This window comes from Syngnathus scovelli, chromosome 6, assembly GCF_024217435.2.
Source record: "Syngnathus scovelli strain Florida chromosome 6, RoL_Ssco_1.2, whole genome shotgun sequence".
Taxonomy (NCBI): Eukaryota; Metazoa; Chordata; class Actinopteri; order Syngnathiformes; family Syngnathidae; genus Syngnathus; species Syngnathus scovelli.
Genome location: NC_090852.1, coordinates 17523838 through 17587500, shown reverse-complemented (window position 1 = coordinate 17587500; position 63663 = coordinate 17523838). Strand labels below are relative to the sequence as shown.

At 42.2% G+C, this 63663-nt stretch overlaps 2 long non-coding RNA genes across 2 annotated transcripts; one reads left to right on the top strand and one right to left on the bottom strand.

Annotated features, from left to right (window-relative positions):
• Positions 1–2929: 2929 nt before the first annotated feature.
• Positions 2930–9586, bottom strand: LOC125971264 (uncharacterized). The gene is made up of 2 exons (XR_011087044.1): positions 5403–9586; positions 2930–4433 (listed from the first exon to the last, which is right to left on the bottom strand). It is a non-coding gene; the product is annotated as an uncharacterized lncRNA (long non-coding RNA).
• A 1965-nt stretch (positions 9587–11551) lies between these two features.
• On the top strand, positions 11552–26074 carry LOC125971265 (uncharacterized). The gene is made up of 3 exons (XR_007482377.2): positions 11552–11746; positions 17715–17759; positions 25837–26074. It is a non-coding gene; the product is annotated as an uncharacterized lncRNA (long non-coding RNA).
• The last annotated feature ends 37589 nt before the right edge of the window (positions 26075–63663 follow it).

Genomic DNA, 63663 nt, shown 5'->3' with positions numbered 1-63663 from the left:
GCTCTAACCCTAACCCTGGGTCTAACCCTCGCTCTAACACTAAGCCTAGCCTCTAACCCTAGCTATAACCCTAGCTCTAACACTAACCTCTAATCCTAGCTATAACCCTAACCCTAGCTCCAATCCTAACCCTAATCTCTAACCTTAGCTCTAACCCTATCTCTAACCCTAGCTCTAACCCTTACCTTAACTCTAGCTCTAACCCTAGCTCTAACCCTTACCTCTAACCCTAACGCTAACCCTAGCTCTATTCCTAACGCTAACCCTAGGTCTGACCCTAACCGTACCTCTAACCGTACCTCTAACCCTACCTCTAACCCTAGCTCTAACACTAGCTCTAACCCTAGGTCTAACAAGAGCTCTAACCCTAACCTCTAACCCTAGCACTAACCCTAGCTCCAGTTCTAAGCCTAGCTCTAACCCTAGCTCCAGCTCTAACCCTAGCTCTAAACCTAGCTCTAACCCTAGCTCTAAACCTAGCCCCAGCTCTAACCCTAGGCCTAAACCTAAGCCTAGCCTCAGCTCTAACCCTAGCCTAACCCGAAGCTTAAGGGAGGTGTTATATGGTGTAGCACAGTGTTTCCCAACCACTGTGCCGCGGCACACTGGTGTGCCGTGAGAGACGTTCAGCTGTGCCGTGGGACTGTCCAATATTAATTACGGAGCGCATTGTAAACAGGATCGCCAAACCACTGGTCAGTTCGCGCAAGGCCTGGTCAGCCACTTGCTAATCGTGCATGTGTGGAGAATCTTGAGATTTCATATTGTGTCGATATGATTGTATTGCATCGGCACATATATAGGAATAGGACTCTACGTGTTTCGTTGTAATATAACTGATTTTAATATAGGAGCTTAACAGATTTTTGTTGGCGGTGCGCCGCGAGATTTTTTCCAATGAAAAGGTGTGCCATGAATGAAAAAAGGTTGGGAAACACTGGTGTAGCACACGAGCAACTGTGTTGCAAATTCACTTTGATGAAAGTTTTCAGGCCACACTGAGATTCGAACTCTTGTCGCCTGGGTGAGAGCCCAGAGCACTAACCGCTACGCTATGGAAGCCTCGTGGTTTAATGGGGTAGCCCACAGGCGAACAGGTGAGTGGTCCCCAACCTGCACCTACCTTAATAATAATTAATAATAAAAGTACATTTCTAACCAGCAATCTAATGTGAAATTGCAGTAGATATACATACACATTGTCATATAAAGCAGTTAACCAAATGTCTGATATTTATGTTTTAATTGGCGAATATAAAAACAAGGAATAAAACACCAGACAAGTTTGAACATAAATGTTTATTAAAAACAATAATATTAAAAGTACATTTCAAACCAGCAATCCAATGTGAAATTGCAGAAATCCAATGTGAAATTGCAGTAGATATATTGCATAACAATATTTAGGCGTATATATGCATACACGTTATTTAAAAAACCCTACCATACCATTTTAGTGTTTACCAGGTATGTGGCCTTGTGTTGGACTGTCAGTCCTTACCAGCTCAGTGGCCCAAGAGGAGAGTGTCCGCCCTGAGATTGGTAGGTCGTGGTTTCAAACCCCGGCCGAGTCATACCGGTGACTCTAACAACGGTACCCATTTCTTCCCTGCTTGGCACTCAGTGTAAGGGGTTGAGTGGGGCTCCACTGCTGCTCACGATCTTTTAATTTATAAAATCAAGATTAGCCAAAGAGAAGCATAAACTCCCCGTTTTTGCATAACGGACTATTTTCCTTAGATTTTGCGAGGTTGGGAGGGGGGGGGGGGCAACTTCACGCAGGTAACGGCGCATCCCTTCATGCAATCAAGTTAGCCGTTAGCTTGGAGAAAACGTGCACCAAAGAAGTGCTGTTTCACTGAGTGCTTCTTTCTTTCCTTGGCAAATCGTAAATCGACATTCTGGCTTACATAGTTCACGCCAGGAGGGAGACGCCACACGTTCACTGACTGATCCGTTGATGCACGGGAAGGAAGGCAGTTCCCCCATTGACTCGTTCGCGAACGGGAAAGTCAGGATTCGTTCCCTCGCTGATCCGTTCTCGCGATTAACTGGAAATGAGAAACGCTCACTCAATGATTCGTTGGAGAACGGGAAATGCAATTCACGACTCGTTCGTGAATGGGAAGTGACGTCACTTTCTTCTTCATTTTCGGCGAGGTGGCACCAGCTTCAATGGGCATTACCGACACCTACTGGTTGAAGTCATATGAGCTGAAAAAAGAACGAATCACTTTAGGAAGTGATTCGTTCACTCTCGTTCACTGAATAGATTTGTTATTTCGAACGAATCGTTCACTCACGAGCCAACACTCGTGTAGGTGTTGTATTATATAAAGAAACATGTGAGGATTCGTTGAACGATTCGTTAGAACAAATATTTTGAGTGAACTGATTCTAAAGATTCAGTTCATTTAAAAGAACTGGAATGCACATCACTAGTTTAGTCTTTTTATTAACTTTTTTTTAATAGTCTCACTCTCTGGCTTTGCCTGTGCAGTCAATGATTTTTAGCACAAGGAAATGATGTGATAGTACAGAAACTGGTTAGTTCTCAGCAGAGAGTTCATATATGGGGGGAAAAAATGGGACAATGAAGATTTCTCTGGTTTGATGTTTAGAAAAATATGGGTCAGTCAAAGTGACCCACTCTATGCTTAATCATTAAAAAATTAAAAAAATTGTAATGGTTGCAATTTATATGAATTATTTTCATCCTAATTCAACAGAAAATATAATATGATGCAAAAACAAAAGTAAAATCTATTTTCAGTTTATTTTTTTTATGGTGAACCATGTTTTTTATGAGTGGTTGTTTTATGTAATGGGCTATCAATAAACAAAAAACTATTCCATACATAAACTTGGCTGACAAACTAAATTATGATCACTTTTTGGCAAATTGCTGAAAAAAAATTGACCACAAGGATAAAAGTTCTCCAACACCACATTTTATTTTGAGCCATTTAACATTGTATAATTATAAATCGTGTTTAATTAGTGTGTTCAAACCTGAATGAGGCAACCTGAGTGATCCATAGTTCAGTTCAAACCAGCATCAGCCAGGAGGAACGTGCATCAATGAACTGTTACGACTTTGCTTCCGTTAATGAGAGGGAAAGGATTTGATGTTAATGCTGTTGATCAGCACACAGGCTTCAATCCACCTAATTAACTACACACACAAAAATAATCAATGACTAAAAATGATCTTGGTGAAAATAGCACGTTTATGTGAGCATTTGGCCGGCCGGCGGGCGGCCCTGCACTGTTGCAGGCTGTGCAGCAGAGCGCACTCCAGAGATCCATCCATCTCAATCGGAGGCTGCAGCTGACACCTTACAAAGAGGTACAATTAATAAGGGCATTATCCAGCGGTGGGCAACAATAGAGTCCCAACGCACAGACACCAACCTCGGGAGGCCCGATGATGAAGTGTGTGTGTGTGTCTTTGGAGGAAAAAGGGTCTGAGGGGGGAAGGGTGTGACATGGTGGCTGAAAATTGGATGCATGACAAGCAATGTCTTCACACCATGAATCACCGAAAACATGTGAGGATTGACAATTCAACCAGCAAGAACAGCTTCTCAAAAAGTGTGCCTAAATATTTGACATAGCTGGATAGATCCATTATAAAATTTCATTTAATATTTTATTAAATTATTAAATTGATCTGTTGATGGAAACTATTTTTTATCTTTATCTTTTTATCCAGGGGACATTTTTTTTTTCATTAAAATATGTAAGTAGCAGATGCGTTTTGTCTTGTTTTTTGGTGTACACTTGAATTATTATTTTTTTTATTTAAACCAAAGTCTGTGGTTATTTTGGTCAGAAACCAAACCCATGATGATGCTGCATTAAAATTTCATCCTGACCCCTGAAATAAAAAAATAAAAAAAACATTTAAAACTATTTAGAAAGTCTAACATCAAATAACTGAACTAAAATTTTGGGTTAAAAATAATCAATTGTGAATTATTTTTGAGAGGTCTACATTAAGAAAGGTCATTTAATGATAGGAAAAAAAAAAAAATATATATATATATATATATATATATAGATAGATAGATAGATAGAGATAGAGATATATATGTACACACACATACACACATTTATATATAATTAACAGCTTTTGAGGTAATACTGTCACTTGGACATGGTGCCCAGATAGAGAGACAGAGAGGAAGGGTGAGAGAGTGAGTAGATCAATCAAACAAACAGGACAAGCGATGATGGCGCTGCCATCAAAGTGTCCTATTAGTGCAGCTTGAGCGCAGCATTGTGCTTCACAGGCGAGAGGGCGGGAACGGCGCCGCGCTGACATTTACAGCAAAACCAGGGGTTGTTTGTGGTCACTGCACTGGAGACAAATGCCGGACCCCGAGGGTCAGGGGGTCACGGGCTACATTTCACCCGCAGCGGAGGTCCCTCTGTTGGAGAAGACAAACAGATAAAGGAGCCGAGGTGTGACGAGCTCCCGCTGTCGCGGAAATCAATGCGAGGACCGGAGAAGGAACTTGTACGTCTCCTCGAGTTCTTAGTCAGTCCTTTTTTTTTTTCTTTATTCCCGCTCGGGGAAAGGATGCGCTTGCTTATGGATTAACGGCGTGATCAATAACAAGATAGGAGGCTGTAAAGCTGAGGAAAATTAATTCGAAATGCAGTCAAACTCTTATCGACCGGCGGCCAGGCTAGCAGGTAGCTGATAATCCGCCAATATTGTGATGAGCGGCTAATCTCTCATTTTAAATATGACCTCCATCGCCGCATAATAAAAGTTGAGAGCGGCCACCCATTTTGTTGGCGTCTAATCAGCCCGGAGATTTTCTCACCTATTCATCTCCGTCCGAGCGCTAATCTTCCTTTCTGAGCCCCAGTCAATTAAAGCACTTTCATATCGTCACTGGCGGGGAACAAAAACACTCGCTGAACTTTGCTGTGACATCACTAGTCGCCAAGTCCATTTTTTTCCCCAGCTTTTATAAACACGATACGCAAACAATGAGGATTTTCAGAGTAGTGACACCTGGAGTAAAAAAAGAAATAAATAATCTTTTTCTCTGGACGTCGTAGGATAGCATTAATTGGTGTCAAAGAAGTATGTGATGTTTTGTTTTGACTGAGAAATAAACTTTGGTTCATTTTAGCCCCAGAAGTAAATTCAAGTATTATTTACTACTTTTTTTTTTTTTTTAACTTCAAATCATCTGTAGCTAATTATTGGTACCTCAACAGAGTACAGCTATCCAATCAGCGTCGCCTTCTTCTAATTTCATTCTAGTGGAGTGCAAATGAGACAATCATTTCGTGTCAATCCATCTCATCAACACATGAGGCTCACCTAAATATCATCTTAATTATTCCCCACTGAGATTGGCCAACTCCAAGCTGTCACTCACCCCTTCCCTGGCGAGGACCAATCAAGGCTCGCGGCCTCGCCACCGGGCGCCACTCGGGAGCGGGTCACCTCCGACTCACGGCCTCCCTTCATCGGGGCTACGAGCTGAGGGGGAGCATCAAAAGGAGAAAAACAAAGCAGGTTAATTGGTGATCAACACAGTGGGACTTTAATGAGGCTGGCTAGCCCGCGGCCGGGCTCGCTTCGCCTCGCAACTTTCCTCCGTTTTTCTTTGATCGCCTTGGCTTGTTCCGTGTGTGTCATTGTCGCTCGTAATTACCTTTTGCGCCAAATGGCCGCCGTGAGAGATAGGTGTCTGTAATTAATAACATTTCCATAAATTTGAATGGCTAACTAGTCTCATTAGCCGCGCCCTTCGTCTTTTTTGTCTCGCCTCGACTTCTCTTGTCATCTTTTTCCAACTCCGACGATATACAAACGTGCCACTTAGGGCGAGGGACTCGCTTGATGTGCGCCACATTTTTCCAGTCATCCAATTTCACTTGCGGGTCAACACAAATTGTTGGAAGAATGGAAGTTGTTTTTGTTTTTTTCAATTAAGTCAATCAAACTTTGATGAAGTGTAAACACGGAGGAACAGCGGCTAAACGTTATTGGCGCTTCCTGTTTTGGATCGCCGTCGTGTTGGCAGCGAGAGGGCCTTTGTTGTGTTCACTTGACAACTACAATTACACAGAGGAGTGTGTGTGTGTGTGTGTGTGGGGGGGGGGGGGGGGGTCTTTAAGGAAACACATTTGTTTTGATGACTTCCAATATGTGCCAAAGCTTTTATTGTGACACATACACAGGAAACAATTATGTGATCCCCCAGTTGAATTTGTAAGATTGCTCACTTAGAAAGAAATGAACAGTCAAGCAAATCAGTTCAAAATGCAGAAAAACACACAAAGTGTGCAATTCATCCAGAATTTTGTGTCTGGCACACCTGTTTTGGGAATCCATTTCTCAATTTTGATCCCACTGGCAAGATGAAAAAAAGCAAACAATCAGCAACATCTGCCATCAATGCTTATTTCCCGCCATAAACCGTTTTCATCTACACTTCATCGCTAATCTGTCCTTTATCGTAATCAATAAACATTTTGAGAATTTCTTCGCGAGTGAGCAAACCAAGTTGAACCAATCACAAGTCGGCGTGATTGTAAAGCGAGGAAACATAAGCGGCTCTCACTAATGCGGCCGTATTAATAATTCATTCGCCATTAAAGACGAGTAGACTCTTCCATATGCCGTCAAGATTGTAATCTGTGTGTGTTTACCTGCCGTGAGTGAAAATGAGGCTTTGCTCAATGATAGCAGGCGAAGCGAGTCTTTGTTGACGCCACTCTATAATCTGCTGGAGAGCAGCCTATCATTAGAGCGGGCGGCGCCCTATTAGACTGACACGGATGCGATGGGGAGCAATTGATTCTGCGCGTCAATCAGCAGGCGGCCGAGAAGTGGCTTGTTTGTGTCGTACGCGCTTCACAACAACCGCTTTGGAAAAGAACCACACCAAGAAGGAGGAAGTCATTAGCCGACTCTTCCTCCTCTTATGCTGTGCTCAACACAATTGCGATTGGAATATTTTGCCCCCCCATGATCAATTCGAGACTTCAATTTGTACAATTAGGAATAAATAAATAAATACACAAATAAATAAACACACAAATAAATAAATAAACACACAAATAAATAAATAAACACACAAATAAATAAACAAATAAATAAATAAGGAATCAATAAATTAATACCCAAATAAATAAACACATGAATATATAAATGAGTGAATAAATAAAATAATTAAAATAATCAATCTGATCAGAAGTTGGACCAATCTATTTCTACTTTTTTCTTTTAATCAATGAGTGAAAACCAAGCAGCATCCCCCTTCCTCCTTTTAAGACTTGCATCTTTATCAGCCGACATCTGAGCCCACTTGGAATGAAAGTCGCAGCTGGAAGTAGAGAATACATCTCACTGGCTAAAAAGGGAAGGGTCCCACCTGATTAAGAAGGGCAGGGGAAAGACTTTGGCAGGCCAATGGGAAGGGGTCAAGGATACCCCCCCCTACTCTCCCACCCACCACTGTCATTTTTCTATGACGGCCCCTCCCCTCGGGTCAAAGTTGAGGCTGACTTTTCATGAACAGAGCGCTCCGACGTCAAACACGAGATTAAAGCGGCACGGTGGCATCTTGCGAGGGGACCAAATGAAAATATCAAGCGCTAAGCTTCATCCGCCGTCACCCCCCCGCCCCCCTCTCACCCCCGCCTCCCCGATTGTGAAAAGCCAGGGACAGGTATTTCATATTAGAGAAGCAGCCTAGTTAGCAGAGGTGGGCCTGCTGCTTTCCACACTCTCAGCGCCGGTCAAAAGGCCAGGCTGGCTTTGGAATTGCTTTATTGCTGCAATATATTACAGTAGAGGCCCGTGCAAGCAGCTTATTAAGGAGGCAGCCAAGAGATGCCCTCCTGACACACACACACATGAACACACACACGAACACACACAGCAAACTTTCTTATAGCGCAGAATGAAATGATGCTTTTTTTTTTTTTTTAAATAAATGCTCTATAAAAGTCAACTCAATTACTTTTTGTCAAAAAAAAAAAAAAAAGATTTTGATTAATGAAGAAATCTATACAATGATTCCACTGTGGTTATTACAAAAGAGCCACGTGGAAGAAAAAAAAAAATTTTTTTGCTGCCAACATAAAGTAGCAAGAATAAACTCTGTCCGTCCGTCCGTCCGTCCGTCCGTCCGTCCGTCCGTCCGTCCGTCCGTCCGTCCATCCATCCATCCATCCATCCATCCATCCGTCCATCTGATTCTAAGAGGCTGAAAAAAAAAATACACAAAATCCCTACTTTCGCTTTTTTAGCGGAACAAAATAGATAAATAAAGGCTACCAAAAAAATAAAAATCCCGACGCGCCGGTTTTTCCTCCTGGCACGTCCGTATTTCTAATCATAAATTATAGTAAGACATGAGCTGATCTGGAAGGCTTTTCTCTAATCCCCACACCCCCGCCCCCCCAGAAAGGGGGTCTTTACTGGAAGGCAAATTTTGTGATGGAGCGGGCCCCAGTTGCACAATGTTGCGTCGGGCTACAGCATTCAAGCTTAAGCCAACTTATCAACTACATTCAAAGCACATCCATTGAGCTACGCTGCAACCAGACTTTTTTTTTTTTTTTTTTGCAGATCTATTAGGAATACTCTTATCTGTATTTAGCATATGCTGTGTGTGTGTGTGTGTGTTTGGCAGCTTTGGCCGGATTTACACTCAAAACACCTCAAGCTATTCTTGAGCGAAAACTGCTGATAACATTGGCAAAACTTGTGCAGACAAGCAGAAAAAGATAAATTCATTTGACAAACTGTCATATCGTTTTTATTTACATTCTGCTGCTTTTGTCCATTAAAAAAAAAATACAATTTAGCATTTAAAATAGTGGGTTTGTTGATATTTTTTGTGCTAAAGGTCACAGGTTTTTGTGCATTATCTTGTTTTTATGGTTGAGAATTGAAGGAGGGGAGGCGCGTGAAAGAAATGTTGCAAGTTAGCAGGAACTTTTTCCGCGGCGATTGAGCCACGGCTAATCCGAGCGTGAAGCCTTTCAGTGGGAAAAAGCCCTGCTGCAAGACAGAGAGGGGGAAAAAAAAAAAAAAAAAAAAGCTGCTGCGGCGGCTGCTCACAAAAGCCGTAATTGCACACAGCACCGCTAATTAGGCTTACATTTGCTTTTAACTACAATTAGTCATTAAAAAGGAAATTTTGATCCATGCACCAAATCATTAGGGGGGGGATTTTCTTTTTTTTCCTCACCAAAAATTATTTTAACACCCTTCTGTTATCTTTGATACAAAAAATAATCAATATAACATTTACGTCAGTCCTGATTTTTTTTTTTTTTGTTTTATTATTCCTATGTTTGCTTTCCAGTTATCTTCATTTTCAAGCAAGCTATTTTTTTTTTTTTTTACCTCATGAGACCCATTTTTGCTTTTTCTTCTTTTAGGGGGGTGGGGGGCTTTGAAAGGAGTGTGCATTCACAGTTTCCAAGCAGCAGTGTCCTCTCATACCTGTTGAGAACACTTTCATCCTATAATGGGGCTCATTAGCCACATTGTTAACGGACGCTGGGAGGGAGCAACATCATAGCTGATAATAATAATAGTTTACTTACTTCTTGAGAAAATGCTGCTGCACAAAAACCGACCGCCCTGCAAGACAAAACACAATTCAAATGATTAGTTAAGAAAACTAGAAACTGTATATATAAATATAATGTTAAAGTTATGTTTTTTTCAGAAAAAGATTTTCAAATAATAAAAGAAACAGTCATATTATGCAAAAAAAAGTTGCACTTATAAGAAAAGAGAATTAAGTCACATATTTATGAGACAGAAGAAAGAAATGTCAGATTATGACAAAAATATTTGAATATGAAAAAAGTAATAACATCACAAGACATTTATTTTTATTTTTGACAACTGTGATGAGAACGCACGTCACAATCTGGTACTTTTTATAAAAATAAAAATAAATCAGAAATCAGGAATGTCACGGTATGATATAAAGTGACATTTACTCTAAAAACATACTACTAATGATTAGGACCAGACTGCCATTACATATTTTAAATGTCATAAATTTACTGTAAATACATGTAGCACTTTTTCTTTCTTTCTATTTTTTTTTTTTTTTGTCCACCAGTGTGTGTCTGCTAGCACATTAGCGGATAAATGGGATCTCTAAAATGGAAACTAACTCATTGGAATTAAATTTATCAGCATGTGTGCTCAGAGGTAATAAGCTGTCAGTTAGAAAATGAAGATTTGTATTTAGATATATGACAGCAAAGAGGCGGTCGGGGGCCGGTGGGGGTTGGGAGGGGGTGGGGGGCATGAATAGGTGGAGTAAATGAAGCTGCTTTACACCTAAATGACTTATTTGGGAGGCGACCAAGAGAATCGCGAGGACGACGAGGGCGATGACGACGACAGCGATGATTGCAGATAATATTCTCCCCCATGGAGCTGAAGATTGCAAATATGAAATAATAATGATGTAAGGCCAGTCTGCAGAGAGTTAACAAGGGAGGGGGGGGCGTAGGCGGAAATGCATCTTGTCAAACCTTACAATTATTATAATCTCATTAAAAAGGAAAAAAAAAAGCTGTGATGTGCTGATGAAAATCAATTTGGGACTTGTATGCAAGCAAAACACTAACTCATTCTGAGATGATATGGAAAAAAGTTTGGAGTCAGCTGTCCAAGCAGCATACGCTTGACCTTTCTGTTATGTTGTGGGTCAAACCTGTTTGAGAAGCTGGAGGAAAAAGAATCAGACATTGGTTTTTGTCTTCTTTTTTCATATATTAGAAAACATTTTCATTCATTTTTAATTGGGGGGAAAAATGCAATTTATTGCAAAAATACATTGTGCTGTTGCATTTTTGGATGATTAAATGTAAAACTGGTCTACTTGACCCCTGTGACAAAGAAAAAAAGTAGCCTTCAGAAATTGAGATTTTTTTTTTCTTTTTCATTCTTAATTTTCCAAATTAGGAATTGTATTCAATTTAGTAATTTTTTTATGATAACATCTAAAACAGCCCATGTCAGAAACAAAACATGAAAAAATTGAAGAACACTTAATTTCCTTATCACTCCTCCATTATTTTTAAATAAACAAAGATTGTTCTAGTATATTGCAAATATACACAAAATAAATAAAATAAAAAACAGTATTTTATTTCTTTGTCTCTTTTACTCTTTGGCTTGTTAATTATATGTAGATCAATATTGAAAAAAAATTGCTAAAACAGATTTATTAAATTTACACACACAAAATGAATTTCCATTGTTCCAATTATATATTTTTTGTGATGTCACAAAGAGCATTCTCCCGTTTCTTTGAAATTGAATAATAGAATTTGCATCTTTTTACACCCACAAACCAAAATAAAGCCAACTGGAGAGTTTGAAAGTCCACATAGGTATGCAAGCAAAGTATCTGTTTCAAACTGAAAAATTCATCAGAACAGGAGTCCTTTTTTTAAGAGCAGGCTGAGCTGATGAAAGCAGAGCGAGTCGACGTTACAACCTAGCTTGGGGGGAGGAGGGGGGGGGTATGGGTGGGTGGCTGCGCTAAGGCAGCTGGATTTCAATTGATTAGCTAGCCATGCATGATGAAAGTTTTTTTTTTTTCTCCCCCTACCTCCCCTCCCACAAGTGACACCGTCGCTGTAGACTTTCAAAGAGAAGTACGCCAGGATACTGCTGCAAAAGTGCCAGAAAGCAATCGAGAGCAGATGAGAAGTGAACACATTCAAAGTAAGCACGTGTGACACCAACTGTCTTATTAGCACTGCTACTATTTTTTTATTTTAAGGTATTTGTCACTTGTGTGATGCTTGATTTTGTGTTTATTAGTGGAGTGGTGGTAGAGCAGAGCTTCCAGGAAAACACAGTGAAAGCATTTTCATTTTCAAATAGGTTAGTGGGACTCGCTTTACATTTAATCATCAAAACACATTGCAAATCTTGTTTTACTTAATTCGTAAAAAGAAAGTAGGGGAGAAACATTTTTGGCAATTTTTTCTAGATTTTTTGCAGGTTCAACTAAAAAAAATAGAATAACAAAAGGCAGTATTTTTTTTTTTTAAATGAAAAGGAAAAAGTAAGGCTACTCTAACACCAAACATCCGTCTAGATTTTCAAATGTGTAAATATGACCCACTCTATATCTTAAAAAGAAAAAGCAACTCAGTATTCTGAAGTAAATGAAGAAAAACATGACCATCAAAATAAATGTAATCCCAATTTATCAATTTTTCCTTCCAGATTTCCCAAATGGGACCTGACCCACTTTACACAAAAATCACAATACAAAACATTATTAATAATTAAATGACAAAAAACACGAGCACCAACATAAATCTAATTCCAATTTAAGATTTTATATTTTTTCCAAAAAAGGTCAATTAGGCTGACCTATTTCTTTCTTTGAATCTGTGAAATCTGTATTTGACGCACAATAAAACAAAAGAAATGTTTCTAGATTTTTGACAATTCAGCAAAATACCATGAGGGTTAAATATTTTCTCAGCATTTTAAACTTTGAAACGATTAATTTCATAACAGCACTCCATATTTTTTGGGGGAGGGGAGGGGGTAATATAACAAAAGTGAACATTACATATAAAGGTTTTATTTTTACTCTCCTTTTAGTACTCATTTAATTGGCATCCTATCGAATTACAACAATCTGTAGGCGTCAATATATGTCCTCCATCGTGAGAAAGAGTGCGATGCAATAGATAGATGTGCTTTCATGTGAGCAGCGTGGTGTAAACAAGTGTATTATATAAAAAAAAAAAAAAAAAAGCACCGTCTGTATAAGGCTCATGTCAGATGCCTGTCAAATCATTGACAAAAACGAGAGGGGGAGCTTTATCGGATAGCGGGGATCAGCAATAGTGGCGACCACATCATGGAGATGTCTTCCATATGAGGGAGAAGGCTTTGGTGGTGGTGGTGGTGGGGGGGGAGACTCGAGGGCTTTTTGTGAATTTATAGAGGCGGATAGATAAAAATCAGCTTCATATTCCTCCAGCCAATAGTGCTGATGAAAGCACGGCCGAGAGAGAATTACACGGCAAGAGTTTGGTCAGCGCACCCGACGCCTTTCTAAAGCAGGGAATTGAAAAGGTAATGAGAAAAAGGCACGCCGCAGGTTGGCTCTGTTTAATAAGTCATCATGCCTCGCTATCTATTGTTACGTGGGGGCTCACACTCACAACAGACTACAAGCCCCCCCCCCCCCCCCACACGAGCACTAATGTTCAAAATAAGTCACAATAAGGCCAGGATAAAGTATATTTCGGTTTTTTAACAATGAAAGTTGAAATATAAAATGAAACTGAGCAATTGTTGGATTTTTGGACAAAACTGAAACATTTTTAACTCCTCTGCAGTTATATTTTTACTCATGTTGTAGGTTTGTGCCTGTAAAGACTTTTTTACTTAGTAGAAAATACATAACGTATTTTACCGATTCAGATTTTAGTCGGTAAAATTGTGACAAATTAAGATCATTAGCGATTTAATTTTCAAAATAATTTTCCTAACATTACACCAACTTTTTAATTTATATTCAATTGCAACTTTATTTACATGATTTTTTTTGTCTTATTATTTAGTGCACCAAAAAGAATAATATGGTGTGTTGAATTTATCCCAAATTATTTATTCAAGTCGTGCACGAAAGGTGACTTAAAAATTTATCTGAATCTATTTTATGCACTTGACCAAATAAAATTGATTCAAGAAAAACTTTTTTCAGTGTAGCCTCTAAATTTGTGTAACATAAATAAAGCTAAGTAGAAATCAATCTTGTTAATTTGTAATGAAAAAAAAGAAATAATGCAAAAAAAAATTAAACTGTGACTGTCGCAAGGCCTTCCGTGTGCAACGAAACACGTCAGTGTTGTCACGTCGAATGCAGAGTGACGTAAACGGCGTCAGATGAACACGCTTGTCACCGCCGCGTTTTTGCTCCTTTTGTAAAAGTGCTTCTTCATCTCGTCGCTCATCAGACAAACCACCGGCGCGCCACTGATCTCTTTTCTTCTCGCCGCAAATGATCTGTCTCCCGGCAAACTCTGCACGTATGCAGAAATTAAAACACACACCCCCCAAAAAAAAAACTCAGAAAAGGAGCCTGAAGGAAAATGAATTTAAATGTGGAGCCAGTGATGAATGAATAAAGCGCTCTGATGACACTTGACACACATTTGATGAAAGGGAGAGTAAAAGCAAAAAAAAAAATCCAAACTAAAAACGACGACTTTCTTTGTGCGGCGTATGTGTGTGTGATTACAGGCTGACACATATAATAGTCCATATTTCCCATTTTGACAGCACACTTGTCAGAAGCGTCTTTTGTCTCTTTATCATAGCCTGTGGCTACGCGTGAAAACAACACGATTAGCGCACGGCAACCGGAACCGAGCGTTTGTTGTACACTTGTACACTTCCATCTCGCTACGCCGGCCGCGTCGCACTCTCTGATCATCTCGCGGGGGCCGTCGCTGGGATTTCTCCAGCGGCGTTTTTTTTTTTTTTACCATGGAAATTGTCTTTGACTCCCCCCTCCACCCCCTGCTCACCCCCAGGCGGCGGAGGTGGCCGCATCTTCGGACCTGAGCTACCTACCGCTGGCTGCTGACAGCTTAAATCAACTGGCAATTCCTTCTAATGTGGCCTGATGATTAGCCTACTTAGCCTGGCCAATTTCAGCCCGCTGGAAGAAATTTCTGCTTCCCTATCTCGATTGAGAGGATCTTGGCTCGCAAGGACGTCCATTTTATTTACTGTATGAAGCACCTCACAAGGATTAAAATACAGAATCCAAAAAATTAAGTCTTACTAGATTTTCTACCAAAATGTTTTGGACTGATTCTTAAAAATAAAGCTTTATTGGAAGAGCGAGAAAGTGCAAGGCTCTATCACCTTTAATTTGGAGTGAGGGACGGTCTTTAGAAGGCCGAGCGCAATGACCTCACGGGACTGACAGCACATTCAGTACTGACAAATTGAGGACTGTAAGTGACTGTAGTGAATCGGAAAATGAACAGGAAGCCACGACAGGAGTGATGGGACCTGTGGGACCGAGACAGATTGTCTCTTGGAAATGTTCTGCTGAAGAGACAGCGATGCCATTATTTCCAACACTGGTTGTTTTGCTAGAAAATAAAGCCGAAAATTAAATAGGAATCCTACCTGTGAGGAAATGCGGTTGAAATCACCAAAGCACCCCATCAATTAAAGAAATCAAAGAAAACCAAAAGTCTACTTTTTGGAAGTGGAGACTGACCAGGACACTTGATACAAATCTGAGCCAAGATTCAAAGTGTGAAGTGCGTCGAGCGACTCGGGCAACGGAGGAAAGGGGGGGGGGGGGGGGTGTGTGTTGAGAATCTGTCAACGTCCAATCTGAGATGTCTTTATTTGACACCGTCGGGGTTTTTGTCTGCTCTTTTGGCGAGGCCGTTCGGCCCCGCTGGTGTCCCTTTCACCCCTAAAAGGCAGCTGGGCCGTGACCCCCGCACCGCGGGGCCCTCAAAAAGCCGAGGGGGCTCACGACATCCTATTCACCCCTCCGCCCCCTTCCAAATAACTTTATTCATCCTGCGCATGGTAGTCGCCACATTCACGCCGATACAATGTGGACACTCGAGGGCATTCAGCCAAAGGGAAGAAGGGGAAGGCGTTATGTCTTCATTTCTCGGGTTTGACAGCTCAAGACGCAATGGGCTTGAAAACGAGCTACGCCCGCACGGCAACGTCCATTTCGGTCGCGGCGAAGTGGCCGAGTGGAGATGAAGGCAGCTGGCGGGGACAGTGGAGCTTATTTTCACCTGCCTAAGAGCCAGAAGCGACGCTCGGACTAGACCACCCTGCTCTTCTCTCATCATTCATATTCAAGCCGGGGCCTCTTGACAAGTCTGCTGATCTCACTCAATGTTTTGTGATCGGGACAATACGTGTTCAGTGCGTGGGCATAAAAAAAAAAAAAAAAAAAACTAGTCCGTGCATATCACTCCCAGAAAATGTCATCAAATGACTCATTCTGGCAGAAGAACAAACTAAAATGTTTTGTCAATAATTCCACTAATAACTGAGATGGAGCCAAAGACGCAAACATTTTTTTGCAATTTTTTGGAGTCAGCAATAGTAAGCGAAAGAAAAGCGGGCCAAAATCTGCAGACAACAGCAAATTCCTAAAATGTGGCCATGTTGTGATGATTACAAAGGAAAGTCATGAGACAGGAGTTCCTCTGAAACTAAATCCAAAGTCTTGCTTTATCGCCACAAAAAAAAAAAAACAGCAAAAAAAAACAACTGGATTTTTGCTGATGGCATTCCTCACTCGAATATTGGACAAACCAGCCAATGAGAATCGACTTGAAAAGAAAAAAATATAAAGAACTAAAGTATCAAATTCCTTGTCTCAATTTATAATCACCATCAAAAGCATTTCTCGTTTGCCCAAAAATATCAAGTAGAGCTAAAATCACGACAAGCACAAATTCCACAAACCAAGAGAACTGGAATACATACGAAAAAACTAATTTTTTCCAATGTTTTTCTGTGGTGCAAAATGTGCTCAAATTTAATAATAATCTCTCAAACAAGAACATTTCAGATGCATGCACCGGCTAAAATTCTTTTTTTTTTTTTTTTGGGGGAGTGGGAGGGGGTTGGATTTTGATATCCTAAAGGGAGGTTTATACATTAGCGCTGTAGTTGCAAAACACTGTTGATATTCAAATGATTATTGTGCAAAATCTGGGATAAGCTTGTGTGTGAGAGCTCTTCTAAGTGCCTACAACTATTGCTAATTCCCCTCACCATTGTGGAGCGAACAAAGGCCTTAATCCCATTTCACTTTTGCGGAGGGCCGGGACTATTTTCCCTCTCGTAAACCAACAACACTCCCCCCCAAGCCGGAGCTGAGAGCCTCTGAGAAAGGGGCCAGTGTGTGTAGACTTCAAGGCCCTTTTTTTTTTTTTTTGTCCAACTTGGCTAGTGCTCTGCATAAACTTTTAAGTGGTCCCAGTAGACCACAAACACCTTTTTGCCAGAAAAATAAGCTAGCGCAAAATGTAAGAAGAAGTGGGAGGGAAACCAAACACTCTTAACCCGCACAATGCGAGAAGCAAAAAAAAAAAAATCGACGCTCCTTTATGCGCGAGACTGCAAAGCGCTAACATTTTTTTTTTCCCCTCCTTAGAATTTTCATTCTACTGATAGCAAGATCTCTTTCTCTGCATTGTAAATGCTGTAATCCATTATTTATAACGCGGGCCGGTCCACTATCAAAGCGAGCCGGGCGGGAGGATCCTCTGGTCGTACTTTGTAGTGGAGCTCGGCGAGAGCACTTTCTCCGGCTTTGACTTTGTTATTCAGCTCGCACTTCATCTTGATGATGTCATCGGCACGGCATGTGAGATATACACTGTGCAGTTTCGGGGCAAAGTGAAACCAAACCAAGCAAATGTTTTTTTCTTTTTCCCCGCAGAAACCATCCCAAGCCGTCTTCTTTTTAATCTAAATCAATTAGACACCCATGTAGGGCAATCAACTGGCAACTCCTGTCAACGTACACAATACACTGTTAAGAAATCCCAATTACATGGCGGTGAAGACAAGCTGAGCTGCACTTATGTCATGTTTGTGTCGTTGACTTGCAGTTAAATAAAAAGGCTTTTTTTTTTTCTTGCTAAAACACGCCCAGCGGATTCCACAAGTGTTGTCTTAATAACCGCAGGGACACGCTGAGGTGAGTGTAACCTTTCACATACAACGCGCACTCCCGCAAAGTGATAGGCCTTTGCCTGATGTTAATGGTTTTGAACATCCCAAGGTAGCGTGATGTATCTGTGTCCAAGATGGCCTATAATGTTGTTTTCCCCAGCTCGCCTCGGGCAGATAGACGAGCTGCGGTGGTTTAAAGTGATATTGAATGTGTTCAATACTAACGCAGTCCTCTATCAAACTGGATCAGTTTGTTATATCAACAGAGGACCACTAGAGACAGTTTCCACTTTCTCGACGACGACCCTTGAACTAACAAAAAATGGCTAATTTCCCTGTTTGTACCATTTTTTTTAACTTTAATAATCACTATTTGCTTCCTCAAGTTGCCCCCCAAAATCTGATGAGAATAAAAGATTAATAAAAAGCAATTTAAAATTTTTTCAAAAAGTATTACCGATAAATTCGGCCTATTTTTATATGATTTTTTTTTCTTATTTAATTAAAAAACTGTGAAAGCAAAAGATTACTTAAACCCATCATTGTAATAATGAGTGTTAAACCTTTCACATGCAATCATTTTTTTTTTAATACATTATTTTACTTCACAAAAGAAGTAGCCTACTTAGCCCCCCAAGTAGCTTAGCGATAACTGCTAACTTCTAGCTATTCATTAAAATAAAATCTCTTATCAGGCTTGTGGAAGAATTAAAAAAAATACAAAAAAAAAAGGTAATTTGGTGTGGGGGGTTCACCTCAGAGTTTAATGAATAAGAAAGAAGTTGCAAAACAATAGCCCCCGCTGCATTTGGAATCTTAACCCCCCGCGCCCTCATTTGGAGAGCCGGGCGTATCTCGCGGTCGCACCGGTCTAATCTGTGGCGCGTCCGCGTGACCAGGTGAGACGCGGCGTTAATTCCAGATTGCATGGAGAGCGGCGCAGACAGGTAGAGCGACGCCACGGGAGCCGACGTATGACCCCGACAGGGATTGGCAGGCGGGGTGTTAATTGGATCGGTGTGCGATGGGAGGCCGGAACTCCTTCTAGACTCAAAGACGAGCGCTTCTCTTTCGACACGCTCTGGTTACAACCCAAAAAATTATTTGTGACTTCTTTCCCACTAGGCGCAAAGATATTGTATGGGGAATTTTATAATTTATTTTTGGTTTTATATTTGACCTCATTTATCAAAGGATAGCGCCCAAGTTAGCATGCTACTTAGCTTTATGGGAAACCAGACTTTAGTTTGATCAGGACGGAATGCTGTCAAAATGCAAATGTCTGCAGACGATTTGGATGTAAATGTGATGTTTGGTATGAATGAATGTAATTTTTCATTTATCTACAAATTGAAAAAAAATTACATCACAATTGTTTAATTTCTCGCATTTACCGGTTGCCTTCACAATGCAAAAAAATACACATTGTTATGCAATAAGCAACAGTTATTGCTGCTTTTATTTCAATATGAATACACTGGAAAATGTATGCAACCTTGTATTTAACCTCAGCTATTGTGTTGGATGGAGATGAGCTTTTTTTTTTTTTTTATCTTTGTCAACTGCTGCATCTTACTCTCAATAATAAGCAAAAGGATTAAGTGAAACTATATGCAAGCCAATAATTTTTTTGGGGCACAGCCATTGAAAATGTGTGCGGAAAAGATAATTGTATTTAATAGAGGCATTGAAAAAAAATGGCTCCACTTCTAGCTAGACATGGGAGTAGCTAATTAAACATGATTTGTGGTAATTGATACATTCGATAACATTTCATCAAGACTTCAACTGCAAGGTAAACAATTGGGTACTGCAAGACTCGCCTCACGCTTGCCAAATAGTGAGACTACTGAATTTGCTAGCTGTTAAGTGCAACTGGCCAATTGTGGTAAACTTCATAATATACCTTTGTAAATTGTTTATAAAGTGGTTATTAACACATTTGGAACACTTTATGGAAACAGCAAATTAATGCTTGGAGTAGCTAATTGTGCTAAAACAAATGGAACTCAAGCTTGCCAAATAGTGAGCGACCCGCCCCCGCTACTATTTTGCTAGCTAAATGATAAATAGGTGTAGCTTATTAACACTATTTTCAATGCAAATAGAAAGAATTATTTTTTTCATTCTCTCCACATTTTCCCACACTTGGGAGCGGGAGTAATAACACTAAATACATAATCTAATATGGTGGTTATGGTATGAATGAATGCTCTTTTGGCCGGCTTGTCAACGTGCTATAGATTTCTCAACAGCCGTGGACGAGGCCGCTGTGAGCTGTCAGATTTGCGGCTGATATCTCTATTAAGCAAAAGGGGGAAATCTATTGTTGTCGGTGGGTGTGTGCGAGAGGGGATTTCCAAGCGGGCCGACTTTTTAAAAAAAACGACAATGTGCACGTTCAGCTTGATCAGTGCGGGAGGATTTCAGGGCGCGTCGGGAGGGGTACTACCCTCTTTGTGGCACATGCTGCACGGACATAATGAATTATATTATAATTACAAAGCGCAGTCTGTAGAAGTGGACAATATAGATATTTGGCCAGGGGGGCGGAGTGTGCTGCTCCATAGAGACCGTTCCACTCCAGACTGCATTTCTATTGAGATCAATTTAACTAAGACACATCTCAATATGAATGAATGGGGCTTTGTTTGGGGAATAAAAACATTTGAACAGGGATGCCTCCTCCTTGTCATTCGTGCAGGGGTACAAGGCCGGTTTTACACGGTCGAAAATGCATTAGAAAACGGATTTGGAAAAAATAATACATGGATAACCGGTCGAAAAAGCTACACACACATGTACGACTGTCATTGAAATCTTCTGTTACGTTGCAGGTCAAATTATCTTCTACATCTTTAATGAAGAGCTAAAAAACCTAGCCTACAGTTAAAATTGTATTTTAAAGTGCCATAAATGGATAGTGTCATATAAATTAGCAAAATAAGTCGCCTAATATTAAGTTGAGATTTGCAGTTTGTTCTCAATCATGTTCAAGTTTAAAATGTTACCAAACATCGGTAGCTACTTTCATTTATAGCTATGGTGTGAGTAGTCTCACTATTTGGCAAGAGGTGATTCAAATTGATAGTAAATGGAGTAATAATTTTGGTGTACAGGAGACAATACAGATGTGTGGCACTCGCTATTTAGTGGGCCCACTTACTGTTGAAAGCAATTAATGATTGTTAATTATGCATTTAATACACAGTTATGACATTTTTCAAACCAACTCATAGCGCATGTATGAGGAAACACTTATTGCTAAGTAGCAGTGATATTTCAGAGCCATCAGAGAGGCTCGTGTTGCTTTTCTGTCTAGTGCGCCATGCTGAGATTGGGCCAAAAAAGCGGTAGGGAGGGGAAGGGAAAAAAAAAAAAAACCTGGCAAGCGGCTGAGCAGAGGAGGATTTGACGGCAAGGTGACAAAGAGTTCAAACAAAATGAGGCTTGTAGATTAGCAGCGCTCCCCTTGGTGACAGGTGTCATCTCTGGGGGCAGTCTGTCACTCTGCTGCCTGCCACTCTTCATCCACAATGACGCCACGGAGGATGAGGAGGGAAGGCGGATTCTGCTATAGCTGCCCGGCAGACCGAAACCAAACAACAACAACAAGCAAAGGTGGAGGAACAAGAAGTCAGGCAAATCTTTGATGACTTCTTTGCCTTTGGGTCTTAATTAACCACTTTGTAAAACTATTGACATAAGCATTATTGTCTTGTTTCACTATATGAATTAAAAATAAATAAATACATAAATATACACACCGTATTTTCTGCAACTAAAAACCTCCACTTTTCTCAAAAGCCGACAATGCGCCTTATAATCAGGTGCGCCTTATATATGGACCAATATTGAGCCACTACAGCAGGCGTGTCCAAAGTCTGGTCCGCGGGACAAATGTATATATCTTATATATGGACAAAGTTTTAAAATGGGCCATTCATTGAAGGTGCGCCTTATAATCTGGTGCGCCTTATATATGGGCAAAGTTTTAAAATGGGCCATTGATTGAACGTGCGCCTTATAATCCAGTGCGCCTTATAGTGCGGAAAATACGACATACTGTACTGTCCAAGTCCAAGCAGGAAATAAACAAACATGTAACAAAGGGCACACAGCATAGCAGCAACCATTTTGCCACCAGGGATGGAGATCACAAAATAAGTGAGCCAGCAGACGGGAGCCATTGTTCTTTAGTGAACAGGGCCCTGTGAGTTTTTGCCCAGACTATTAACAAGTCTGTGATACAGGAAGGTATTAAACGGGGCAGCTCGGAGGCAGCCAGGCTGAGACCTGCCGCTCTCTGCAGCCATCTGCTTCACAGATTGCGGCACGCCATGCTGCCGCCGGACCCTCCAGCTGGGTCCAAGTGGTCCGAGGGTCAGCCGCTAGTTCTTTATCTCTTCTCTTGTTGATTAACATTGGCCAGGTATGATCATCTGGGCAAGGTGACAAACAGGAGGCGAAGAAAAGGAGCGAATGGCATGAAACGTATTCCGATGTTTGGTTTTGACAGATGAAGGATGCCCCCTGTTGACTTTGTCAAGAAAGATCGAAACCAGTAACCAGAGAGAGAGAGAGAGATAAGAAATCATGTAGAGGAGCTCACATTAGAAGGGAAATGGCGCTCCAAAGGCGGATCTGGCGAGAAATTCGCATTTAAAATATTCATTGCGCAGGTTGGGGAGGGAGGAAAGGTTACATCGAGTATTTGGCACCTTCACCAATCGTGAAACTCACTTTGAATTGCAAAGTGAGTGCTGTAGAATCAGACGGCCAATCAGGTGGTGGGCGCTGCTTGTCTACAGCATGTAAAACATTCTTTTCACAGAAACGACGCTAGGCCAGAGACCGTAGGGTTGCACTAAAATTACTCTAAAACTATTCAAGTAGCTATCAGGAGGACTGTGTGAAAATTAGTAACAAAAACTAAATTGTGAGTTAGTGGAATTACACAACCACTAGTACATACCTGTCGGTAGTTAGCTGGACTATGCTAGAAATTAGCTAGCTATAGTCGTAAGTGACAAACATTACGCAAAACAACACAAATTGCTAAAACCCGGTTACTTGGTTGGATCACACAAAAACTATCTTCATTATTAGTTTGTTAGTTCAAAGGACTACACTAAAAGTATAGATAGTTATGAGTCAAAACTACAAAAAAACGACAGTAAGTGAGGTAAGTATTACAGTGAGTTAGTAGCAAATTATGCTAATGCTACATTTACTGTAGTTAGTTGTTTACTTCAGAGGATTACACGACCACAATGATAGATAATAGCAAGATGACACTAAAATGACAATTGGGTAGTGAGTAGGGTCACAAAAACTACAATGGTTAGTAGGATAACGCAAAAACCAGAGTTAGTTGGTTGATTAATGAGTAAGTAGGACTGCCTTAAAAGTTGTCAAGTTAATTTGTCAGTCAAAGAGAAGGAATCCACAAAAAACACAAATTCCGCTGAAACTATCCCTGAGTTGGATAAAACAAAAGCGACTTGAATTGTATTTCCTTGAAATAAATGAAATAAACTCGCCACTGAGGCACTCACACATAGTACACACACGCACAGGCTCTGGGGGGAAAAGGACCACCCCCCGGGCACAGTTGTGGCGGAGTGAGTAATGAGGCGGGCTGTTTCCAGCACGGCTGATGGAGGCGCCCATTAACAGGCACGCTTCAGGGTATCTCTCGGCTACCCAATGGAAATGAGATCTGAAAGAAGCATGTAGAATGTGTTGTCACATCCAAGTGACACTTATTAGCTTTATTTCCTCCTCATTGTTGCTGGCGTACCACCTCTGGGTAAATCCACTATCGGGCCACATCTTTGTTGTTTGACGCCTTCGTAGTTATTAGGAGCCGATTCCCGGAAAGATCTATAACGCTATTGAGCAGAAATAAGTTCGCAACTCAATACAGTGGTATGTTGACTTGTGAGTTATTACTATCAAGCTCCACTCGAGTGAACCGAAATGAGAGATTGGAGATACTGTGTAACGTTCTCACATGTGGGCGAGGAGAACCACGGTTTATTTGAATGGTCTGACACAAATTGAAAATCTGCTGTAGGCCACAACTCACATCCAGACACTCCCACACAGAAAAACCGGTCGACCGGACTTTAGCTCACTCGGCCACGTCATTACACGATATAATCCTGATTTTATGGTTTGTCATGTTTTATACAAAACAGTTTTCTATATTTCAAAAACAACTCGTGTCTTAGGGGACTCAAACAGGTTCAAAGTCGATGAAGACGGATCCTTCCGTCCATCCGCTTGTATTTGAATTTCACACAATTTTCTGAACACCCTCTGTCTTTTAAAGCCACGTTTTTCCGATCAACGTGGCATCAAACCGCTATAACTTGGATGTTGCATCCTCTTCAAGTCTTTGTGAGAGGATATTAGCGTCCGCACGACGACCATCGCAGCACAATTATGTTTCCATCCAGCCGACAGTGTTGAGCCCGTATAGTATTTTAGCGGCGCGTCGGCCGTATGGACGGCTTTGAGAAGGGTGAGTGGCACCTCATTTCACACAGCCTAATGGCTTGACACCGAGAGCACAGTGAGGAGCTTCCCTTCATTTTTGCGCTCCAACTTTTATGAGACGCCAGGATTAGGGCTTGATTGAAAGTCACCGTGAGCTGACTCCTACAGCGCAGAAGCTTTTTCGACTTGACGGCTTCATTTTATTAATGACACGCACGCGTAGATAGACAGCAGTCAACTCGCCTCTCGGGGAGGTTGGCGTGAATTTGACCGCAAAGATGAAGCTGAATTGATACACAGTGTGGACCAAATATTTATGCGAGTAGGATTGAATGGAATGAAGGCTTAAGATCACACAATTGCTTCCTGATACTGGGGATAATGTAATGCTGACACGCCCCAAAATTGGTCATATTCATATTTTAAAAACTATTCTTGCAAAGTTGCACGTCTCGCCAATGAATGAAATATGTACCAACATTATTTTATACTGCGAAAACATTAATCTATGACTAAATTATTAATCTATATTTAAAGTATGTCCTAGATTATTCTTGTAAAATTTGGATTTTAATCTCAAATTTGCAATTTTTTTTGTTTCAAACATACGACCCCAAAAAATTCAAGTTAACCTTAAGCCTAAAAAAAAAAAAAAAAATACAGTGCTTCCTTCACGCAAGGTTAAGATAACGACTTTAATTCAAAATAGTTGTACTTTTCTTTGCAGGTTACCCAAAAGCTTTTTTATACTACAATGAAAAAGATTTCTTATCGTACCTATTTTTTTTTTTAACACGGCAATAAAACCAAATACTTTTGTCGTCAAAGTTTGACAAAATCCTAATAATTTCAAAAGATAGTATAAAAAATATTTACTGCGAAAGAAAAACAGCCTCCTCCTAATAATTTACTACACAGTGTATCCATGACACACCCACTAATCATCTCAATTGTTTTTTTTTTAATGTGCGAGCATGTGAATTGAAAGACGAACCCACAAAGGAGACTAAATGTATCCCCTGCATGTGACAGACACGGCAGCCCTCCAGGCTTAGTTGTCACAAAACCGGCGACCAGTCAGAGCTCGTCAGGTCGCCGTCGTAGCATAATTGTGTTGTGACACCTTGAACCCGCCACTGGTTGTGCCGCGTGCTAATTTTCTGATAGCGCGCCGCGTGGGCTGCTGGAATCACAGCTATGATGGCTGTAATTTGTGCGGCGAGGGAAAAAAAAAAAAAAAAAGGGAGGGAGGGGGGGGAAGCATCAACAGGATAAATACAAATTAAAATTGATGCTGGTCTTTGAGTAGTTTACGTTAGGGGGGGGGGTGGAGAGAGCTTGCTATTTGGTCCCTCCATTACACGGCAGGGCCCCGGAGGCAAAGATGTGCTGCAGCATGTGATCACAGGCTTGATAATAAAGCTTAGAAAGCACCTGCTTTCATGCGTGTCGCTTTGAAAATGTTGCATGGCGACATGTCAAGGCTGTTACCCTCCACAATAAACACGCTGGAACAAGCGGAAAGAAAAAAAAAAATAAATAATCTGCGATTTATCAAACAATAAGAGTGTATCCGTGTGTGTGTTACCGTCCCGCAGAGCCAAAAGGGGCGTCCTGCTGGACTCTCATCTCAGCGCGTCTCCGCCCGGCAGTTCAAGAGCTCTTCATTACAGACTCCCCGAACGTCTAAGGGAGAGAAAAGAAACAATGATGAGCACGCCGTGTACACGTAACCTTTCCGAGGCTTCGGTCGACCACGACCGAGAGCGCCGCGGGATCAAAACGGTGACGGATCAAACACGGATGTGAAAGTGGTTCACTGACAGGACACATCATTAGGTACGCGGACAAATTTGCACATGGAAGCACCCATGTGATGCCTGATTTATTTGACCAACTTATTTATTGAAGCTTTTTTTTGGTTTGAAGCCGCCATTTTGGACCATTTCCAACGTTTAGGGAATCCACTCAAATGAGTCTAAATTGGAAGCAGGTATTGCAGATGTGTTCATCTCCAAAGCAAAACATGGCGCCAAAAATTGATGTTGACGATTCACTACATGCAGCTGGAATTATGATTATAGCTTGCAGCGGTCCAGTCTAAGCCACAAACTAGTTTTGACAATTTATCATTTTGTCAACTTTTTGACACTACTATTGTCAGGTACAACACGATAAAAGTAAATAATGATGATCAATATAAGTGTTTAAAATTCAAAAATATTGAAATATATGGAAATCTGTATTGATTCGTGAAATTTGCACAATTTCAGGTGGCTGGTAATCTAGTAATCTTTTTTTGTGTGTGGATCGAATCCACTTATATGGTAGAAATCTGTAGCATATGAGAAAAGATAGTTACAGCCGCAAATGCACTTTTCAGTTTATAAAACGCAATGAGCACGCTCACGCAGATGCTGCTGTGAGCCACAGCTCACATCCCAACACTCACCCGCAGACTCGGCAGAGACAGCCCACACAGATGTACATTCTTTGATCATTTTATCCTCGCAAATTTCATATCACATCTTTTACCCGATTACGGTTTGCTCTGGAACATAACGGCGATGAACAAGGTAGTCAATTTTAGTCTAAATATTCCAAACAGCTTCACAGATCCGCCGGAGAGCGAGTGTTTGCGCAGCGCCGAGGAATGGAGCTTGACAGGCTCATCAACGAGGCGCTTCTCGCAATCCACTGATATAATAATTATAGCGTCCCCCGTCTTTAGTGGAGGTTGATTGTTCTTGCTGTGAGCTAACACACTTAATTGTGCTATGCAAATGAGAGCAATTACAAAGCTTTTAGGTGAAGCGATGACAGCTGAGCTTGGTTTTCCACCGAGGCCTCGCCCCAAAACAGTTGTCATGGGAACTCGCCATAGAATAACACGCACACGCATTCAAACCCACACGCCGTCTAATGGATATAATCTCATGATATGGCCGCAAATTGCCTCCTCTCCAGTCGCTGGGGTTGATCCATTCTTTGATTACTGAATATATTCCAAATTTGCTTTGACTAAAAAGGAGGGTTGGGTTTGAGTCGGAACGACCAAAAAAAAATTAACGAGATTGTAAAATACGCTCGCATCCATGCAGCGAGACGATGTCAACAATCGGTCAAATGTATCAAAAAGGATTTTACATGAACCCGCCGCACGCATTTAAAAGTTTATAATTGCGAGAGTAATGCTGTGATCAAAATGGCTTCATTGTGCATGTGATATGCGGATGAAAGACTGCCGCTGATCGTATCGAGAAGCGTGGAAAGACTCAAACTGCCAGTCGCGCTTTTACAGACAATTAAATCAAGCCACCCATCTTGATTTTCCTTACAATTAAAATCAATGTTTTTGACAGACATGCAGTTTTTAATGGGAATTTTTTTTGGTAATGCCAAATTACAGGCAATGAGTAGAACGACGGCTGCGGTGTTTTCTCCACGTCATCTATATGACAATTAATCTCGCCGAGTCTTTCATGAATTAAATATGAATGAGGTGTTCTGGAGGTAAATGACAAGAGGCAGAGCGTAATTGAGGTGGCGGCAACGCGGCCTTCCCCGACTAATCTCTGACTGGGTCACGTGACTGGGGCCGCTCCCCCAATGCCGGCCGCTCTTTTTGCCACAAAAGCCGGGGCAGCTGGGAAAATTGATTTTCTCGCACGAGGTGTATTTGATAGCTTTTGAAATCAAAAATTGAAATGAACTAACCTGCGCCCCGCACGCAAAAGAGCAAATTAAACAAGCTCGGCGGCGGTTGCATTTTTTCTCCCCTCGGAGCTCTGGAGACAAATTCTAAGATGATTCTCAGACCAACAGTAAATTTGTATTAATATCATATTTATATTCATATAAATGTTTGTAATCTATAATATATATATTGGACCTTGAAGTTATTATATTCTTTGTAACTGTAAATATGCATTTTTCTATCCAACATCCAGTTTTAGTATTCACTATATAAAATATGTGTATTTATACACTTGGCCTTGTTTGAAATTAATTTGCAGATTTATTGTACGATATAGCAACATGGAATCATTTCCAAATATTTTTTTCCATGATTTGTACTAAATATGAATTTGAGCTTAAAATAATCACCCGTTTGTATGCTATGATGATATATAATTGTGAATTCATTTTCATGATTTCAACCAAATATTAATATAATCAAATTTGCTTTATGATTTGAAACTACATGATGAAGCATGTTCTTTGTATTTTTACCAATCTCAACCAGGTATTATTGATAAAGCAATAGAATTTGTGTTTTTAAGATACTATGTGATGATCGATTATAAATATAGTATTTCCTTTTTAAAAGATTTCAACTAAATATACATATTTTTCTTAATTTAAATTTTTGAATTAGTTATAATAAATTCAAAATAGTCATGTCTCGTTGCAGTTCCAAGCAAAATAAAATCTCACTATATCAAAACTAATATTTCCATTTAAATAAAAGTCAACTTTAAAGAAAGTATATATATATTTTTTCATACTACGCCCACTCCGAAATGGTTAATTCCATCTTCATTACAGGAACAATGTAAAAAGCCGCGCGAACACAGGCGCGTAGTCCTTTGTGCGAGCGAGTCAAAGTGGACCAGACGAGCCGAGGCAAACGAGCGCCGACAAAAAGGACGATGCGGCCGAGCAGATGTTGCTGCAGGTGGACGCCGAGATCAATAGGCGCCGCGGTTACCTGAGCCTCGGCAACTCGTAGCAGATGTTAAACAGACTGATGCCCCCTGGAAGGCTGATCAATGGACAGGAGGCAGATGGACCAGAACATGGGGGAGTGCTGCGAGGCGCCGCTAGTTAGAACACAGAAATTGCTGGGAAAAAAAAAAAAAAAAAACACACAATAGGAGTCACATTTGAAATGCAAGTTCAGCTTTTTAGGAGGCGTATTGCAACTTGTGCCAAAAGTCTGTCACGTTAATGACTTAAGTCTTATTTACAGGTAGCTGTGACCAGGTGAGAGGAAAAGGAGGACTCAGCACTTCCTGCCGAGCTCCAAACTTGAGCTCATTAGCAAGCAAGCAGCTCGAGGAGATGTCACACGATGCCACACGACACCAACCTTTAACGCCCATTAGGCAATTAAATACACACTCAAATGGGGGCCACTCGTTTGTTATCAATCTTCTTCTACGAGCACCGGTCAGTAAATTACGCTTGTTTGCGGTGGGGAAATAGCCTTCTGCTCTTTTATACACAATTCGCTGTGATTTCTTTTTTTTTTAAAAATCAAAAGCACATCTATGAATTTTGTATTTTGATTTAACCGAAGAACAGCAAAACTTAAATTTCAATCCACCAGATGTTGGTTAAAATTATTATTATATATTTTTTAAAATTTATATAGATTTTATTTTTTTATTTTAATAGTTTTTAACTTTTTAATAGGTTATTTTGACTGAATTGAATTAATACAACCCTAACTAGGGAATGCCTGTGTATTTATTGATTGATTGATTTTTAACCTCCTTTTATATTTTATAATAATAATAATAATAGAATGGGTCAAAATTGGAAAATAATGACACAAAATCAATTATATTAAATAGTATTTATGTTTTATATATAGATTGTTGTAAACTAAACATTTCTTTTTTTAAATACTTGGTTTTCATTGAAGGCTGACGTCATTTTATATTTTAATACCTATCATGATATATCTATGCAGCAATAACAATACAAGCAATAATATATGTTCCCTATTTATATTTACGTTACATGAATCAAGCTATTCTAACTGTGACAAGGATGCATCGTGCGCATTAATAGCGTCTCGGACACATGACAGACATTTCAAACGGGAAAACGTTTCCCACGCACTCAAACTCCAACAAACACGCACGCAAGGATTGTCTGACAGGGCACGTCCCCGTGGCCGCGGTTGTCCGAGGAGCAACTTGAACCGGGCGATAACCCGACAGACTTTATCTTGTCTTGGGTGAAGCCCGAAGACGACACTTCAACCGCACGCGGCGACGTACAGCCCCCGAGAGCCCTAACCTTCCCCTGGTCCCCACCGCCGTAGCCTGAAAGCTGTCAGCGGCCCTGTTGCTTATTGATGTTTCTGCATGTTTTATGTCTCGGGGAGATATGACGGCCGTGACACGGTGCTGATTTCAATCGGCCTTCGCCGAGTGACAGCTGGGGCAAGTGAGAAGAAGAAGTAGAAGAAGGGGGGAAACAAAAAAAAAAAAAAGGTTGGGATGTCATTGGCTCAGATCAGATCTGGCCTCGTTCTTCTCCTCCCTTTTAATGAAAATGTTTCATTCACGTCTCACGGCTCTCTCCCCCTGGCTGATGAATTCAAGGAGAGGAAATAAAAGGAGAAACGAATAGCGGCGGAGAAAGAAATTCGGCTTTTGTCCGATTGGGCCGGGGCGAGAAGAGACGATGACCTCCGGAGCCAAAGGTTCTGACACCGCATCAATCCCTTTAGGGGGCGAGGCCTGCCGGACCGGCGCTGGCTGGAGATTACTTGAGCACATCTGAGGGATGGCTCGTTCTATCTATTTCACACGTTCTATGCAGAGTTGTATGCTTTGGATCCTGAGCTGCTCGCTAAATTAGGTCTGAGATCATTCTGCGGAATGAAGGGGAGCCATCCAAGGCAATTCAATCCCACAAGCATTGACAGAGAGCTTACTGAATCCCAGGAAAAAAAAAGAAGAAGAAGGGGGACGTGCATCTATTCCCTCTTTCTCTTTATGATAGTGATGAGAGGAATGTAGCCCGGGTAATCCCAATAAGGCTCTTAACTTGCAAATTCAAGTATAGGCACATATGTACCGGTAAGACGCTCCCACGCTGCTTTTTCCACAAGCATATATCGTCGAAAATTCAATTTTTTTTTTCCAATTGAGCTCAATTAGTTTAACTATTGGTAAAATAAAAAAAATCACAACCACAGTTAGCATATCGCCCCCCCAAAACATCTCAATGCTAACTTAAAAATTAAAAAAATGCGTATTTAGTTGACAAAGGAACAAAACTGCGTCATAAATCACATGTCACAAATTTAGCCATAACATTAAGATAAATTGCTCAGTAGGCTATGAGCGCTAACAAGCTGTAGCAAATATTCAGATGGGGATGAAACAGTTTAACTAAGATTCAATTTCAATTACAGTATATTGTAATTAATATCAATACTGCATTCAACACCTCTGAGCGCATCATTAGCGATAGCATTGGCAGCTAACGGGAAGATGCTAGGTGCTAATGATTTGCTTCAATCTTACTCATAATTCATTATCGTGATGTGTATTTTTTTAATATAATTATCAAACTACCTTGATTACTTGATTTTTTTTCTTCTTCTTCAGTCAGTCATATTTATTTTTACCTGGTGTCATCTCTCCTTAGACAAGTTAAGTCTTTTCAAAGTTTTTGTTCACTTCAATCAGATAAAACAGTTCATTTGCTGCACTGTCAAATTAATAGCGCAAGTAGCTCCTTTGCTTTGAATGCAGTCATATTTTTTTTTTCCCTCTGTAGAAACACAATTACTCCGAGGAGGGGGCGGGGGGGGGCATAATGAGATTCAAAACAAAGACCAAATTAGCTGTCATTAAATTATTTCAATTTCCTTTCCCCCGCTAATAGAAGATTGTGACAGGTGTCATAGTCGGGCGTCACGTTGGCCCGGCAACATGCTAGAATGGATAATTGATCCATCAAAACGCATCTAGCTTGGGCAATAACTGGCTCCAGACGGAACGCGCATAGAAAATCGAATTTAAAGCCTGGCGTTGACGGCTCCGCCGCGCCTGCGCTCAGTCGATCAAGTATGTATTCCCCTTCTGACAACTCTGTTCACATGCTGTTAAATAATTTAAAGCGCTGGCTGGTCCCCAACCACCAGTCACGGTCCGCGGGACATTTCGTACTGGCTCGCACGATAAGATGAAATATTATTTAGCTGGTTTCACTTTGAAGCTGCATTTCAGACACAATTTCAGCAGTTATATCAGAAAAGCAGGACAGGCACAACAAGATAGGAACCGGCTCATTTACAAAGTCTTGAAAGGCAACGTGCCACCGTACATCAGCACTTTATTAAATCTGTCTCATAATACCCACTCAACCCTTCCAAGTGACTGTTGACTGCTTTACAAAAGTTCCATCTTCCCCGGAATACAGTAGACACTCAAACGCAACAATGCTTCCAGAACTATTTAGTGCAGCTGAAGCGTGAACGTTTGCTCAGTTATTTTGTTTCTGTCCTCTCAACATGATGCCTTGAACTCAAGTTACTTGAGATTCAAATCAAGGTCTGAATACTGAAAATCAGTGGCTAGCTTTTATAACTGATTCGCATTTCTGTGCTGGTCTGTCAAAATATTGCAAAAAAAAAAAAAAAGTTGGCGACCACTGAGCTAAAAGAAGGAACATGAAAGAGAAAAAGCATTCTCCGAGGAGCTGTCATAGAGAAAGCAAGATGCCACAGGAGGGGAGGGGGGGGAGCGTCTGTTGGAGGAATGCCTTCAGTAGCTCAGCTTTTCACATTTTAATTCGAGGTCTGCGACGGTAGAGCCCGAGCGAGCGGGTCCTGGGAGTCGGGCCTGGTGCTCTGACCCCTGAACATAGACTGTCAGTCCGGCTCGGCGGAGGATCACCGGGGGCCGCCGGGCCGGGGCGCTTTGAAAGCCGCCGCCAATTCAGTCCTAAGACGCGGCTGAATGGCCGCCGCTGTCGCAGACGCCGCCACCAGTGAAAAAACAGGTTGCGCCAGGAAGAGAATTTGCTTTCAAAATGTGTTTGTCCTCTGACCTCGCGTCCAACCTCGTGGCCCCGCCGCCTTTGAAGCCCGGAGTATGTTGTTTTTTTTGCATAGGGGGGGCACCGAAAGGAGTGCCCCTGTCAGTATAAATATATTAATAATCTGACAGCTTCATCTGCTTTTGAGGGCCCGGCTTGACAGGCTCACAAAAGGCCGGGCGCTGTCTACACGTCCGCGTCTTCCTGTCTGAACAAGACGCACACACTGAGTTGATTAAGACATCACACTCCTGCCAGCCATTGATTTTTACAGCCGTCTCTGTCACTTACTGTACCAGGGCCCCCCCGGCGGCGGCGTCCAAATCGACCGCGACAGCCTCGTGTGAGGCGCAGAAAATGTTTGAGAGGAATGCTCAGTTCAAGTAAATGCGCTTTTTATTCCGCCGTGTGTCTTTTAATCTCCTATATGCTCGCCCAGTTGTGGGATCAAACGTGGATACGCGACAGAAATTGATTCTATTTGATTTGGTTTCGGTAAAGACAAAGAATGGAGCCCCTCCCTTTTTTTTAACGTCAGTTGTTATTTGGGTTGGGGGATAATATATATCAACAACCGGATCAAATTGAAACAGTTTCCATCCTTTTAAATCAAAGTCAGAAAAAAGGCCCGATTTTTGGATGTTTCGAAAGATTATCCAGCTGTGGCCGAAAAATGGTAAAACTTTGAAAAAAAATATTTTAAAATATAAACTGCAACAAAAGTCACTCAACCACAATAAAATAACAAGGAGAAGAAGAGTCTGCCACTCAATCAGTCGATTCTTCTTCTTCTTGGTATTGTCCGGCCATCTGGATGCCCTGTGGCACGATACTGCCCCTCACAGGTCAATCTCGGTACTACGCCAAATCTGGCTATATGTGGCGTGATGTATTAGTCATCTTCAGTACACCGATGAATTTATTTCCCCCCCCCCCCCATCATCATGTGGGTTCTCTCACATCTCAATAATCGATTAAAAAATCTCGACGTGTGGATTCGATTGGAAGTTTTGATTTGAGCCAGTACGAGTTGAACAAAGGAGGAAGGGAGCGAGTGCATTTGTGCATGTGGAAAAGAGCCCCGCCTCTCAGACGGCGTGGAGAGACAGAGGGAGAGCAGGGGTCAGAGGGAGCACAGGTAATTGAGGTGTCCCCGCCCCTTCCCTCTCCTCTCCCCCTTTTTTTTTTCCGGGGCTTCTCACCCCATCCTTTCACCCCGCCACCCTCTATCGGCACAGCGGGCACAATTACGCTTCCCATCACCCCACCAGCTGGCCCCCGTGATCCTGCACTTCTTACTAAACGCGACTCCATTGGCCCTTTTCCCTCTTAACCTCTCAGCAGCCATTCTGGGGGGAAATAGGCCGAGTTGCACTGCACGCCGACAGCGGGAGGAAAAGAACTCCGGGCCGCTATGCTACTTTTCAGCAGTTTGGGAAAATAGGGTCAAATGCAGGTTGTGCGTTGAGAATGAAGACTGGGTTCATAGCAGGTGCAGTACGCGGCTTACGTTGTTAATATTTTTTTGATTCTCATGAAAGCAATTGCTGTAACTGCAATTAGTAGATTAGATGGCTCTAATTAAGTTGCAGTTCAAAGTAAAATATTGTAAATGAAGGTCTGTGTCACTCAACTATGAGCACCCTTATATGATGTCGAACGGAAATAGATACACAAGCGGTGTTTACATGAAATCTGTCAAACATCAAATAAAACAACTCATTTAAAATAAGACAAAATATGTGACGTGCGGATGGATGACAGCGAGAAACAATCAGCGATTTTTTTTTTTTGGTCCGCTTGTTGCGATGCTAACAAGTTGAATCAAGCAGAAGTGTCTTTCAACATGTATGTTAATTGCGCTTCTATTTTCGGACACGGACACCTGCGCGTCGGTCTGATCCGATTCCTCCAACACGCTCGGGGTGTCTCTTGATAGACAGCGTTTTCACCCCATCCCCTCGCATTAATGAGCGGCGAGGCGCTCCAGCAGCGTTATTACCTGAAATAATACCATATGGTAAAATGTAAACAACATCTGCATATTCATGTCACAACTTCATCTGTTTAATTAGTTCCAGCAAAGCAGTTTAGCCTCTGAGCCACACACCCCTCCCCATAACCCTTTCCTACCTCCCTTCCTGTCAGAGAGACGTGTCCCGCTGTCGCTCCCGACAGTCCTCCCATTGTTCAAGTGATGCTGCCTAGCACTGACGCCTTCACGGCCAGGAGTGTCTTACAGGCCACAGATCAGGTGAAGACACTTAGAGAGGCTTCTCAAACCTGTCTTTAAATATATTATATTATATTATATTATATATATGAATAATCTAAAATTATATATATATATATATATATATATATATATATATATATATATATATATATATATATATATATATATATATATATATATATATATATATATATTTATTATATTGATAAATAATATTTAATTATACATATAAAAATTATATATAAATATAAATAAATGATATTAAATAATATATATATATATATATATATATATATATATATATATATATATATATATATATATATATATACACACACACAAATTTGAAATCCTATTGGGACTCGTACATTCAAAGACAACAAAGGGAGAGAAATAGTTAAAGAAGGAAAAACAGAGCCATGTGGAATGAGAAGCTTAAGTGGGCATTTTCTAATTAAATTCTCCTTCATCAGACACTCATTTGTGCACAGGCATTAATACTTTTGACCCCTGCGTAGCCTGAACGCTAACATGCCTGAGGAGAAAGGGCGGGGAAAAAGAGGAGAGCAATGAAAGCGGGAGGGGAAAAAACATGAAGGAATATCTTATTAAAGGGAGTCAGGCGTGTTTTGGCCTCGCTCGCTTGATGGCCGGCTCTCGGTGTCGCGACCTACTGGCGTCGGAGCTAATACGGCAGTGCGCGCCCCGTCATTGTTCTCAATCAATAACTAATTATCAAAGTACTGGCTCCGACCGGTATTGTCCTCTCGGCCCGGAGCCCCTTGTTGCGCGCTGAATGACAGAAATGGGGAAGAAAGGGGAACAGAGGGTGGCTTTTGGCTGCACACTGATGTGCTGCCGCCACAACATCCTTGCAGGCCTTTCAAGGAGCACTGTGCCGTCAGTTTGCATTAGCGTCCCGTACTAATTGATATGAATTAGAACAGAAGAATTATTGTTGCGGCTGAACGTCATAACGATATCCAGCGAGACAAAGAGGGTAGAGAGAACGGCACACAAAAGTAAGAAAAGACCGAGCGGACTGCTGCAACAGATTGCGATTCAAACTGGTGCTTACCGACCTTTTGATAAAAGAAAGACTTGAGGAAAAATCGCACCAAAGTAAAAGGTTAAAGATAGTTTTCGAAAAGCGTTAAATGGACGCTTCCATCAAGAACCTTCAATGGGGAAATACAAATTGAAGTGAAAAATTAGCAACATGCTAGTAGCAGTGAAACACGCAGTTTTTGAACTTCAATGGACTTAAGCTAGTTCTACTCTCAGTTTTACTTGATTTCAGAATTTATAACCCAAAAAAACATCATCTTTTTCCAAATAAAGGAGTCTCTTAAAGCCTCAGCAGGTTTAAACCCGGCGCTCTAACCGTTGACACAATGTCCTTTTATCACCTTGTCATTGTTGGTTGCTTTTTACAAATGAGCTGACAGAAATAGAGGGAGCCAGTAATTTGTAGCTGGCAACACAGGCCGGATTGTGTGCTGGTGCCTGTCTGTCTCAGTGCTTCCTAATGGGGTGGCTCGTCCTGTCATCCCACGTGGCAGCACAGTTCACTTCTCCTCAATCCCGCCGGTGCCACAGGCACCGGGACCAGGAGGGGGTTGGTTGGTACGTAGCCCCTAGGAGGAGGGTAGGGGGGGGATGCTTGCTTGCCTCAGTGGCGGGCAGGGGTCAGCCTGGTAAAAAAAAAAAAAAAAAAGTGCAGCCTCGGGACAGTGAGTCTAATCCCAGAGCAAGAGCATGGCAGCTGGAGCAGGCCATCCGTTCAGACTGTATAATGATATCCCTTGCCCTGGATCTGATGTTTGACCTCATTACCAGAGTTTAATTGTGTTTCTAACACAGTTTTTCTTCTTTCCTGCTCAAGCCTTTTTCTCTCCCCTTTTTTTTTTTTTTTTTGACAACTCTCCAGGACTTCCATTCTTTTTGCTTACCAAAATTAATTACCAAAACTATGCGGACATTAACGGACTGAATCACAGGAAAAGGAAACCGGAATCGCTTTAAATAAGCGGAAACGGACATGTCTATGATGCAGCCGATGTGGATAGTGAAAAAAAATAGGCTTGCGTGTTGTGATGCACTTTAAGCTAATACCAAATGACAACACTCGAAAGCCATTATTTCTGGAGAATGCACGTATTTTGCTGACTATGCAAAAATCAAATGCCTATCTTTAATTCATACAATTAAAGCAACAAAATACACTCAATGTATGTGATTTATATTTTCAGCATCCACAGAAGTCATATCTTAAAAACAAAGCCAAAGTTAAATAAACACGCAAGCTAAATAAACAACAGCTCGTTACGCAACTTTAATGTGTTCTCAGTCCTTATTGTACATAGAACGGCAGGTATTGCCAAAAGGTTCATTAACACCTTTGGAATCTACCTGGTCCTTATCACTTTTCGTTCATTATCCAGGAGTGTGAAAAAACCAGACCGAGTACATCAACAACGATAGTGTTGCCAACACTTCTAATTAGGAAAACCCTTCGGAACTGACTGCAGCAGATCTGCCATTTTCCTGCGCTACGATGCTACGATGCTAAAAATCTGACCACCTGATTCTGGTGATCCTGAAAGGGGGATCCTTCCATCTGTGGTCCCTTCTCAAGGTTTCTCATTTTCCCCTGGCAGGGGTTTTTGAGTTTTTCCTTGCCCTTTTGGGAGCTTAAGATCAGGGGATGCTTTGAGAATAATTGCCAATTTTTGTCGATGTGAAGCCCTTTGAGACTGTTTGTGATTTAGGGCTATACAAATAAACTTGACTTGACCACATTTTTTCATTCCCTCTCTATTGTAAAATAAGTTAAATTTCAAGACCGAATAAACACTACAAGAGGACCTTGTAAATCCATGCTAGCTGCTACATTCCCACATGGATCAAAAGCTATTGTTCCAAGTCCTACTCCAAGCCACGAAGTTCCAGCCCTCGCAACCCGCCGGCTACCTCCGTGTCACGCCGATCGAACTTCTGCCGCTAATGGCGCCGCCGCTCTTTTGAAAACATCAAATCTCAAATAAACAGGGCACGCCTTTGTGTGTTAAGTGCAGGCAAACTCTGGAGTCTGGTCACGGTGAAAGGTCAGAGTCAGAAGGCATCCTCATGTGTGCAAACGGCACGATAGCTAAAACGATGATGCGCCGTATTGAAAATGTCTCATGCCTACCCCCCCTCCCCTCTTTGTTTCCTCAGGCTTAACCAGTGTAGCAATGTGCCCTTGAAAAACAGATGCCAATTAATTCTTTTGCCTTGCGCGTGCGGACGGATTTTCCAATATTCTCATCATGAAAGAGAAATGATAATTCCGCGATTCATAACTGCCAACAATCCATTTTGAAGCGCCTATTGTCGGAGAAGAGGATACAAGCATGAAAAGCGCTAATCCTGCAACGGGCGGCAGACTTTAATGAGCAGTCTGTCTCGGGCATGTGATATCCTGGCTGAGGGCAAAGCGCTGCGTCGCGGGGGTCAGCTCCTAATGGAAGGTTCCGCGGCTTCCCCCTCTCCGGAGAAGGGCGGAGACAACTTAGGTTGACCTGTTAAGTCAACTTAGTCTCCTCTGACCCTTTAAAAAAGATGACTGGATATGACAGATTGCCAGGATAGCTACCTGCTGCTTTGAAAACGAGGATGCAAATTCAAATGGCAAAACTTGAACCTTTGGGCTCGAGTGAAACGGAGCTGTCGCTTGGAATTAGGGGACTGTTGGGAGTTGAGGCCAGGGGCGGGAATCCGGGGGTTCCGATCCACATCGTGATGACATCAGTGACCGACGCTCTGCGCGAACGCCGATCCCAGGTGGCATATAAAAAAAGGGGTCGTGGCCAGAAGGTCTTAGTAAAATACAGGCAAAGGAGAGGAGAGATTTCCTCGAAAAGTAGAAACGAGGCTGAATAATATCACCGGACTTGACTGAGCTCCGTAAATATTCAAAGTCAATAATATGTGCAATCTTTGCAGAGAGAAGGCTATAATCAACAAAAATCCATATGGAGGGTTGAATGCCAGATTTTCTTTTTTTTTTTTTGCTCAAATGTCAGCAAAGTGTGTTTGCAGAAGGGCAGGAATGACAGATGAAGAGCGACGAGGTGAGCGGCAGAGACGCTGGGACATGGCGACTCTGTGCTGATGAGGTCCTGAGCAGTCAGGAGGAGGCAAAGGGGAGGGGCGCCCCCTGTCCCGAGGCTCCCAAAGTTCCAAAAAGCCAAGAGGAGTCATCTAATGGGGAGCTCTGCTGGAAATTCAATAACAGCTGCTAACAAATGCTAGCTTAGCTAACTTGATGTGGGGACTGTATTATGCAAATTAGCAGGCTTGACACATTTTGGGGTAAAGGTGACAATTGATGGGCGGGGAGTCCCAATTATTTGTATACACGCAATTAAAACGAGTCATTTTTCCAGAATGTCACCTTCAAGTAGCATCATACATGCCCGCTTCCATTTCAGCCACTTTCCACCCAGTTTTCCTTTTCTCTTCATAAAATCCCATCCGACGCTTTCGCTATTCTTCTTTTCAGGTCTTTTAAGTTATTATAAACGCGTTCGCTGTCTCGCTCAATCCTTCTCGGGCTTTCTTGAATAAAATAAGCAGAGATTTGCTGGAAAATCAGTGGCTTTTGTGTGTGGCTGCAGGAGCATGGTGAAATGTTTGGACACTAATACCCATTCATTTCACTAGCGCTATAAATAAAAGCTGCCAGCGCTGCGGCCGCCGTGAAGTGGTATTCTTTGGTGCCCAGCAGGATGTCCTGTTCACATTAGCGCAGCGGGGAAAACTGGCCCGGAACAGCTAGACAACTAAATCAAGACATTGTCAACTTCTGACAAAATTGCCAATGGAGGCTGGGTGGGGGGGCTAGCGCATGTCTGCTAGCACACACATATTACAATATAGGGAGAGCGAGCGAAGGGGGGAATACATCTTTTCAAAAAGATGCTATATTCTTGAAAATAATTGCTTTAAGACTTACACCACGGGGTTCGCGTGAATAAGGCGAGATAAGAGAGGCGGCGCTTAGCTGGAGAAATACAAGCTTAACCTTCAACAGCTTCCACTTCTGATGAGCAGCACCCCCCCCCTCCTTTATTCAAGCTGAAATTCCTTGCCAAATTCTAATTCGGATGGAGCCGGCTTCAAACAAGAGTATAATATGAGAGGCGTAATTGATTAATTGATTGTTAAGAATTTGGTTGATTGTGTGGAACTGACGGGAATTGAGTCGAAACGGTGCATGATGGGAAGTTGAGCGACATCCTGTTGGCTTTGAAATAGGAGTTAAGAATTTTTTGTCTTCCAAATAAGTTAGTTGGATCTTTGTTCAATGACTTTTCCACAAACAGCATGCATTTTACTTGATCAGATAAATTTCGGACAATAAACCGCAAATTCCATCGCCCGAGTATCATGACTTAGTAGTTGCGGTACGAATAACACTGGTGGTACCTCAAGCTCCCTCTAGTGGTATTCAAAGGATTCCCGGAATTCAATTATAAATCAATACAGTATATTTGTGAGGTACAGTTCAGTTGTATTTAACTTAAACGTAAATATTCAATCTTTTAGAACGGTTTGATTTCAAACATTCAATCAGGTCTAATTTTTATTTACATTATACTATTTTATAATCATATGTATTTAAGCACGATGTTAAGTGTGTGAGTGTTAGCTTTGCATAATGCTACAGTGAAAAAAGGGGGAAAAAAGCTACGTACATAAACTTTCCCTTACAACCAAAGCAGGGCAAGGGCGGGGCGGGGGATCAGAACTAATTCTTCCGGAGAAACAGACATAGGGTCAGGGCAAACAGCACACATGTGACCAAATGTCACCAAGCGTACGCCTTTGAGAAACGCAGCAGTATCCCGGCCGGGCAAGATTTGCAGGTGGTTGATTGCCTGATCTTCACAGAGGTTAATTCTTAGGCAGTGCTAAAAGCTGCCGGGGTCTGAAAGTGAGTCCCTATCATCAGAGCAGGCCTTAGTGCCAACAAGACCCAGATAATGACAACTTTGACCTCGGCTAAGTACATAACACAGCAAGAGCTCTTGGATGTGCTGCCCGGAACAATGTACGCGGGAAATAGGGGGGGATAAAAAAAAAAATGCTGGGCCGGAGCCACAGCTGGGACCTACCTTGCCAGTAGGGCTGCCATTTTGATTAGGACCATGTTGAGCCTTTTCATGTAACCAGGTTGGTATTTTTTAGCCGTTAGGTGAATTTCATGGGATAGCAAATGAAAAACGGTTTGGCAGTGCCACCGTGAGGTTGCGGAAGGATTTTGTTCTGGACCACCCTCCCGCTTTACTTTGGAGTGAGGTGAACTGGAGATGAGAGGACTGCTCGCCTCTCTCCGCAGGCTCAAAGTTGGGAGAGTCTTTGCTGCAGGGTTCAGTGGACCTTGAGAAAACAACCAGTGAAATCAGTCACCATCATCCCTCCTGGGAGCAAAGCTGACTGGCCACTTCTGAGGCTCCACTGACCCAAGACCTGAACCCTGCTGCTCTCCATTCCCTGCCCCGACTCAGCCGCTGGGAATCTATGACCTCAAGTTCATCGGGAATCACACACAGTTGGAAAAGCGGTGGCCGCCTCTGTCACCATTTTTAAACGGCACGCCGTGCCCTCCGACGGTTCTGTCACAAGACACTCGGAGTCGGGTAACTTTACGTCGGATCATTCGGGCCAGATGGCTCTTAATTGGATGGCCGTGGGAGCATTTGATTAAAAAGGCGTGAGATTGCTGCTGTGACAGACTGTCTACGTGATGAAGAGATGGAAGCGCCGCACAAAGGAGTCGCCGGTCGAGCATGAGGGTGGGCGGGCGGGCGGGCCGTTGTTGAGGGGTGGGGTCTGTGTATCAGACGAGTGCACGGAAGACGCTTTAAAGCGTATGGAACTTCTTTTTATCCAGTTTTATGAATCCAGTTGTGTCTATGAGTACTCACAGATACTGAGTACTTTAGATTTATAAAATTTCATTTAACACCATGTCCGAAAATTATGAACAAAGACTTTTCTTTAAGAAGCAGATGTATGGCACCAAGTATTTACTCAATGTCAAATTTCGTTCGCCTTAAATTAAGGATGGTACCCGGTATCGGTGCTTGCCCATCTCGAATAATAATCATTTGCTTTAACTTGTTCATCTGTAGGTGTATCTAATGTTTAACAATATATATTTTTTTAATCATCAAAAATATGCATGATCAAAACAGTGAGAATTTAGCAATTCTCAGATTTGTCGCTGGGCGAAATTGTACCGTTGTAGTTCTTCCTTGTAACAGGATGTCTACTAGTAAGCGGCAAATGAGGCCATGTCACAAAGGCGGGCGCAAGGGAGAGGTTGAAGAAGACGTCAAATCAACAGCAGTCCAACACAGGATCCTATTATCGGTGACACGGTACAGGTGCCCTCAGCCAAAAGCCCGTGGCACCGTCCAACTTTAAGGTGTTGCTTGATTCATTAGAGCTCGTGTCTGGGCCGGGGTGACGACAACCTCGTTGTCCTGAGAGGGGTGAAAAGCGGGATGCCTTTTCTTCCTGTCAACACTGTGTCACTGTAATTTCGTTTTTCCGACACCCCGGTCTTGACACCTGGAAAGGTTTGACCGAGCGCGGTGGCAAGAGATCATAGGAGAGTCCTATTTAAAGGGAGCGGTTGACACTGTTGACATTTCATTCTCTCCTCTCTTTCGGCTGGCTTCCACTATTTTTTTCCCTCCCTCTCTCGTGGCGGTATTAAAAAAGGTAGACAAGTTGTTCATTGTTTGAAAGGCCAGATAAGGATCAGTCATAACTCCGATGTTCTTTCAAAATGAAGCTAGACATTAACACCGCCGTGCAGGTTTGAAAGTGATCACAGATGGCTTAGGGAGATGGAGATAATAAAATATCTCGCAGTCCGTTGAATTAAAGATGCAATCTTACGTACGTCATTAGCAACGAGGGGACGCGGATTTATTCAGGCAATTACAGCCATGTTGAAGTCACGGTTAACTCACGATCGCAATGCGCTTTTTAAAAATTTTATTGTCAAAGTATTTACAGTATGAAGTCAGCCATTATGAGCCTTGGGAGCAGAATAGCTGCCAATGAAGACGCAAGCGCTAATAATGTAACGTGCTCCTCCCTAAGGGAGCCGATCTCCTCATCTGGGTCACTGTGAGTATTAAGAGGGTTAAGGGTGCACGGTAAATTTATTGCAGGTCTTGCAGCACCAATGGGCCAGAGCACTAATGGATGACCTTGGGGTTTGGCCGTTTCAGACTTGAGGAGATCATGTCTCACCACCTCCCCGCCACTAAGATGACCTCGGCCCTCTCTGCCCCCGGCCTCAACCTTTAACTCACTGATCTTTGACCAAATTATTAAGCAGACACCTGCTTTCCGGTGTATGGTCAGGGCATTGGGGGGGGTCGGAGGACTCACTCTGCGTACGCTAATTTGATGGAGATGTGTGCTTTGACACCATCCGTCTCGCTAAAGAGAAACCCATCTGTTCCCAGCAGTGTAACTTTCACTGACACCGAGTCAGCAGGTTCATGTTTACATTGGAGAGGCGGGGGCGGGGCTTTTTACTTTCTTATTACCGATAACGTACTACATCTTGTTGGTATTCCTGTATTAGTCAGTAAATAGTATTTTTTTTTTTTTGCAAGAGTTAAATTTCGTACCACGCAATGTCTTCTGGGTGCGAAAAGACGACTGTCTCCGCCACCATTTTTCTTTTCGGCAAAACAAACCATGTTTGAATTCTCTAGCAAGGCACAAGCCATGCCTCTTTGAGATATTCTAGTGGCTGACACAATGCATCAAGTCTTCTTCCAAAACGCAAGCTGTGTGGTCTTTGTGATAGCCCTATTACAGCATGAAGGACTCTTACTTTGAGCCGCATGTCTATGTGTGTGTTTGCTTGTATGGATAACTGTACTTTCCAGGCAGGGGGACCAAAAAAAAACAAAAAACTGAGATCTTAAGAGGAAGTCTTTGAATGTAGGACATTGGAGCTGTCGCGGCTAATCTCCCCCTACGGCTTTACAGGCGGCTGTGGATTTAGGAGTTGGCATCCTAACTGACCAGTGCTGTTTGATTAGATAACAGAGGGGATCTACTGCAGGCATCAGTGGTCCACCGTGCTGAAATGAAACACTTTTACTCTCCACCCAACCTGCTTAAAACGCAATGGGGGTGATTCTTCAGCTGTCTGAAAAATGACAAGCTGCCAAGCGGCATCCCACCCGAGCGATACCGCGACGCCGAGACGGGGACTGTACCGGACTTGTAGCAGATGTTGGGAATTAGCCGTCCTGCCGGCTGCCGCGGGGCGTGCCGTGCAGCGCGGCGCGGCTCTCCTTGAAAGTCGGAAATGCGGGATTGTAACGCTGCCGAGCTGCCAAACGACACAGAATCATACTGTCACATCTCAGTAGCGGAAGTTAATTCGTTCCGGGATTTAGTTCTCCAACCAAAGCAATTTAACCAATTATATTAAGGGAAAGACTTTTTAATCCGTTCAAGTGTCAAATTTATGTCTATCTAGGCTTTATAAATGATATTTCATTTCATGTTGGTTGACTAACAAAACTTAAATGCTTCCACTGAAGCAATCATTACTTTGAAAACATGACAAATCTGCGGTTTTGCTTTAAAGTGGCGATGCATTTTGCCAACGCAAAAGATTTTTATCACAATAAAGCCATTAGGCAATAATCGATCCATGTCACACGTCGTATCACATCTACGGAATGTAAAAAAGGGATATTCTTGCATGTTTAGCATATCATTTATTAAAAATATTTGTATATATGTGGGTATCCTTGCATGTTTAGCATGCAATTTACTGAAAATATTTTTTAATTAGTTCAATATGAACTCCAGAAAACACTTGGCCATAAATATAAAATAAATATAAATCAATAAATACGGTGATGTCGTATTATGCTGCAGCGCAAGTGACTTCATAACTTCAAAATATTGTCTGTTACCAGTAAAACCAGAAATTCATTACTAGGGATTTGTATTTCATTGATCTGGCTCAACAATTGATTAGGTTTTTAGCATTCCTGCAGCTTGCTCAACAGAACCACATCACAATAAACTCCAAAGGGTATTCATTTTAATATCTACCCTCTCAACGCCCGGCTAACCTTTCTCCCTGACCGGTCCGAGCAGGCTCGTCACGCTCCGGTGCACGCCGGGCCCTTTTGTACGCTGAAACGAATTCTGGCGCATTGGGGTGGATGTCACATCAGATACAGAAATATTTGGGGGTGCCTGCACGGGACCGAATAATGCGCTACAATGATATCTTTGATCATTGCCGGAGCTCGCCAACATAGGGACTGTGTCGAGTGTGGTTATCTTCAAGCCATTTCTATTCCCTCAGCACAAATCACTGCATAGCACCCCACCGCCCCTCCACTCCCCCGTAGGAGGACCGGGTTTCAAAAGCAATTTCAGCTGAAAAATAAGGTGCTTTTCTTCAATTTTCAAGCCATTCGTATTGGGGGTTAGTGTTGTTTACCTAGCTAGTACACTGGTATTTACATAGCTCTTTAAAGGAAAAAATAGCTGGCTATGATTTATGGACTGCACCAAGAGTGCAATTTTCTATGTTGAGCAGCTAATCTGAGAGGTCACGGAGAAAGGCCACATTGGCCATACAAATAGTGCGGCCCTTGCACAGAGTGTGGGTGGATATTCATTCTCTTTTAGGTCTGATTTATGATATGTAGAGCACACCGAGCTCCACATCTCTTTTGCTGCACGTGTTGCCGATATAATAGAGGAAAAGGGAAGAATAATTTCATTTTAAGTACTGACATTGATAACACGGCCGTCACAAACCACACCTGCGGCGGACAATAACAAAACTGAGGTTATTTGGGTGTTTGGTTTTCTTGGGTGTGGAAGTAGTAAATTAGCCATGGTGTTGGGATACGAACCAAAAAATAAAAAAGCTCAAAGGGAGACAAAAAGAAACGGAGATGTTGTCAGGTGTTGGGATCGATGCCATGTTTCACAGTTGTAACCTTTAGCCTAGCCCTTGACTTCGCGGCGATATGATACCACGGCTGTGCTGGAGATGGAAGGAGATTTTCCCATACTTAGAGAACTCGATACAACCAGGAGACAACTTCTCTCCTCCTTCATTTCCCACATTCATCTTTGTGTCACTGAATTTGATCCGCATAACAGGATAGGATAAATAATCTTTGATGTATCATGTTTTGATTGCTAGCTAGCTAGCTCACCGTTGTTTTAAATGTAGCATGTATTTAAAAAGATGGCCTACCTTCATAAATATTAATGTCAACGTCTTAGCCGTGTGGTTCACGGTAAAGATGCCTGCTGTCTATGCTGCAGAGGAGACAACTAGAAAGGTCAGCCAACTCGCAGATTTATTGAAACTAACAAAGGGCATCACAATCAAGATATCAACCGCTGCCTTGAAAAGAAATTGAATATTTGGGGCTGTGCTGTTTCTAGAACTTGATGGGAATACTAACAAGTCTACCTTGCTGTCTACTCGGAGATTGTTTTCCTTCGGCGCCATGACACATTGGCCTGGGAAAAGTATCGAATGTCAGTTTTGTCCCAGATTCTATTTCATATCGGACATTAAATACTCGTTATTTACAGTGCGCTCACTCCTCGTTGGGCCAGACCAATTTATGTAGGAAGAAGCAGATCAAGTTCAGTCCTTAATGACAACCCCTCGGCTGACCTCTCCAGAGAAAACAAATGGAGCCCCAAGGTGATGCTCCAGTATGGCTAACTACTTGGGTGTCCTAGCGAAAGGAACAGATGTAGCCCTGAGTACCAGGAAGGGGTTAGCGGCGGGTCAAGGTCACCATACGCCAAGGTTAGGGTCAGATAAGCGCGGCCGGGCTCGGGGGCTTCACATGCCCGCGGGCCGTGAAAGGGAGGCGTGGTGGACGCGCACTCGAGAGCTTCGGCTCAAGTGTTAGTCCACCGAGAGCCTCAGGGGCGAGTGAGGAAAGTGGGCACCGAGGTTCAGGACAGTCATGTCTGCGTTGCACGCTTTCCACTCGAGGACCTTTCTTGGGAAGAATAAAAACAAGCATTGTGGCGGGCTAAGAATAAACCTTTGGCTTCAAACTGTTTATATGGAAAGTCAGTTTTAAAGAGTCGAGGCTTTATCAACAAAACCTAAAACTTCTTATGGGATTTAATGGGAGTTCGGAGGGGCCTCGGTTTATTGACAATACTACCCAAAAACTTTTTGAGGTTACAAACAGATTTTTCGGACTATAAGGCTCACCTTATACATTTTACATTTTCTCAAAAAACTTATAATGTTGGATGTCTAATTCACTTTTGACATATTCGTTGCCCTTAACGTACATGGTACAATTTGAATAAATCAACTAATAATCATCTACTCTATTATATATCTATGACTGTATCATCTAAAATACTCAAGCTGAATGTTTCCATAAAATATGTATTAACGGAACACAAATGTTCAGCCACTACTGGATTTTGTTCTCCTAATATACGTACATATAATATTTAGTGCACCCATATAAGAACTCTGTTATGTCACATCCGAAAGGAATTAACTCTAATTGGAAAACTCTAAATAAATGACTTGAGCTTCTTTTTTTTTAAGATGAGGAAATGTCAGCCTACGCCATTAGTTACAGCGAGAGATCCCATGGTATTTGGAAGGAATAAATTAGTCTGAGCACATTTATTTGGACTTAATTAATAAGATAACCTAAGTGATTTATTTGATTCCCTGGACTGTGTGGCGCAATAATAAGCTACAGTACGCGAACGGGACAACAGCAACACAGTGAGACAGCAATTACTGTCATATTCACAGGGAGGAGGATGCTAATGGGGAGCTTCTCTGTGGCAGGATCAAATCAAATGTAAATGTATCCTCGTGCTTGTGTGGCTGCCTCTAATTAGCAGGCGCGGCCGAGTTTGATAAACTCTTAAAGATTGTGCTTCCTACCGTTGTCAGCTCATTACACCGCGTGTTCACGCTGGAAGCAGTACGCGTTTTATTCGCAGTCTGTTTCCCTCAAGCAGCATTTAGAAGTAATAAAGAGCCGTTCGTTTTCCGAGGAATAAGCGAACTGTCATATCTATAGCGTCCTACGCATATTTTAAAGGCCTCGGGAAAAATAGCAACGATGTAGATGAATGAATCGAACGGATAAGTCCCACGCAAAAAACACCTTTGCTGTAAAAGGAAACACAAAGTACATCTACTCGAATTAACAATAAAGTCCGTCTTATTATTGTGTATATCCATAATCGAACTGACAATGGCTGATTTCAACAAGAACATTTTGTCAGTGTGCGACAATGTTGTATTATTAACCACCATTGGAGAAAAACGGCTTTTAATGTAATCAACAAAGCATTGAGAAAATGGTTTAAAAATAGGATGAGTGTGAACGAGGGATGAAGGAGAGAGAAAGATGACACCATAAAAGGTCACTCCTTTTTCTGTAGTCAATCACTGACATTTAAACGCCACGTTTCAAACGTCACCGATAAAAACGGTGGCAGATAATGGCGAGCGGGCCCGCCGCCGCCGCCGCAATTATAAGCCTAATGAGATGCAAGAATGCAAATGTCTTTGTGCGTGGACGGCCTCCCTTTTGTGGGGCGCGGCAGTCGGCGGCAGCGGCGTCTGCGGCGGGATGATAGATGCCGCGCTGGTGGTGGTTGACAGAATGGTGACATGTGGGTGTGTGGGAGTGAGCGGGGGGGACGGACACAACCGGGGTAAAATCGTGCCATAAACCTTACACAACGAGGAAAAATCTAAAACGGAGTAGCGGTTGACTGAACGTAACCTAAAGTTAATTTACGCTTCATTAAATGCAATTGGTGTATTTTGATGATATCAAGTTGGCATGTCCGATCGAGAGTTGACTGAATGTATTAAAAGAAAAAAAAAAAAGAAATAATAATTTGTCAAATGCCTATCCTGAATTGGGTGGATGCTACAATTGATTAATTTCCAAAATCTTAAATTTGGGTATAAATCTTGAATTGAGTGAAACAATATTTCTAATGAAATTTTATTAATTAATTATTTTTTAAAGTAATTTTACCCTACACTTGATCAAGAAAACAGTCAAATGTCAAATCGCTCTAATCAATAAAGCTAATCAATAAGGGGGTCGAGCAAGAATACAAATTCAACAGTCGCCTGACTAACGTGCCAAATTTAGCCATTATAGATTAACTCAATTTTTTTCCTCTATTTTCACTTCATTGACACTCGAGGCAATTTAGCAAATTGGGACCTCACATCTATGTGTCTCCTTCAAAAAAAAAAAAAAAAAGCGTGTGCATAATAAGGAACTCTGGTACAAATTCCATACTTTGTAGGTTCATCCTCTTTTAGAAGTACGGACCACCCTTCTCCATCGGGAGGCCTGATAAGAAAGGGAAACAAAACATGCTAGCAGTCATGCTGTTTGTTAGAGGCAATTAATTTCTCGGAGGCCTTCGTTCCATTCAGGGCGAGCTTTTGTGCTCTAAATCCCGCTATTGGGGAGCGTCTCTTGTGCGGCGTAGGAGGCTCTGAGACAGAGCGGAGGATCGTCAAGGAGAGGGAGAAGCTTTGGGTGACAGATTATCTCGGGCCAGTTAAGCATGTAATTGCTCAAATGAGTTAAAATCCCTTCAAATAGCTGTCTCGGCACCTCGCCGCACCGACAACTGACAAAGATGAACCGAAAAACGCTCCTGCTAAAGCTTTTTTTAAAATTATTTATTCACTGTACCTCAGTTCATTCTGAAATATGATACAAAATAGAAATGGTACTTTTTAATGTCTTGTATAGAAATAGTTGGATGACCAGTAATTATTATTATTTTTTTTTTTTGGTGAGCAAACTGATTTGTAGACTCCACATGGTACATATAAGATGGATACACTCCTAATTAATTTTGGGTGCGATCCAGGGACATCATGGTCTTCAATATGTATATTTTTGGAATGGATGAGAAAATCCACATAGCATGATAGATGAGATTCAAACCCAGAACCTTAAAACTGAAAGGCAGACTTGCTAACTAGTAGGTCACCGCGATGCTAATCTTGCTAAAACGTGATGTCACAATTTGTAGCATGAGATACATACGGTACAGAATCCTAAAAGATCATTTGTCGTTATGTTCTAAAAAGAAAATATCGGAATAATGCGGGACTTTAATGGTCACGTCGCGGGGACCACGTAAAAAAAACCAAACCCTGATGTCACTACAATTGCGAATCCACTGATAGCAATCACACACAAGAATGAAGATGTTCAAGGGAAGCGACAGAGGGAATGTTCCACGTGGTAGCAGACAGATTTAGATCTGGAGAATGTGTGCCTCCCTTCTGCCAAGTCTTTATGGCATCCCTACTGTTGCTACACAGAAAGGAGCCATGCCTTGGAGGGAGGCTCGACACCATGCCAGTCCTCAGAGGCTAATTGAATGCACTGTTCTCTTGAGTGCTTTTTTTTTTTTTTGGTGGTAATTATTAAAACAATTTTTTTGCTCGGCTGTTTCATATCGGCTTGAATTTTGGGTGATTATACGTTACGTGCGGTTTCTAGTCGTCGGTGTTATAAAAATGGGAAAAACTAGTTTTGTGTTGAACACCACGGGTGAGAAGAAGGGAGGGGAATGGAAACACGTTGCCAGGTGTGTTCAGCCCACGCCAAATGCCACCCTCGGAGCAGGGAGGGTGTCCCGCATTGCCTTTCCCCGGAACGAACACGATGGAGGGCGTGTGCGTACGTCTGAATGTTATTCACACCGCATCAAACTAGGCTTGCTAAGAGGTGCAAAACTGGGGCTGGCAGCCTCCCAAAGCAAAACAACCTGCAAGAATGTCATGCGTGACACGGGCCCGGAACACGGTTCATGCATGGATTATTAGAGGGAGGGGCTCAGATTTAATAAATAGCTGGCCGGAATCCTCATACCTCAAAAAATCTTTTAAAATGGCCAATGGAGTTCAACACAAAGTAGATTCCAGAAAGCAATTAGAATCATTTAGGACTGTCGACTTTGCTAAGGTGAGACATTGCGTGGATTGTCTTCACCGTGGCTGACAGGTGATGGTCAGACAAGGTCAGTGGACGTACAAGCTCTCATTTAAAAAACACTGACACCGGAGCACAAGCGGGGTTAGTTGGCTCTATCGGAGCTGTCAATCAATTAATGACAATTATTGAGCAAGGACGCGGCGGGAGGTGAGGGAGAGGCGACGAGCGCGACCGCGAGGTGGAAGGGGACGCAACATGGCCAACGGGACGAATTATGGAGATTGAAAAATAATGACCAAAACTGAATGATATTAGCATCGCTAGCTTCCACGTGCTAAATGTCTTCAATGAGGACCGTGACAGTTATTTGGACCTTGATTAGATCATCAAGACGACATTGGATAACTTGGTAGAAATCCCGTGAAAAAGGAATTCAGTTTAAGCAAATTATGTGAAGAGTTAAATGAAGCGTAAATGATTGTATTATGAGACCGGTTGGCTTTTCTCGCGCTCGTAAAAACAAATAAGAAGCCACCGCACCCCGTCCCACCTTAAGCAGGGCGGGACAGTCTCAAACAGGACAGTGAGAGGGAGGGAGGGGCAGCATTCCGAAATCATCCAGCTGGCAGGCTTTAATTCTGCACCGTTCTCATTAAAATGCAAATTAAATTTATAATTAGCCAGTGCTGTATCCTGAGAAAGCACCTTGTGTGCAGCCCCAACATATGGGCCAGTCTCTGGGACGGTGCTCCTCAACCATTGCCGCCCTGGGACTTGCATCTTACAATCGTTGCCAAGTTTTGACCCACGTCTAGAGTTAACAATAAGGAAATCCGATGGAGAAAGTAAGTCTGAGGAAGCTGTCTCTGTCCCCCCAGACCCGACGAGGCACGGGGAAGCTCGACCCGGTTTACTCTGGTGGAGTTCTTCCGTGTCACAGGTCAGCGCACGGGTCACCTCGCCGAGGCAAGATCGAAAGGTTTCCGACCAAAATTAACCTTTGAGATAATTATTTTTTCATTGATGGCGAATCTTTGTAAACACCAGAAAACACTACTTTTTTTTTTCCAAATGCTTTTCAGTCACTAAAATCGGAGCTGTTGTCTTATACCGGTCGGGGGATGACGGGCCACAAACTGTAGCGGGACTCTTTTGTTGTCCCGCACAAGCTGGAGCCAAGTCATTCCGGAAAAGGGGGAAAGGCTTTTGTGTGAGACGCTTGACTTTTCCCACTGACACAGCAGAAACGGCACATCAGTCAGTCATCAACTGTCACAGCTTGTAGCTAAGGGTCACCGCGGCTCGCCACCTCAAAAGAAAAAAGGCCAGATCTCGCCGTGCACTCTCGCCCAGCTGGATGGTACGCCGGTGGCGCGGTGTCAAGAGACCGCCACGCTGCCCCCAAGTCACTCTTTTGTGAACGACTTAGGCAATGAGAAGGTCTCATGTGACCTCTTCAACGCTCCCTTGTCACCTACGCTAGACTATTTGACACAGTTAAGTCTCTTGAAGGCAAGACGGATTTATCGCCAAAGCTGTCACTTGAGTTAACCTGCCAAGGACGATTGGACATGGCCCGATGTCACAACTCACTGTCTTCTGTCAAGATGTTCAGCAAGTCAAGCAAAAGGAGACTTGAAAAAAAAGTCTACAGTGACCCAACGCTGCTCAGAGACCAACCCTGACACCATGAGCAAAAAATCCCTAACCCCCAAAATATTATACAGAAAATAATGGCTTATATCGATAGTTTGAAAGTCTTCATATAATTCGTGGCCCTCAATCCAAGTTTTTACTTTCACTTTTGATTTTGGAGCAATCAACGTTTTGCTAGCCTATATGAAAACAGTGTTGCTAAAACAAAAGTAGACAGTGAAAATCGGCCAATTCAAGGTAGAATGGATGAAAATTTTGTAGAAGACAAGACGATTTTATATGCCAAATGAAGTTTTGTAACATAAAATCAAATGGGGGCAGTACCGTACCTCAAAACTACGAGGCAGACATGCTAGCAACTATCCCCCTTTATGCTAGCAAAACTAAAAAACGCAATGATGGGGTTGGACAGGGGGGCCTTCTACCATAATAACCTCATGACAGTGCCAGACAAAAAAAGTCCCAAATGATGTATGGCTCCACTCATTTGACAGTCAGCATGAGACAAAACACAGTTTTCTAAATTTAATCCACCATTGTGCCGGTTGTTCGGCGACGCGCTCACGCTAGCGACTATGGTGGCGCCACCTGTTGCCTTGTTAATCATAGTGAGAAGATACTCATAAATCATAACCTTCTTCAATTAATCACGCTGTCAGCTCCTAGGTGAGAGGTTGCGTGGCGAAGAGACAAAGGTCATCGTCGTGGTGTGAACGGGTCGCCGTTTACGCGCCATCTCTTATTCTTGGGAAGTGTCAGCGGAGAAGCCGGCGGAACAAAAGGGGGAATCAAAGTCAGAGGGACGGGAGGCAAACGGGTTGGGGGGGTAAACGTAGGAGAAAAGAAGCGGGGCGCAGCGCATAAAAGGCCGTCAAATTGACCTGTCATTACATCAAGAGAGCGCTGCCACGCCGCCACATTATCACACTCGCCATACCCTTTGAGATGACAGAGTTCCCGCAACTTACCAGGTTCTGCCTTAGCCCCATTTGCATAATTAACTAGTTATTCACATGTCACTCATTGGACTTGCATTCATTTGTCCAGAGACTTCTGATTACACGCCGTGCACTGTATCCGCCGTCACATGATCGGGCCTTGGTAAAAACACCAATTAAAGTCTATTAATGAGCTCATTCAGATTAAAGTTAAAGGAGCGTGTTCAATGGTTGTTACAAAACAATTTCACGCTGGTTATTGTGCGCCTGACATGGAACTTTAAAATAGATTCAAATAGAACACGCTGATGGGGAATTCAAGGCATGTATTTTGTATTGTATACAAGAAGAATTTGGCTGGCCCTACGGTGGCCTTAAAGGGTCAAAAGTCAAGAAGAGCCACCGATCCACTGGCACAAAAACTCAACTCTAAAAATCAGATAGGCATTTTTATGTAATTCCTCAACTTGTAGCTGAAAACCTCTGATGACGGAAAAATACAATTATGATATATGAGTATGAGTAATATGAGACAATGCTGTAAGTTACGGTCAGAGCAATGAAACTACGCCACATGTCTGACATTCAACCACATTCTTGAAAATTCTTTTAACCCACTCATCATATATTGGTGGCATTTGAACCCAAACGGTTGAAAAAGGAATCGACTTTGTGAGACCTCAATGAAAATTTCCCGCAGCTTTCGAAATTATTTCTGACATTCGCTTAATTTGTGCTATTCATTTAAAAAAAAAAAAGCCATTTGTAAAATATGTGCCTGTTCCTACCTGCGTTTGCTGTCTTAAAAGCAAAGCATTTTAACCTTCAAGCAAAAACGGGTCACAATTGATCTGTAATTGGTCTGTAATTTTGCATCTTAATGCGCTATACATTAAAGATGAACTTTAGCAAGCTTGGGATGACAATTTACTCAATTTATCTCTTTGCATTTGTGAATGACATTTAAGGCTTACAAATGTTGCCATGCGACTGCCCACTCGTTGTCCACCTTGGAATTTACCATTGGATTTTATTCCGACAATTCAAATACAAATTGGGTGTTAGCTTGAATGATTCTATCGAGGTGACAACCCATCAGGACCTCAAAATACGTTTTAGCTCAGCATGTGGGTGCAAGTTGCGATAGACTAAACACTGATAATATTTTATCCCTTTAAATCACGCAGGTTATTTATGCATCATTGGCAATACGGCTTCTTTAGCACTTTGATTAAATGCTTTAATCAATCACAATCCCGGTCTGTTTATTAATCACTTTATCAAACAGTTGATGCATTGCTGCGTTTAATGGACTCCATTTATTTTGATTTCTCCTCTCTTCATCTTATGGAAGGGCTCTCCCAATCTGGGACAGATAAAAAAAAAAAAAAAAGTGGGGGGGCGGGATGCAGGACGGGGCCTCGTGAGCTCGGTCAATGCGGTGTCCTTAACTTCACTGCAATCACTCTTGAGCAATTTATTCATGACAATGCGTGCCCTGAGCGATGGCTGTAGGTGAGCCACGTAACTTAACGCAGATAAACAGGAAAGCGTTCATTTGTCTGATCACCTGACACCGTGATGATGTATGATACTAATAAGATGAATACACCTTGGTGATTTCCCCCTTATTTAGTTTGCAGTGACTCCGCTAAATGTTACAGGACAATGATTGCGGATTTTAGTCAGTTGCTGCCACATGAAAAATCTGAAATATATAATCATATAATCTAAGGCCAGACCGATGTTTTTCTTGTATTTTTTATTTTCTTTAGTCCGATGGGCCAGACCGAGATCAAAAATATATAGCGTAATTTTCGGACTATAAGCCGCACCGGACTATTAGCTGCAACAGCTAAAACGTGATTCCGGGTTCAAAATTTGCAAAAAAAGTTGCGGCTTATAGTCCGAAATTTACGGTATATAATAGCTAAAACGCGTTGTACATGGTTAAAGTACATAAAGGCAAAAACAATTAGCAGACATTGTCTGATGGTTTGAAGGTACAAAATCGGCTGACAATTAATTGGTTGGGCTCTAGAAGAATCTACCCATCCCTTTATCAAACAGGTTAAACATTTTTTAGGCCCTGATTGTTGTCTGAGCATATCGGAGAGAGAAAAAAAATAGATTAATAATTACGATCGGAAATCGGCTAAATTGAATCAGAAGGGAAAATGCTACGATTTTACCCGCTTACTTTTCCACCAAATGTTTTCCACCAAACTATCCAAGAGTATAGCTGATCTATCCAGGTCAACAACAATTAACATGTAAAAGTGGTTGGAGAGGCTAGGCATTTTCATGAATTCCATAATGACGGAAACATCCTAAACTCCTCAGCCTCCATTTCAAGTTGGATACGCTAACAGGACCAAGGTAGTCATTGAACCTGCCGTGATCTGGTCAGAAATAACCATAATTAGCAAACAATCCACCTCCTTTTAAGCCTCATCCCTGCCAACCCCGCCATCATTCAAGCGTCAAAGTCTGCCGGTCTGGACTCAGACTTTCTGTCTCATCCATTTCTATCGCCTGCCCCTCCCCCCCTCCCTCCCGCTTCTCCTCCTCTCTCTATTGTGCGCGAAAAAGCTATTGTCTGCATCATCTGAAACCCCGCTCGGCGTTATGAAAAACAGGAGTGTACAGGTTTGGAACGCTGAATAGAAAATTGTACTTAAGTGGTCTTCTCTTGCCCGCCACCTCTGGCCTCTACCCTCCTCCACATGAGAAGGGGCTGCAGGGGTGGGCTGGCAGGGGACGCCAGCGGGGCAACGGCGAACTTGAAAGCCGCCCGCGTTTTGCAGCACTCTTGAAGAGAAAAAGCAAAAAAAAAAAAAAAAAAAGCATTTCACACCTGAAGCCTTTCACGCGGGGGCCTCGAGGCATCCCCTTCAAGGCTTTTAATTGGCTATTGCTTCAGAGCTCGTTCAGAGCGGCCATTATGGCGAGGCGACCGGCGGCCAAGTACGCCGAATGAAAAGGGTGCTTCTCCCAGATGGACCCGGTGGCATTAGAAAGTGCCCGATCACTTCTTGCTGTTGACTGGCAGAGCTATTTCACACGGCGCTGTTCCAGAACTCACTCATAAGGCTTTTCAATATGTTTAAAAAAAAAAAAAAATGGCATTGTCGTGGCGTATTAATGACATCAAGTAAGGCGCACGCGTCGGAACAAGCTTTACTTTGATACCTTCAACTCGGCCGCTCCTGTTTATAAATGACGGCATGTGAAGAAGCAAGTGAAGGATTTAGTTATTAACACATTAAAACAAAGCCCGCAGCGTGCCGGCACACTTGAGGCATTTTGATCACTTACAGCCTTTGAAATGAAGACATTTGTGGCTTCTCCCTACATAGATTTCATGCTTTAATCTTGGCGGAGGCAGGCGAGCCCCGAGGATACGATGTTCCACTTTTTTGGCTTGGCAGATTTACCTTAAAAGATCGAGTCCACCAGCCTCCCCCCCTCCCCCTCCTTCGCCATCTGCTATCTGAAGTTTCAACCCGCCGCAGCCCCGAGGCAGGGAAGCATCTACTGGCAGCCCTTTTCGAGGGCACCCAGAGTCCCCCGTGGATGGACAGCCCACAGGGGAACCAGATAAAGTAGGTGTTTAGACGACGACAGCTTTGAGCTAGCTTCGGACTCGTGGGGAATGTGACGTGCAAACTAATCGTGCCGCGCTGCCAAACGGTTTGAGATTACAAAAATTGCAAAAGTGGAGCTCGGATTTTATCAATCGCTCCATTATTTACTCACAACACAGAAAAGTAGGATATTTTCCCGAGGAGGATGCAACAACGATACTTGAATTTTGTTAATAAGGACAACAACAAATGCTTAATTAGCTCATTCACATCTGTCCAAATGCCTGTCACACTTTTGGCAGTCGGTACTTAAAAAGAGGTTGGACCACAAATGATCTGCTATATTTGCATTAACACCTCAGCTGGTGGGCGCAGACAGTCCCAGAAGATACATACCGGGCAAAATCATTAAAAAGGTACAATGGCCCCCCCAAGATCACTTGCCTCAACATAAATCTTAACAGCTTCAACATGGACCGATTTGTCCGATCTCGTAATTATGAAATAATTCGGCATTTGAAACAACTTTTGACAATGGAGCCAAGTTGCCCAATTAAATCGAGTTCATGACTCGCATGTTTTTAATGGACCACTAAACCGCATACTTATATACTGAACATAATGCTTGAGGAATAAAAACGACACTTTTGTGAATAAATCATTTTTAAAATGATAAAAATGACATTTCAATGTCAGGCTACAACTAAAGGATTTTGAAAATTATAACAAAAACCCTAAGTACCTGCTAAGCTAGCACCTAGCTTCTTCTATGACACTTATCTGGCTGCATTGTGGCACTCTGCTGCCTCTCATAGGTCAGTCTTAGTACTACACCAAACATCCTCCTCCTGTGTGTGTGTGCACTTAAATTGCAAACACTGCACAACACGAGTAAATAAAATCTCCACTGTAACACGTAAATCTGCATTTTCAAGTCAGCCGAGAAATAAATCTTCTCCGCCGCTGTCATTGTTCTTTATTACACTACGATTCATTACATATGAATGTGCTTAGCGTGCTTCTGAAAAAAAAAAAAAAAAAAAACATCACGTAACGTACTCATAGCTCATGATGGCTTCGGGGAGCGTGTCAACGGCTCGGATGAGTCGCATTTGTCAACGATGGACTGACAGTGCACAATGAAGCAAGATTAGGAATAACTTTAAGCATTCTCTCTCGCTGTGTGTGTTAAAAGTGATTTTTTTTTTTTTAATAAAGCCACTATGGTGGATGTAATCATGGACGCGAGTCTTTTCGCAGGTAGCATCCGTCAGTGCCACGCTGCAACGCGATAGCAGACGCGGGATAGATCACTGTCGGCGGGCGCTCTTGGCCGAGACCTCATCCTTCACGGGGGCCAAACCGGTTGCGGTTAGGGAACTGAACTTGGGACAAGGAGGGCCGCGGGTTCAATATCTCCGGCATACACCGAGCCGAGATACTTAACCCGAGCTGCCGCGCTGAACATTCTGGCTAATAAATAGATGGCATATAAAATGTCAGCGCCGCGCCTGTGGAGAGTCGCGCGGCAATAATAGACCCGAGTATTCCCGGACTCGGCATATCACAATAAAGCAGACAGACATCACCAGGAGACGGCAAGGGGGCATGTTTTCAACGTGCCTGACATATAATACACTCCAATTGGAATTAGTGCAGACTGGAAGATGTTTAAAAGGCAATAAAAAAATCTAATTAGGTTTGAAGTTGTTGTTTTTTTTATTATTATTACTTTTTTCTTTATATTTCCTCTAAAAATAATTTGAATTTTAGTCTGGTGGTGAAACCCTTGAGTAAGTATCGTCTCTTTCTTGTATCTTGACTCGGGTTTCGCTCCAATGTTCACAGAGTAAGAAGGAAAAAAAAAAAATCAATAAAGCAACACGACAGCGAGTCTCAAGAGGGTTTCACTTTGGATTAAGAACAGAGCGGCGGTGGGGGGGGGAGGGATGGGAGAATGCAATACTGGGACGGCATTGACATTATTATCAAAATCCTTATTGATTGCTGATGTGTAAAAATAAAAAAAGGCAATCTTACAGGTAGTAATTGAACGGGAATCCGCCACGGCGACTGGGAATGACGTGACATTAAGCAGCGCCAGGCGAGGGGGCAGCGGTTTAAGTGATCTGGCGGCCCTCCTGTCAGGATCGATCAGTGTCGCTGAAATTTAGAGCAACACTCCAAATTGGTCTTAATGGCGTGTTTCATCCTCCCCGCGCCAACGGGGAGCCGGTGGCCTTCATCGCGCCGGGTTCCTTGGCCTCCCTTTCAATTGGGGCGCGCCACTGATCCCCTGCTCGCTGGGCAAAGGGGGCAGCCCGAAGCATCAAGTGACTCAAATCCCTACTTCTGAGAAGGTGTGTGAAAAGAGACGAAAAAAAAAAGCCGTATCCAAGTCATGGCAATTTGATGATGAAGCTCTACTGGATATTTATCTGGTAACAGGCTGAAGCAAATTGCCGGATGTTTTTTTTTCTTGACTCATTTTACTGTCATTTTTTTTCTTTGTGACACTTTGGTAGCAAAATGTCATTTGCAAAATAATAACAAGTGCCTCCTTCTATGTTTTTTTACTATCTTGCTGTGTTCCATTTGGAGAGGATCAAGTCACAGCGTTACTTATATTCTCCACAGAAAAGAAGAAAGGCAATTGAGGTCCCGTCCCCTGTGACCCACCACCCGCAGTTGCACTTGGTTGGGGGATTTTTTTTTATTTTTTTTTCCCTTCCCAAGGAGGGTCTACATTTGCTTGGTCCATTTTAAAGCAGTTAGAGATAAGAATGGGTGCTCGTTAAAAATCTGGAGCCTGCTGAGCATGCAAACACATTTCAATCTGCATTTTTTTTTTCGAGTGCGTCAATAATGATACAATTTACTTGTATTTTTATATATTTTTTTACATTTGGTGAAGAAGATCAATTGTAAATAAAAATGTGATTATTTAAGAACAGCTAGAAGGTGACATTTAAATAAAAAGCATCTTTCTTGTATCTATGTCAATAGTGGCGAAAATATGGCCCGCTTTCATCTCGGGGATTTTCATAGAATTTAAATAATTGGTTAAAATACTGACTCGAAGCAAAAAACCGAAAATTTGTATTTTGTTTGTTTTTGTATAGCTCTATTATATAAATATAATTCAATCAATTCGAAATCAATTAAAAGAGAGGAATAACAATTTCAATATTTAAATGTAATAATGAATAATCATTTCAAAATTCTTTATTTTTATTTTACTTTACCGACACATTTCACCTTTTTCTTTAATATACATGTGTTGGTCTTAAAAATTCAATGTGGGCCCTTTAAGCACGGTTTGGAGGACAGCAAAACAACTCTCGACGCCTTCGACAAATCCGGCAGATATTTTTTTTCTTAAAAAAAAAAAAAAAGACAATCCAAATTGCTCACGCATTCGCCTCTTATCAACAGCCCGGCAGCGATTGTGATTCATAGCAGTCATTTAGGTGATAATGCATTCATTGACTACACAGTGGTAAACACGGCCATATCCGGGATATCGGCGCCGTTGCAACCATGGCCGCCGCGCTAAACAGAAAAGTGAAGATGGTGTTGATTGATAAATTGACAGGTTAATTTTGGGATGGATAATGAGAGTAGCACCCTGAGAGATGCTGGAGAGGTAGAGCGCTCTACTTTGGATGCAGTGCCATCTGTCTATTACCGACAGAAGCGCAGGACACTCGCCGTGTAGGTTCAACAAGGTTCTATTCGCCTTTGTTCCTTTGCATGGCAAAATATGTGGAATATTTCCAAAAAATATTGTATATTTTTCTCTCGCAGGATAATGTATGTGGCTTCTATCTCTGGTGTATAATTAAGAAAGGGAAATCTTAATTAGGGGGCGAATGAAAGAGGAGGTTTAACTGGAGGTGAGGAAAAGGTTTCCTCTACACATTCCCGCCGCTTGTCACCGCAATGTGCCAAGTCGGCAAAGCAAGCACTTTTAATTAAGTCCGACGACTGTTACTGTACAGTACATCTCCTTCTCGGTGAATCAGCACACATGACCCCGATGCTAATCAAAGGTCGCCATTTTACTTCCACACCTAACGCCCATTATTTCGATCCTGTCCAAATGCATGTTTTTTTTTTTTTTTTTCACCAGCGAGATGTGTAAAAGTGTGAGAATCAGAAAGAGCCGACAATTAAAAGTGACAAGACCGGGTATAATTGCACTCTGGGAATTTAGAGTATGCTTACAAAAATTTGCTTTTAAATCAAATCTAATAAAAATGCAAGCTGAATGATGTCTTAACGCAGTGACTGAAGGCAATTAAATTTACATATTGTCGTACTACGGGACTTAAAATGACCCAATTTATTTTCTATTCTTTGTAGCGAGGCTTCAAGAGAGCGTTTTTTTTTTTTTTTTTTCCCCTTTTACGATGTGGCTTGATAGAATTTCCTGGTGAGTCAGTCCTCTTTGCTGTCTCCAAGTATGGAGAAAAAAAAAAAAAAAGAGTCTAATCTACCCGGCGACAATTAATCAGAAAAGAGAATTTTAAACAAATGTGCATTGTGTGATTTTAAAGGAGAAAGTATGAATTAATTTATTTGTATGTAAAAACAAAAAAGGTTGAAATTACCATAAAATGGCATAATAATGGATATTTGGTCTTTTGGTAGCAAAGCAGAAACAGCTGCTGATAAAAATCAATACAACCGACAACACTGTCGCCATGGATGCAAAACAGAGAAGAAAAAAAAAATCTGATTAAAAAAATATATTGGATTTATATATACACACATACATCTAAAGACTAATCCAAGTTAGTTATTTGTATATTATATGCGCAGATTTTTTTTTTGTGTGTGCAGGGAAGCAGCATCATTCAGTCGGATGTCTTGATGATGTGCATTGAAATCATTGAATCCAATCAAAGCGCATTAAGCAGCCAAATTGAGTATGAAAAGGCTCGAGCGTTTGACGACGCGGCCGGCGGCGGCGTGTATGGCAACAATGCTCCCTCCGCCGCCGTTTTCATCAGGGGTGCATTTTGTCGCGCATTGTTGGAGGGAAGAAGCTCGGCTTTTAGTCTTATTGTGGCCGAGTAAATACCCGTTGATTAGCAAAAAGCGCACGGTGGCACCAAATGAGTTGCCGCGCTCCTTCTCGTTTGTTCCGCCATCGTCCTGAACTCTGACAGACACCGGCGGGACCGAAAAGAAGAGGTGCAGAGGACAACTCTTATGGCGGAGGGAGGGGGATCCGCCTTGCTGTTTCTAAAGCACCCAGCAGCTTGATCCCGTGTCACTCAGAGGGCAAGGCTGGCCTCTGCCTCCATTTGCCTTTGAAATCCAAACGTTTAATTGTGGTCAGTGGAAAACGGGGGTTCAATCGAATGAATGGTTGAAGCGTATGAGCGAAGGAGGGCGGGGCCTACTCCTGAGCGTCAGCCTGTAAAATGAGTGAGGGGGAGAAAGAAAAAAAATTAGAAAATCAAAAGGGAATAATGAAATTAGGGACGGCATGGCGGGAGAACTTGAAGCGCTGACCCCGATCGTCCACGGTGAAATGCGAGAGATTAGCAAACGTTTCATGCTAATTTCCATGGAGATTTCTGTCATTTTGCAAAAATGAGTCCTTCCCGCTTTGATTTGTCCACATTGGGCGCCACTCCTCCTCCTGCCAGCATTGTCGGGGTGGTCCGCTTTATCACGCCTCGTGGGCCCTTGATGGCCCCTCGCGGCGGCCTGCCCGTCGTGAGATTACTGAAGCGATTTTGACGTCTCTATCAGCCACCGCCGTGCCCCCCCAACCAGCTTCTCTTCTGCCCACCCACTAGCCAACTCTCCCAGATCCGTCAGATGATGGCTTCATTGGTTCGCGCGGCACCCTGCAAACTCGTACCATCCTATCCCTCTCTCCCCCCTCCCTCCCCCACAGACTGTAGACTGTTTCACCTCTTGCTATCCCTCAGCCTCCTCTCCCTGGGCTTCATCCTGGTTTGTGCTTCTGCCTGCCACATCAAAGGAGAACCCGGGGTCACGGAGCCACAGGCATGGAATATAAATGCAGCCAACTGTGTGGCAGTATGGGAAATCAATCCTCTAAAGATAGCCCCATACTCTTCATGAACCCATCTCTGATACATATAGAAACACGTACAGGGGCCCCCCTTTGAGTATT